Below are 63,283 nucleotides of genomic sequence, written 5' to 3'. Positions count from 1 at the left end.
GGGAGGACAGTGCAAACTAGAGAATCTGTAGGATTTTTGCACTGTGTAAAGCACAAGTGTATCTGTAAGACACGTTCTGATTGAAAGATATATAAACCCAGCAATTAAAATAGTCTTCCATGACAGCAGACGACAAGATGGTTAAATCCACTTCAACCAGTACGGCCCTTGACAAAACTTCAATATGACTACTGCAAGAGGAAAATCACAAAGATACATAATGTAAAGTCGGGCATATGCAAGGAATTACTGCTGATGCCTGAGTTTAACTCACATACTTTGCAGTTTTCCAGCCATCAATGACTTTCCCTTCCCTCAGTCCCTCCCCATAGAACAGCTTGTAAGTAATAACCCTACTGGCTTCTTTGATGCTACAGCAAAATGAGTTAGACCCTCTGTATACATTTACAAGTAAAAAATCATGTCAAGGAAAACTTGAACTGCTGAAATGCAGAGTTGCAGGGATGAGACAAAAGGTGGAGGACCCATTATGATAGATTAGTGTGGGATATGGCCAGCCACTGCCCTGGAGGGATGTCTGCTGAGATAAAAGATTTCACAGTCGCCCAGCAGGACTCCCTGGAAAGGTGACTACTTTGGAGTCATGGTGAGGAAAAGTAGACCCACAATCCTTTGGGAGACACTATGCAGATCGTTCTGTAACCCATTGGTCTATCCCAGACCCTCTGTAACCCATTGGTCCCCTTGCTGATCCCCTGTATCCCTATAAAAGAAGACCAATTCGCCTCTGTAGGGAGAGCTCGTCCCTGGCCTTCCCTTCGCCGGAGGGAACCCACAATAAAGCTACCTTCGTGCGGAACCAGCCATACGGGTCTTCTCGTCTCTCTCTCTGGTCTGGTTTGGCCTAGAGGCAGCCCTGCAGAGCTGAGCTGGAATCACGAGCTGATATCACTAAAGAGCTGACAGCTTCTGCAAGGGCTCCTCTGCCAGCAGCTGAGAGGAAGACACCGGACCTCGGGCAGGCGATTCCTTTCGGGACCATCTCCCGGGACCGGTCACCTCTTCCTGGGTCACAGCCACGGACCCCACCACCAGCTGTAATAGATTAGTATTTCTTAAATAGCAGTGCTTTCCAGAAATGTCTGTTCCTCTTTATTAGGTGGTTAACACAGGGTATTTACTATTTATAGATCTTTACAAAAGGTTTCATACCCTAAAAGTCCATCTTAAAACAAGACACACAAAACCACAGAATGGTCTTTAAACACCAAAAAACTTATTAACAGAGGAAAAAAATTACATAATGGAGAATGTAAGGGAGCAACTCAATGCAAGAATTTTAAACCCCAAGCAGAAAACAAGGAAACTGATGGAAGAGTAATATGGCTAAGGGTAAATGAACTTCGGTGTTTTCACAAAGCAGCTGAGCAATATGGTACACATGGAGGCAAAATGGATGGGTTTTGGCAATGATCTTGAACTTGACAATGCAAAATGTCTAATGGGCAGTACAGATTTCTTCCAAGAAATCAGAAGGAAATGTATCTTGATTAATGCAATGAACTCTTGCATGAATCTGTTTTAAAGACGTAAGAAATTTTTAAAAACCCTACTTTTAATATTTGATTATTACAGTTTAGTTTTTTAGACATAACACAGGAATAAAGAGAACACATGGTTGAACTCTCTAAGTACCAAGTGCTGTGCATATGTGGATACGGCCTTGTGTCCATTCTGACAGTCTACAACCCAACTAGACAAAAGATGGACAGGATTAGAAAGAAAATCTCATAGCTCATTGGTCACAGTCTGCCTGCAATGTGTATACTGTCCCCAGGCATTCCCCCTTTATTTCCAGCTAAGTTAATCACTGCATTCTCTGCTGATCCCACTTTTTCCTCTGTTCTGCAGTCAGAAACAAACTCAAAGTCATTGTGTACTTCTTTTTCTTTTGAAGAAAAGGTAAGTTGGTGGAGTCAGTGGGAAAGCAAAACACTGCTTGCTCTTGGTAGATCCTGTTGTCAGCAGCAAAGGGGAAGTCTGGTTCTTCTGTACCTTAAACCTAGAGCCACTAAGGTACAACAGTACCTATCTGCATGCCCTTATTACCAAGGTAATGGAAAATACACTGTCACACTTATATACATCCAAGAAAATGGGTCTTCTCTCTTCTAAGAACAAAAAATAGAACAACCATTACCACCTTTTCTATCCTCGCAAGTTCACCCTCCAAAGTCTGCTGAGTAAGGTGAGAGGTGTTGGCTCTGACTGGTCACAAGGGACAGGCATTTCTCCTCGGGAAAATGGCTTTAAAGCAAATACCTCATAATTGCAGCCTTCTTCTGAGAGAGTAGCAGATAAAAAAATTTACTTGCTGCCTGTGCACTTCCGTTGTCTTCTTGGCAATAAAAAAACTACTACTAGCTATATTAAGATGCTGGCAATAATTTGATCACTTTGGATAATCTAAAGTGGGCAAAAAAGTTCATATAAAAAAAATTAAAAGGACACGCTTAAAAAAAAAAACAAAACAAATCCAAAAAAACCCCACTATTGTTTCAGAATCTTTCAAAAAATTTACTTCTCAGCCTTCACACAGCCACAGAGACCCATGGAGACTGGGATAGATTCAACCAGCTTCTTCACTGTGAAAAACCAGGTCAGCCCTTGACATACCTTAAGCCATTGAAACAATCTTTTGCACTCCACATAACCTGCTTTTCCTCTCCTTCCATTTAGGCTATTTCAGAATTTGTTTTCAACTGACATTAAAGACACACCTTAACAGTAAAAGTTATGTTCTATCTCTGGTAGGAAAATAGTGGCAACTATAGCATAACCTTAACTGATGTCTACTTGATGAAGAGTGGCATTTCTCAACTTGTGGTAAGGAAAACTAACAGTCTCTCCAAATTACTACACATAACTTAAAATAAATGATGTGTGCAGACTCAAAAATGAAAATAAACTGCCTGGTACAACTCCAGCTAAAGCAACCGTAATTAAAGCACACAATCAAAGCATCAGATCAGATTCATGTTAGCACACATTCTTACATGGCTTTTTGCTGTTCAGTTTATTAGCACCTTCTCTAGCTATGACTTATTTTCTTTTCTCCCTGTATTCCTCTTAATTGGAAGTATGTCTGTGCCAGATTCTAAGTATTAGTTCCCCTTAATAACCCAAAAAAATGAGAAGGGCTGTACCAGATTTTTTTTCCACTCGCTGTTTTATTTTACTATTAATTATTCAGTCACAAATCTGTCGCATATTTCATTCAGGTTGGGTTTTTGGCAGAAACTGAGACTTCTTTAGAAACAGTTCACTACAGTTTAAATTCATTATCTGCTGCTAATTAAAATGATCTGGTTTATTGTCACAAAAGAAAATCCTGTTACAGAAACTAATGAGCTCCAACCTTCAGTGAGAGGATGTGTTTACGAGCAGGAACACTTAATGCCATTGCCAATCAGATGAAGTAATTAAGTACATTTTCTAGATGTGTATGTTTAAGTATAAACGGTTTAAAGCAGTGAAATGCACTGTTTCATCATTATAAGTAATCTCTTGCTTCTCACTGGTCCTGTCTGGGGGCAATATTTGTTAGTTCACAAAAAATTGTAAGATACTCAAATAGGCAAATTCATAAAAACAAATAAACCACAAACCCAATTGTAATTTGTAGCTTACTTAGGCTACTTTGGGCAGCACATAAATGTTATAGTTAAGAAAATCGTTTCTAACATTGTTTGTTTGTTTTCATCTGTTGATTTATGGATACTTTGCTGCTGAATATGCTCCCCTCTAATTCCACCTAAGCTTATGTGTGGGTGTAAATACTTAAAGGCTAATCCCAATTAGAACTGCTTGGACCTGGCACTAAGTGCTCCTGCTTGTAAACCCATCCCCTCAGTTAGTGAAGATTGCAGCTCACTAGTGTCTGCAGCACGATTTTCTTTCGTGACAATAAACCAATTGTTTTAATTAGCAACAGATAGTGAATTTAAATGGTAGTGAACTGTTATTAAGAAGTCTACGTTACTGCCAAAAAAGCCAACGTGAACAAAATATGCAACAGATTTATGCTGAATAATTACAGAAGTACAGAAGCACAGAATGAATCAGTTTGGAAGGGACTACAGTGGGTCATTTGGTTCAACCTTCCTGCTCAAGCAAGGTCCTCCTACAGCACGTGGCACAGGATTGTGTCCAGAGAGTTCTGGAATATCCCCAGTGAGACTCCACCTCTCTGAGTAACCTGTTCCACTGCACAAAGAATCTTTTCATCATGTTCAGGTGGAACTTCTGTGCAGCAGTTTCTGCCCATTGCCTCTTGTCCTATTGCTCAGCATCACCAAGAAGACCCTGCATTCATCTTCCTGACACCCTCCCTTCAGACACTTACAGGCATTCATGAGGTCCTGATTCAAATCATCTCAAGGCTGAGCAGGCTCAGTTCCCCCAGCCTATCCCCACTGGAGAGATGTTCCAACTCCTTGATGAACTTTGTAGCTCCAATTAGTGCTAGAGCAAAACAGGGAGGGCAAAAATATCCCCTTCTCAATTTTCACGTTATTGAGGGCTATAATCTAATGTTTAGAATCCGGCACAGATACAGGAGCAATGAAATTAAGTCATAGCTAGAGAAGGTGCTGATAAACTAAATAGCAAACAGCCAAGTAAGAATGTGTGCTTACATGAATCTGATGCTTTGATTCTGTGTTTTAACATCAGGGCCATACAGGTGCTCTCTAGAGAACCTGAGTATTTTACCTCACGCTAAGCATTCAAGTCTGAGTCTCATACTGGGTGATCTGGTTGTGATGTGTGCTGAGCACTGCAGTTCCCAATGGACTGCAGGAGTAGCGGTGGATCATCAAGACCTCTGTCAGTAAACACACTAATTAAGGAGACTGATTTCAATTATGTAAAACATGGGAATTTAAACCAGTTTACTTAACAACTGACAGCCAATCACTGGTAGCAGTATAGTACTTCATGTTGACGAAACTGCTATGTTAGAAGTAATGCCTCACTATCTGCCATTACAAATGGAGCCACATCTTGTCAAACCAAGTAACAGAGAAGAGTAACTCCTAAAATTGGAGATTTAATCAATCTGGTTCTCTGCTTGGATCAGTCCATCAGCATGACATTAAGCACCAGCAGGGTGGGTGTTCTATGAATGCCTTATGAAGGAAGTTCTGGGCTTTCTTCTTAATGGAGAAAATAAAATATTGGCTTCATTTTTGTAGATCAAAACAGGGTACAGGAAACATCAATAGGATACTGATTTGATATCAACCACAAGTTAATTCATCCCTCCCCCATTACCACAAAAAAACCAAAAAAAATTCTCCAAATCCCTTGGGTTTATTAGGGCTTAAAAGTGTGTAATTAGAAGACTTGAGCAAAACAAAACCAAACCCTGGTTCATTGAAATAGTCAGCTGTTCCTTCAGAACCTTCTCTGAAAAAAGTCAGAGACACTATTTTCATTCTATTCTTGTTAGGTCCTAGGGATGATAGCCTCCATCACAGGGTAAGAATGGGACTTGAGTAGTCTTCCTGGTTGTCTTCTGTTTTTAGGAAACCAGGAGGAAAGGGGATTAAGACAAATATATTTGCCCATACACCGTATGTCCAGAACAGACGCTTGTGTTTCTATGGTAACTGTAACACAGGCAAATTTTAACAAGATTTAAAACATTTTTGTGCAAGTTATCAGGAAAGACTCAACTTCTTGATTATGTGTTCAGAAGTTTCCATTAGCTCTTAAATCTTGAGATTTCAATCTCTGAGAACAATCTTCTACTGTGCACAACAGAATGAGTACAAACACAAATTGTTTTAGAAATTATTTAATATACAAATGCATACACTGCTTCTTAAAACAATCGTGGTGCAAAATCTTATCAAATCTCAGTTGACTGCATTGATGTAAATAATCATTTTAGGTTCATTTACACTAGGAAGTTAATTTCTCCAGTAATGCTTCTATTCCTTTTACATTTTTATTTTGCTTCAGCTTTGGGATGAGCTTTTTCAGTCCTTTTTTGACTGTGCTTGCCACATTTTCATCACTGCTTCGGAGAAGGCTGCAAGACACAGGAAAAAAATGAAGGATATCAAAGGTCAGCATAGAGGTCACAGAAAAATAAGCTGTCCATGTAGGAGAATATAATGCAAGCCAGATGCTATCACCTCCTATTACAGAAAAGACATAAAACATTCCAGAAAATATGAAACACCAAGTCAGAACACAGCCAACACAGGATAAATCAGTCTGCAAGGAACAGCTGATCCCAACTCAAAGCATGTTCAAATACTGGGTCAGACCAGGTTGTTCAGGGGTTCACCCAATCTGGGCTTCAAACCTGCCAGGCTAGAGACAGCCCAAACTGCCTGCACCCCAGTCCCACTGCTGCACCGTCCTCATGGGGTAAAGGTTTCTCCTTATCTCCCACCTGAGCCTCTTGTGTTCCAGGTTGCGCCACTGCCTCTTGCTCTCTACTCATGCATGCACTGCTGCGAAAGGACCAGCTCTCCTTCACCTGTCCTATTGGTGCCAGGGATGCTGTTGGGAGCCCATAAGCTGCCCCTTCTCTCAGCTGGAACGGCCTTGGTGGCACAGCTTCTCCTTCCAGGCCAAGGGACCCAAGCCATGGCTATGCCAGTCACCCTTCATTGAACTCACTCTGGTTGTTGATACCTTTCTTGTAATGGGTGTCCTAAAACTGGATGCAGTGAATACATCTAACATACATCAAGTACCTTCACTACTGCACTTTCATGCTACATTTAGTGTAGGACTATGGAGCCTTACAAGTTCTGTTCTCTTTTAGATACTACTTTTGGAAAACAAATCAGATTTCCCAGATAGATTCTCTTCCTCAGACACATAAGCAGTCTTCCTGGTTGGGTTTTTTTTTTTCATAAGCTGTAAAATACTATCAGCTTAGTAGTGACTATCCTTCTTCCTTTCTTCAGCTAACAGTGAAATGTTCTTGGGATTGAAACACAAGATCTGCAGAGTTAATGGCACACCTAATTGGCTACTTCAAAATGATGAGTGAACACTGCCTAGAGAAGTGTCTTCTACAGCCAGTGTGTGCAAACAGACGAGAATTACAAGTTTGACATACAAATAAACTAAGACTGGAAACAAATTGTAACACCCATGTGCTGGTATGAAGTTGGCTGCATGATACTACAAGTTCCTACAATCCCTAGGATTCTTCCAAGTGGCTCCCAAATTTGCATCCACCTAAAAGCTTGTTTCTTATCTACTTTTTAAACAAGGATTAGACAAGGCAAACTGAACTGAGTAAGACATAAAGGAATTAACGCAGCTGAAAATGAGACTTAAATTTTGTCTCCTTTAGGACACCAAATCCTGTGCTGGATGGTGACACTATAGTCAGAAAAGCACTGGATGTCCACCTGACACCACCACTACTTTCAGCTACTTAATTCCCAGATTTCTATGACTACGACTATCAATTTTTAGTAGCAAATTGTGTTACACTTTTAGCCGTAATGGTATTATTTAATCAAGAGGCCTTCTTTAAAACTGAATTCAATACAGCTGAGGGTGGCATTTTCTCATCTCTTCCATGAGTCATATACCCCTGATAAAAGCAAGAAAGTCAAGAATCCGGACAAAGTATGTGCCGAATACATTGTTAATAAACATGGAGAGGTATATATGTTTCACTCACCACAAGAGACATGGAGCACACAAAGTAGCAAGCCACTCAGGACAGCATTTTACTTATCTCTAAAAAGGCATGTCAACTTCTGACAGCTATACATGTAAAGCTGCTTTCAAACTCGTAGTAAATACAGGTATGTTGAGACACTGTTCTTAATACAGAACATCTGCATGCTTGATAACACATCCAAAAGACCAACATAGTGACATAGTGGGGTATTTTAAATTACTATTCTGCAAGTTCTTACAAGGTCTAGAAAGCCAGCACCTATGTATTTTGTGGATAAAAAACATAACTCCCACAGATTACAGAAACAAAGGAAGTCAGTAACACATTCGGTGAAGTATGTTCTTATCCATTTTCTACCCTGATGCTACACATTATTTACAAATTAAAAAATATACAGGAAAAGTCATATATAGGAATTTAAACAGACAAGCATCTATGACATCCAAGTACTTACAACACTTAATATGCTAGTCTGGGCTGTGAGCTTGCAGAGGGTCCTCTCGGGACCTCTGGGCTCCTCAAGATAGTACTAAGTCAGAACCAGGCGCCAGATATTTTTATAAAAATCAAAAGCAAGTAGGGCAAGGAAAGGAGAAGGTCCAGAGGATACCAGGTTACTGAGAAGCCAAGCATATGCAGCAACTGCTTATAACTGACAAATAAGCTTAAAGGACTAGATAGCCAAAAATCTTTGAATGGACTCACTAAGTAATTCTGAGTTTCAGATCTGCACATATGTGACAGATGGCTTTCGAAAGCCAACAACAAAACAAAAATCAATCATGGCTTTAGGAGGAACTAGCACTGTCTGAAAATTACCTCTGTCTGAGGATTTGTGATTCTTTATGACAAAAGAAGTATCTGGGTTTTTTAAATGAAAAGGTTTTTAAAAACTCAACAACTATTTTATGTAAAAAAACCCCTACTGTTACCTTATACCAGACTAAATAAATCACTGCTGTATGATTTAGGCAATCTCTTGACTTCAGTGCACGCAGTTAAACTACAATGTGATTAATTACTATGTGACGGTGAGGTAAGCAGGTGTCACCTGAACTGGAGCAAAAGGGATGGTTATGTTTGTGTGTTCTCAGCTGCCTAAACAAAAGGACATCATGCCTAAAAAGTCATCAAGAGAAGTTCAGTTTACAAAGGATTTAGATTTAAGTGAAATAAACCAAAAACCTACCAACAAAATTCCATTAAACAAACGCTCCTACAATATACTTTTTTCTCTCTTTCCTGTTAGGTAAGTTTCAGTATGGGTGAAAATACTGCCAGTCTGGGAGATAAGATCCCCCACTTGGTAACAAAGGACACTTGTCAAGGCCCCACCTGTAGTGGCATGAGTAACAGCAGAGAAGGAGAGACTGCCATTCCTCACAGACTTTTCCACAAAATTCACCACTACTGTGCTAGTTTCTTTAACGAGCAATTACTAGTTCCCTGTTTTATCTCTCAGTCTTCAACATCTATTAAAAGACTATTGTCACAGTGATTGCTGAACAGTTATTAGTGTTAAATATGGTAAAAAAATCTAATAATTTACTTTACAACTTTATTTGGACAATCTCAACAGCTTAGTACAAACACTAGCAACATCCCATGTTAAATTAATCTATTCAGCCTTGACTTAAAGAAAGAACGTCCAAGCATTAATACAGAGTCACTGAATAAGCCTTTCACTGAATACCTGTGCACAGGATCAGATAACTTAAAGGCATTAGGTGCATTTGCTGAATTCTGAAGGCCTGTTATAAGAGGCAAAGAAAGAGCATTACCATTTTGGCAGCTGAACAATCTTAACAGTCAGATACATATGACTAGTAAGAGGTTGTATGAACTGGTTTCGTATCTGGATTGCAACTACTCTTCTACTACCAGTTCTTCACACTAGTGATCTGACTGATAATGACTAAATAAAAATTAGAATTAAACTCAGATTAACTAACAGAAGTGAAAATGGCTTTTGATTCACCTTGCAAAAGAGCATGAACATCAAAGTAGCCCTACTCTAAACTGATAAAGATCAGTGATGGGAAGCAAACAGCAAGGAATCTAAAGTAACTTTAGGAGAGGGAAAAGTGGAGCAGAAAAGAGATCAAGGGATTTCATTTTCAAAATCATGTTGTGTGTTTGAATTGTTTCCTGATTTTGATTCAGTGAAAGTCTTTACGAGGTGCCAGAAGGGCAAGGCTGACACACAAGTTCCACAACACAGACCACGCACTTCAGGTTATAGGACAAAACCTTGGGTTTCTATGACCTGATACTGACAGGTAGCTACAAAGAGGAAGCAGAGGTGATTAGCACTGCAGTTCACATTTGATAAAACAAAATGTTAACGTTAATCTGATCCCAGTGGGGTGTTTTTGATCTCACTAGGTGCATGGTTCACTGCTTCAAATTTGTGAGCCAGTTAGCTCATCATAGGCCTTTGCATAATCTATTATGTATGGTCTCTTCCAAACACTTCCCTACTTCAGTATGAGAACGTTTTAGCCTTTGCAATTAAGGCATCAACACAAAGCAATAATTCACCAAAACAAACAAAACAATTTCTGGATTTTTGTACGCTGCCACCAGTACCAGGTATTTTAAAGTTAATTATTTTAATGTAGTTATTTGTGGACTGCTCTTCTGAGAGTTTTGTGCTTGTAAAACAAGACATGGTAGGCACAATTTAAAAAATAATTTTGTTCAAAACCTTCAGATTTTCTGATACTGAGCTGTTTCTTAGTACTACAAAAGACGGAGCTCAAGGAATAACCCATGGAAACTCTGGTTTGAATTTTTCTAATCCCTGTTTCATTCAAGACTTGCCAGCTGCATTCAAGATAGCACACGCTGAATGTCATTTTGTTGGTAGAAATTTCAATTGATGTTCTCTCAGCTGTTCAAGAAATTAACAATGTAATCTAACCAGAATTAGCCATGTGCCTTACTTACCAACAAAGAATAATGGCCCCTCGATTTACTTCTGCCCAGGTCTTCAGATTCTCAATACCAACACGTTCCACCAGTGTTCTTCCAAAGCAAACTGTAAAGTATGGGAAAGAAACAGGGGAAGAAAAAAATGAGACAGTATCTTTCTACAAAGAAGCCTGTTCAAAGTTTTCTGTAGTCACAATTTAATTAAATTGTATTTAGTCCCCCAAGTATTCACAAAGTTCTGCTCCCTCAAAGTAATTGACTGTTCAATGCAATGCAGACCTTTATATATACAAGACTACTTCCAAGTACTGCATGGGATTTGTTAGACAACAGCAGCACTGTGTGACAGTTTACTATTATAAAGTATTCAAACTTGTTTGTTTTTTAAAAAGGGTGTAAAAGGCTATTAATACCTTAGAGAAGGCATACAGTCCAAAGACAGAACTTGGCAGGAATCACAGAATCATTCTGAATGAAAAGATCATTGTATACTAAATACACACACACACCTCTGTTGAAAAATGCTACATTTTTAAGCATCTGACTCTACAACTAAAGGAAAAGAATTTGAACATAGGTTACTTAAAATTTCAGAGCTAATCCTTCATTGATGAAAAAACTCTGTCTTTTTCAGCTGCACTGATGCTCCAGGGATCTATTCCTTCAGTGGCTTTGAAAGCCTAAGTTGACTTCAGATTCATTACACTGATGACATGCAAAACAAGGAACCTAGGCTGACTTCAAGGCCCCAGATGAATTTAAAGAACTGAACTTCACAGAAACAGTTCTTACAAATTGGCATGCTGAGCAAATTTACCAGTAAACAACGAAAAAACCCCACCCAACCCCAACAAACTCCAGCCTCCAAACACTGAAGCTATTTTTCACTGTCATTTTAGATTCTAATTCCACCTGAAGACAGGTCAGATTTTATAATACTTGTTACCCATGTGATAACAATTTGCTTGGGGTTTAATGCCAATTTAATAAACTCAGAGCACCAATTCTGAATGGTACTTTTTGGAGGAAACCAAAGGGAACAGCATGCGATTAAACTGGAAATTGTACAATTTTAACAGAAATAAATCCAGATTACTATCATCATTTCATATAAGCAAGTATCTGAAAGACACTCACAAAACTTTTCTTTTGCACATTTTTAATCATCTACTTGAGAAGCAGGAAAACAGACTACTTTCAGAAATATTTAATAAAGCACAACTAACATTTTTAAAGGAAACACTGGATATCTGAATGTTGCAAGAGGAAAAGAAATAAAATGTTTAACAAGATCTGATAATTCTACATAGAAAAAAAACACAGAAGAAGTTCCCTCAGATTACACTTTGCCAACCACACACATTCATTTTTTGAGCTCTTTGTATGAGAAAAATAATCACTATTAGGATAGAGTGATATACACAAAAGATTTTACAGTTATGTAATAACGTAAGTTTAAAAGCTAAAATAAGATGAGAACATCTGTGCCCAATATCTGCCTTATGGAACATAAACTAGCAAAGATGTCCTATTTTAGTGCACAAATTATTTTAGTAACAGTTACAAAGCATTAACCCAACAGCACTAATGAACAAAGTAAAGATTACAGCCTGGCTTACGAGCACGAATGAAACAGGGGTTCCTGTAAGAAAGACTTCACTGTTTCTATTATTATCCTTAAACAACTGTGTAATTTAGCAAAGCTATCAAGACATTTTAAGCACAGAAATGAAGTCCGTCCCAAATACACATTAAAGCCCTGAAAAAAACCCAACCACTGCTTGCATTGCAAAAAAAGCAAACATATCCTTGGCATTCTGTTTGTATAGCAGCTTACAACAGCAAAAAGATAGAAACAATTATGTTAAATTTTCCATATACTAGTATACCCAAAGAAATAAATGCAACAATCTTATTTGAGGTCAGATAGCCAATTACTCTGAAGTCAATCTGATCAAATAAAGCTGTATTTCCAACATACCTTCTTTTCCACTCTCCCTCATTTTTTCATCTTGCTCTATTAACCATTTCAAAACTAGATGGCCTGCTGGATGTTCTGCAATGTGAAGCTTTAAGGGGAATAGACAAATCAAAACAAAATTATTTAGTGGTGTTGTTTCAAAATGCAGTTACACATCTGGCCATTAATATTTCTGCTTGATTTATTCACTCTGCCATCACACTGATTCACAACCAAAGCAAATATGAACAAGTTTGATGCACGTTTCTTGCTACTCATTCAAATTGACCAGTTTAACTTTTACTATATTCCCTGTAGCATTTAACTTTCAGTAATATAAACAATATCAACCAACACTTCGTCCACCCTTCCAAGGATTTTATTCATAATAAGCAGAATCTCCTGGTCTAACTTCCTCTGCCAGAACTTCCAGACCTTCCACATTTCCACACTTGAAAATTCACTACAGTATGGTTCACAAAAAGCCACAGAAAACACATGTAGTTCACATAAAATTTCATAAAAACGTGTATCAAAGAAGAGGAAAGACAGAGCTAAAACACCACAACTATGGAAATCTGGAGGATATCTATTTTAAATATAGCGTACATTGTATTTTTTTGTTTTCTAATCTACGGACGCATATCTGATGAGCTTAACAAAGTAGGGGAGGGGTGCTCTTTGGAGAGAAGGTCATATTGTGAAGACAAACAGCTCTTATCTAAGATCTTTCCTTGCATGGAGATATGCACACCTGAAAGGTAAGAGATCCCATCCCTCTTCGTGTAAACAGTCAAATGACCTATAAAACTTTGCTAAGTGCTTGACTGCACAGTGATAACATCAAAAGAGAGACTGTGTAACATGCTTGTCAGCTACCTTCCCACTAAGTGTTCAAAGCAGTTCTGAAGATTGAAGATCATGAAGCATCTTGCCCTACAACTCATACAAAATGCTGGCTCAAGCCACCATCACTCCAGATGCACTAATAATAAACTATGAAATCAACAAATCAGAAAATGGGATCACATCTAATGTGTAAGTGCTATCAGGGCAGTATACTGATGTCTTACACAAAGGAAAACAAGACCAAACTTCATTTTAGTAATACAGAAGATCTGCAAGATCTCAGCACCTTGTCTTCTGTACATTACCTGTCCATTACGGCCCCCTGGAACCAGCTCTTCTGCTGCTAAATTAGCAATTGCATCTAGTGCAGGCTGGATGTCACCAAGAGCTGTTCTTAAAATATCAGCAACCAAGACAAAGGTAGCTTTGTCTATCACTACTTCTTGGGTATGTTCTTGCAAATATTCTAGCAAAGGTGAGGAAATGGCTTCCAGGAGTTCATGGCGACGGAGTTCAGTATTCTTCTTACTGATGAAAGAGACAGCACATTACTCAGATTTGCACCATATGCACATCAAGTAACAAGAAATTTCAGAACATCTGTGCTATTTGAGACATAGAAATTACTGCTAGATTAAAATACAGGCATTATTGTTCCCTCTGTTCCATGTACAATTAAACGCATGTTGGACACAGAATTTACAAACGCATGGAGTGAGAAAGTGTTTAAAGCTGACTGCCTCAAAAGCTCATAGAGTTTTTTCTTGTTAGTGACATTTATCATTTCTTTTCACTTTGCTATCTCAGCTATGGAGATGTACTTTTTACACAGCTTACTAGTCATCTATAATTACTCCTTCTTCAAAAGCTGATAAGCATCAATGTCAATACCAGAGCCTGAAATCAAATTAACAATTTCCATTTTTATTGCTAGATTTTAAGACATACTTGTATGCTACCCAACGCATCAGTAATGCACGTTTCAAATTTTCTTCTACACTAGATTTGATACATGAGCTTACACAGTATATATCACAACATTTGCCCTTTACCAAACAGGCAAAATGCTGATCTCCAGTACACTGCTGGTTACCAATCCTTGTATATGAAATTTAACAAAAAAACCCAAGAAAAAAATAAGGACAGATTAACATATCTAATAATGCTTATGTATTATTTATATATATTTATTACATTACTTAGATTTATTATGAAGAAAAGTTGAAATTAAATCATGACAGAAAGTTGCATTAATTCTTCTGGACTCCAAGAAAAACAATTTAACTTTTATATTTGAATTACCTATAGGCATTTCCATCTCCCTGCTGCAGAAGTGTGATGATTTCTGGAACGAAATGTGCAGGATCTCTAGGATTTAGCAAGTACAACAACACCTTCTTTCCGTATTTGTTGTTTATTATATCAGGCAAAGAAGCCTTTATTTCCTGTGAGAGTAAACGGACCGCAACAAAACATTAATGAAATAACAGCTCTTGGTCACTGTCAGTATCAGAAGTGTGAAAAAGTACCAGGAGAAACTCCAAATGACAGAGACATGCTATCTCATGTTGGTAATGTCTCCATTTTTTTGGAGTCCTCATAAAAGAGGGATTTTGTACTAAAATCTGCCTGAATCCTTACACATGCCAAGTGCTCAACGTACAGTTCCAATCACATACTAAAGTTCAAAGCCCCACACACATACTTTGGTCCAGGATTAAGATTCCATGGACCTGAGAGATGATGAGAAGAAAAGGCCTTCCTCAAGAGGATTTAAAGAGCTTAAAACCTTCCTTTACCTACAAATTCCCAGTCATACTGCCAACACACATAAACGATGAATTTTGCAATACTACCAAAAAAAAAAAAAACCAACCCCGAACCAACAAAAGCAGCCCCCAAAAAAATAAAAATACAAAAACCCCCTTGCTTTTTCTCCCCCTCCAGTCTTACTAGTTTTTTTACCTTCCTAAAGCTAATGGTTTAGGAAGGTAAAAAACCATTTAGGAATGGTTTATGGACTGAATGAAAATCTCTATAAGGTATTTTAGAAGTCTAACTGTTCTTCGAGATAATTTTAAAGATTGGTTTCCTCTACAGAATGTGCTTCACTGCTTGGTTTTAAGACGCCCCCGCCTCTCATCTGCTACTAGTGATCATTCACTACCTGAAGAGCTGGTTTTGACCCTAAGATTTTCTTTTTCCTTTTCCTGCCATCCTTTCCTCATTCTCAACCTCACATAAACCCTGATGGGCCAACAGTGTATGTATGAAGGCCACTTCTTGTCATCCTTTTTCTGTCCAGATTGATGGGGTAGGATGACTTAACAGTAAACAGCCCATTATCTTTGATGATGGATTAATTCTTGACCTCAGATGATTCTGTAATTAAGTGGCATCTTGGAAGCTCAGCTAAAGACATAGTATCTGAACTAATGAACCTCCAGAAAGTAGAGTGCTTGTTACACAGTACAGGAACAACTCAAATATCTCATACTAAGCCCAGATACATCAGAACTTATTTCCTTAGACCTTTCCCAGAAATTGTCACATTCCAGACCAGGCTCTGGGAATCAAACCCAGCTGCAATCACAGCTGAAATACTTGAGGAACAAAAGCCACCTCCACATGAAGATGCTTTCATCTCTCCAGACCCATTAGAGAGGCCCAGTCTACAGGCCAAATCTTCATGCTAGGCTACAAAATCCCAACTGCCCCCCATACAAAGCTGCTCAAGGAAGATTTGTTTCTATTTTTCAAAACAAGAAAGAAACTCATCAGAGCCACTTTCTCCTCATATTCTTTCTCCACATGGAGAACACTTGCCTCACTTTACCTCTCTGCCACTTCCATTAAACCAGTCAGTGCTTACAGCTATAGCATGAGTACTACTGCAAGCAGATTACAATATGTACATCAATGTTTTTTCTGCTTACAGGATGCAAATATTTTTGCCAGTAAAATCAATAAGGTAACATCACCATTCTGAAGTTTTCCACCAACTTAATCTCTTGAAATACTAGTAAAGCTCAAGTTTCTATGATAAACTTTAAAGAGACTCTGGTCACCCATTTTCCAGAATGAACATGTACTAAAAGGAAAAATTTCAGCAAGCAATGAACCTAGTTTAAAAACTAATTCAAATAAATAGTTAAAACATATGAAAGTGCTACGGTCTGCTATGAAAAGAAAAAACTAACCATGATACATAAATATAAGGAAACAGAAAAGATGAGAAGTATTCAAATAGTCTAAAAAAGCAGATGGATTCCTACTTTCATCCTCCTATAGACTGACAAACACACTGACACTATTTAATATACTATTTTAGGAAAAATTCAATTACTTACTGATATAATTAACTGCTTCACAAGTTTAGTGTCATCAATGCAATCAAATGCTGCCAGCAAGACCAGATGAGAAAATTCACCCTGCAAAGATGAGACATCAGAAATTGCATGCAATCAAGTTTTATGAATATAGTAATTTACTTAGAATCAGTATTTCTGAGAGTTTATCTCAAACGTAACACAACATGAAGCACAAGCAAATTCTGACTACTGTCATAAAATGAGTGAAGTCCAACATTTAGGTTTTCTCTAAAACCAAGGCTTGTTAAGAGAAATATGTTGTTAAAACAAAAACAAAAGTAGATCTTCTATTTCAAGTGAATATACTGCTTTATCATATTCAAGCTATTAACCTAATCATACTGTATTATCAACATTTGAAATCACAGTATTTTCCCTACAGGAACATTACATACAGACTTTATTTCTGTCATAGATTTCCTTAAAACTGAACTAAGTCACAAACAATGTTTTTGGAGATCATATCTCTGCAATGAGCCATACGGTCTCTACTGCCTTGCTGGAAACGAAGTCTCTAGCACACTCAAAAGGGCACAACCGAATTCACTTGTATGTCAGTGAGGCTCTATGTCGAAGTGAAGCCAGATCTTCTGTGCTCCAGTGTTGTGCCAGCTGTTATTTACCCACTGTCTCATACTTCCATATAATATATAAAATGGAACAACTCATTTATTCCAGTACTAGAAAGTTATGGAAACATTACCTAGACTAGTGGCCCTCAAAGCAGGCTGCACAAGACAATCCATTGAGGTGCAGAAAGCAAATATTCTTGGCACCATTAATAAACAAATAAAAATAGCCTCTGGTTACTTTTATCTCATTGTTTCAAATGTTCTATTCCTGTGTATGTTTTATAACATATACTATTACAGTAGTAAAGGTATGTAATTTATACATAGCTATATATATTGGGGATGCATGCCCAGGATGTGATTAAAAACGCTTGAAGGCCACTGACTAAGACCACAATAACTATTAGCAAATAAAAAACCACAGCAAGCAGGAAGGGAAGTTTAAAAAGCTGTTCTTTACAGCTGCAGGTTTGCCCAAATCCATGAAATCTGGCTGCAACTGTTACGCTGCTGGTGCTGCAGTCTCCAAATACATATGTTATTCATTAAAAAATAAAACAGACTTCATCCACTGTATGCTACTCCAGCATTAATTTATTTTGAAGCCTCCTGACTTGAAAAAAAAATTGGGAATCTTCTAAGAAATATACATGTTCAAAGAGCCTTTCCAGTGACATCTCCAACACATCTTGATTCTTCTTCGCCTTCTTTATATATGCTGTTTTACTCCCAACCAAGGAGAAATAACCAATGAGCCATATGAAGATGAAATATAAAGTTGGGACCAACAACAGAAAAAGTAGGAAGAAAACCTAGGAATAATAATGAACTCAGCCACTTCAATGAAGCATAGTACTACCTGTAGTGCCCACAACAAAGCTTCTTGGCGTGTCTCTAAATATTCTGTACAGCTCGATTATTTTACATTATCTAATACATCACCACTATTTTAAGACTAGTTTTATTAAGATCTCAACGTTGTTCCCAGTACTAAAGAATATTCAAACTAGCCTCTATCATATCACTTGTTTGACAAATAAATGGTTAATGAACACTCACCGTTGCTATTTTTTCAATATACGTCTTCATAGTTTTCACAATGACTTTTCTGTCCTATCCAAAAGGAAAGAGGAAACTCAAATGAGCCCAGAATACCAGTGATTCTGAGTAACTAAACTGCTATTTACACCTTTTAAAAACATAACCTTCAATTTGCTTTCTAAAGCAAAGGCTATCTACCAAAGACTAACACTTACTCTATTAGTCTACACCTAGAACCAGTGTGAAAAGTTAAACCCAAATTGTGACTTGATTCCAGAGAGATTTGCAAGTCCAGAGATTATTTGCAAGTCCAGACCACCAACTGGAGATGTCAAAAAAACTTGGAAAGTAACCCAACAAACCCAAAACCACCACGTATGTTCACTCATATTTTGTTCATTAATTAAAGGAGGACGCATTTCATCTCTTCATTTGGAAAGAAACACACTAAACAGGACTCTAGCTTGTCTTAAACCTCTATTACTAACAAGAATATTTTGTCAGAAAGTTCTCTTCCTGTACTTCTGGCTCTTGGAATCACTGCTCAGTGTTCTTTAGATCCATTACTATGCCTAGATCCTAGGAACTTAATTTTTTTTCTGCATTCTTTAACAAGTAGACTATTTTAATAACTCATCTTTTTTATTTTTTAATACAGAAAAACATAGGAGGCATTACAATATTTCCAAGAGGTGATGACATACATTACACCTGAAGTATTTCTGGATACTGTATCAGCAGATGAAACTAAAGTTCTTTACTGTCCTCTCCCTACTGCCAATTTCACTTGTATTATGACATCTATGGGACAAATGAAATGCCAATAACCTTACAATGGAAAAGTGACTCTATGCATTACTGCCAAAACCTCTGCTAAAAATAAAAGGAGATCCTTCCACTATAAAAGTTCTAATGAAAGCATTTGATTCACAAAAAAACACTGCTCAAGTTTGCTAGTAGATAAAAAGGGATCAGTTTTAAACCTTACTCTGAAATTGTTAATTGCATGAAAATGTGCACAAGCAGAAGGACCCACGTGGGCAGTCAGAGAGGACTAATTAGAGGGAAACCAAACAGTACCTTGGGAGTGCCATGCCATAAACAGTGCATTGCTACTCGGGCTCCATCATGAGTGTGTGCCAGGTAGATGACAGCCTCTCTAATAGCTTCTATCATTTCCTGGGGAAAAAAAAAGGTGATAAAGCAAAAAGATTAAAGGCTTGAGGATCTCAAGACAGGTGGGCAAGGGCCTGAAATTATTTTTTTTTGTCTGCCCACACTATATTGCATCACTGGCTCTACAGAACAACTCTCCTTTCCTTGACCTATGAAAAACTGCCTCAAGAGGAGTCCAACAGACTGTAAATGACACAAGCTTTCTGTCTTTAAAACTACACTGTTCATCATAAACATGCCATGAAATCACAACTGTATTGAAGCTTGTCAGCTGTCCTATTATAAAAAATTCAAGAAAAGGTGCTCAGAACTGAGACAGAACTTAGAGACAAAGAAGAAATCTTTGCAGGTGATGCATATTCATACACACAGAGTACTAGTCAGAAAGAAGAACTAAAAAGTCATTTAAGCACCACGTTATGTTATAAATCAGGTATTACAAGAATTAGCCAAAAGTTGTGTCTTCATATCAAAGGAAAGAGATTTTCTGAAGCTGTCTGACAAATAATACCATCAGCCAAAGGAAAAAAAGCAAACCAAATCAAACAACCCCCTCTCAGGTTACTAGATACTACTTCTGCCACTATCCATTAGACTTGCTTGAAGTACAGCTCCACCTATCCCTGTTTCTATCCCTAGTTCTTCTTGCTCTCTAGCCAAAGGCTCCAAGCCTTTTACCAATTATTTGCAAACTGCTCTGTCAAAACACAATTGGTGTCACTAGGTGTAAGCACAGGGCAGGAATAGATCTGCCAAAGGGGTTTCCAAATCTCAAAGAGCATGTCCATATACTACCACATTTGCACAGAAAGCCAAGCAAGGAGATACGCCATTATTCCCCTGATTCACACAAGTCCGGAAATCCAAAAGCATTCTCAGACATAGCATTCCATGAAACCATGCACAGGAATGTTCTGGACTCTGAAGAGTTGGACTCAGAATAGCCCACTTCCCTACTCTTAGCTCTGGGTTTATTAACTAATAAAGAAGTATTCAGGAGTCTGGTCTAGCAGAAAGAGGGAAGAGTCAGCAAGTTTAGAAGGCTCTGCCTGATTTGAAGTGAGATGGTTCTGAGCTGCAGAACCAGGGTGAGGCTGATGGACACACCTTGAAGACAGGTGAAGTCAAACAGGATACCAGCTTAAACCATGTCACATCACACAGATGGATTTATGCCTAAATCAAGACGTAACCTTAAACCTGCAATTTAATACATACATAGCAGACAAAGTTTTGGTTGCTGATAGAAGGGTGAATCTCACTGTATTTTTGGATCATCACTGCAAGTCATTAAGAAACTACACACCGGAAAGCTAAACTACTGCAAGCAATGGTCCTCACTGTAATTACTCCCCAGCTACTAAGAAGGATAATTTACAGGAAGAGAGGAAACATCTAAGTCATCTCATTTTTAAAAAAAAAATTCAAGTATTGCATACATTATTGTGAAAGTTCACTATGACTATAAATCTCCATACAACACTACTCTCCAGTCATCTATCTAGAATCACCAGATGTATAGAACTCTATCAAAGAAAGATGTGTATTTTTGTCTAGTCAACTTACAACATTTTCATAAGAAGATAAAAACCATTCCACTGAAAGGCAAAAGAAGACAAAAAGCAAAATGAAGATACTTACAGATCTTTGTTTTGGAAGAGCGTAAGTGAAGAAGTCCAAAAATACTTTATGTACCAGTGAGTGCTTTATCACCGCCTCCCTGTATTTGGATAGACGAAAATAAGCAACAAGTTCCCCACAAACAATCATTTTAACATATGCTAGCAATAACTCACTTGTATTTTAAAAAGTTAGGCAGCATGGTGAGAGAGAACACATGGTCATTTTGGATTAGATGTTTGACATTTACAACATATGGAAGACTCAAAACTTACGAATTATAGAACCTATTATCTCATAAAGACCACTGGAGAAGGATATCTAACCATGCATTATGGAAATACATCACAGTGCAGCATTTCTACCAATTCTCTGTCTGGGACAGAGGGCACTTTAATTCACAGAATGGGAGTTCAAAATTAAGATATTCATTATGACACCGGGGACAAAACCATAGACTATTCAGCACAGCAACGTTACAGCTTAAAAGAGTATCAGTATCACTGTCGTCTGAACTTGTAAGAATACCAGTGCCATTGTTTGTGTGTCAGAAGCAAACTGGTTTGTGCTAGATTGTCACACCTTCAACCAACTTTTGTCCTTACTTTTGTGCCATTGGTGTAAGAATCTGCTTCATTTCCTCCAAGATGGCCTCTCTCTTTTCAGGCTGAGCTTCTAGCACTTTATCCAGTGTTGGGACAGCTGGTGACTGAAATGAATGCACAATCAGAGGTTTAATTGTACCAGTAAGTATCAGAGTTCAAAGAAAATTATAATGCTTAGACCTTTTTCCATCAAATTTCATGAATATCAAAAACAGAATTAATTTTCTGCAAAACTAACAATTTTTACAATTTAAAAAAAAAAAGATGCATTTTTGAGTATGTCAGAAGCTGCAAATTTAAGTTTCTACAAATTAAGTATCTCTCATTAGCAAACAAAAATCACTTCTGTGGACTGAGGTGCTTTTTGCCAGTTATATCAGCTCTTCATGCCACTGTCAGATACAAGGCAAAATACACAAAATTGGCATTGTGTTAAGGTGCTCCTGAGCTAAGCAGAAATCCTCCTTTACACATACATCAGAGGGCAACACAACAAGTCAATGAACTGAGAAGTTAACAAAGACCCAGGAAATTCCAGTTCAGGAACAGCAGAGAGGAGGGATATATACCATATACTTTACATACAGAAGTACTTCCTGGTATCTTAATGAAAGAATTACACTGGTAAGTCTTTTAAAATAATCTGTTGTTAGAAGGAAATCTGACTAGATTGACAATTAGAAGAAGCATTTTTTAAATGATCCCTGCTACTTTTCAAAGACTACATTGCAACTTTGTATACACCTGCATTGTGTTGAGTCTGTTTTGCACTACAATCTATGGCTACTTCAAGCACTTATGCCAAAAATACCAGAATGATGGAAGCTAACTTCACTTGGTTTCATGGTCTGTTTGACTCTCAGTACAAATTACAGCCCATAATCACAACAAACATGCCTCTCTACTACTCAGTGCTGCAAAATGCCTAACTAAAACTTATAACATGTTAACAAAACACAGGTTCAGAAATAAGCTGTTAATTTCTTAAGACAATTTACCAGAAATCTTGGGTATAAGTATGCTGTGTTGTACAACAGGTGAAAGAGTCATTCTAGTGGAATTAGTAATTGTGTAAAACAGTTCTGTACTTTGTAGGAAAATTCCTAACTCCAATGGATAGAACTTTCCAAGTCAGCAAAAATTAAAAACAGAATTCCAAAGAATGAAGGTTGTACTTTTTAAGAAGGTTCCAACTGCCTGGTGAGGATCTGCATCTAAATGGTTTCAATGGAGCTTGGACTGAAGTCCTAAAGTCTCCATGGGAAAAGGAAACAAAGAGAAAAATTAAGCCAAAATAGAACACTGTATACAGGCCCAGTCTGCCCACACTCAGTGCTCAGGAGATATAAGGTAGTTCTGACACAAGAGTTATCTGAAGTATTAATGAAGAATTATGCCTAAGTCTTACCTCAGAAAGGCTGATTTCAGCCTAGACACTATGAGAACTGAAACTACGTAACAAACTATCTTTGATGTGCAGAGCAAGCTCATACATGAACACAGTGTATTTTAAATAGTTCAAACTAAAAAAAACCCACAACAATTACATCTAAACTAGAAATGTGCAAGTAATCATTACATTTAAACATGCTAAACTAGACTACCTCTGGACAGCTGACAGAAGGAAATGTAATCAAAAGAAATAGGTAAGATAGGTAAGGCATTACTAACACAATACCTTAGGGGCTAAACTACCTTAAACTACAAAATACTGAAGTACCACCTTGTAAACCTGGAAAGTGTTCCCATACAGTTCTTCTGTCAGCATATTCCTCTGCTCCAGAATGGCTTTGTCATTATATGCATATTCCACTACAGCAGATGCTTCAGCATGACGGAGCATTTTTTTCACATGGCCTTTAAAACTTTTTATTATTTCTGCAACTTGTGCTTTTGTTCTGTTTTACAGGGAAATACAAACAGCAAGAATTAAAACCTCTAGAGATAAGCTTATCAAGTGATAGTTTTGCTTTTAGAAATACAGTCATAAGTTTTATCATAGAAACCATGAAATTTATGAATCTGGGTCAGCCTTATGGCACTTAGAAAAACATGTAAAGAAAGCCAGGAATCTAGAGAAATTATAAGGCATTTCGAGGGAAAGAAAACAGTGGATAAACTCTAGAGAATAAAGAATGGCACCCTGAAACACTCAGGAAAGAAAATGTTTAAAAGCCAGTCTTTTATATATAGCAAAGATCAACTCTGAGCATACATGTGACCTTTTTTAAATCATGTTTTCCTTGACATGTACAGCACTAGGTTTACTTCTTGCAAAAAGAAAAATACTGTTAGCATTCCCCTGCCTTAATTCTGTAATATTATAAAGATGTTTCCAGCGACATACTTTTTATTCATGATTGATCCACTCTAGATTAAGAAGCAGCATTCACACTGGAAATGAAACAACGCAAGACTGATGAGCAAACTCACTTAATACTCACCCATACATAAGAAACTTCTTCACAATATTTCTGGAATATTTTGACTTGCTCAACTCTACTAGGCTATCTAGAAGAAGGGAGAAGCATTCAGCTGGTTTATTTTTCTCTACAAAACAACATGTCATTATTTAAATAAGTTTGAAGAATTCACTAGAAATGATGCATCAGTTGAGAAAAAAATGTAAAAATATTCAAGAGAAAACATGTGTTGTTTAAATGCATCCTAACCACAATACAGAAGCATAAAAGTAAAATGAAAGTACCTTTCAATTCTTCAAATGTCTCTTGCCTTTGTTTCTCATTACCATACTGAATAAAGCACTGGATCACTCGAGTTGAATCATGTGCAAACGCCAGCTAAAGCAGAGAGGTATTTTGTTACTCTAGGCCATTCAAAAGGCAGTAAGCACCATAATTATTTCAATGTATGTGCTCTCTGGTATAGTTTCATGCCACGTGTAATGCCAGTTATAAATTAGAAAAGCAGTTACCTGTTTATAACAAACCAAGACTCAGGGGGTTTACCCTTTACAAGTATGCTATCAAAAAAAAACAGACAACATTTGCAGCTGCTGACAATTAAGGACATGCACTAAGATTTTTCATACTGAAATAAAAACATTAAATGGTATCTCATTTTTTTTCCTCTTCTTTGTTATTTCAGAGTAAGTGTGATGATACAGGTCCACTTCAGCATGGACTACCAAAAATTCAACATGTTCTTCACTGCAAATTTATACACTTCAAGAATAAAGCAGAACGACTGTTTAGTACAGTTAAGCATCAGGACACTAACTTCCCAAGAAAACTGCAAAGCAACAGTTGTTACTAATCAAACCTCTGAGTTCCTGAACCCCAGCTAACACCAAATTTCACTGGACTAAAGCTGCTTGGCACCCTTTTACAATAGCCAGCTGACAAACAAAGCATCCCAGGACTACGGTCCAAAATACAGGTGCCAAATGTACTCTTTCAGCCCCGTTTTTCTTCTGTTTACTCACAGTTTCACCGTTCGTTAAAGAAGATTTTGTAAATTTGTGCACTATGCCATTAGTTTTTCTTACGTTTTTAATTTTCCCGTGAAGAAGCTTCTGTAGTTCATTCATGAGCTTTTCCCGTTTCTCTTTATCACATTTCTTCCTACAAGCAAAAAAAACCTAGTAAAACAATTTTAGTTGAGGAAGCAGCTTATTCGTAGTGTGATTCACTTAGATCTATAAATTAAGAAGCAAGACAGTACAAAATAAAAACAGATTGGCTTCTGCCAATTCAAATTTACACTGTCATTCATTAAACCTGTACAGAGATATAATATAGCTATTTCAGTTCCTGGAAATCAAACCAGAATTCCACACTTCATTCTTTTTTTGAGTAACAATATTTTTTTAAACATAAACTCAAAGTTGCAGTCAGAGTTGCTTACAGATCCAAAGTTCTGTAAGCATGCAAAGTACAAACAATTAGAACAAGCAAAATTAACTTTTCTTGCTGTCATGGGGCACCAGTTCTAGAATTACACCCTCAGAGAGAGACAATGAACCTTCACAAAAAACTCACACAGTAATCCCACTGCAGGATCAGGGTGAATCAGTACACACTCTGTATTTCAGGGTTCAAAAAAAAAAAAAAAGGCAACTTCTTAAGCATTTACAAATTTTCAAATTTTAGCCTAAATACAAGTTCAATCCAGACATTCCTAGGACTGTGGGTCACCATACTCTGTTTGAACTGCCTACAAAATCGCATGCAATGTTACTGCTCACCCAAAGAGATTCAGTTTGGAAATAGTTTTATAAAATTACAAGATGAGAAAGACAGTGTTCTGGTTATTTATGACTAAAAGTCAACAGAGTGAAAGAAAAAAACCCATTACCTTCTCACACTTTCCCATATTTGTTTTGATTTTATAATTATGTCATAATTGCTTTTATCATTACTTTGTCTGGTTTGCTTTAACTCTTTCCTTTGCTTTTTGAAGTCATTCCACTTTGGCTTCTTAGAATCTGACCCTTAGGACAAAAATAAATACATTTTCTACAGTCAACAAACAAGCAGCAATAGAATTCTTCATCAGTGTAAAGTATGGCAGTTCTATGACTTGAATTGCTAATGATTCAGGACCTTTGCCTGCAGTTACCTATCTAGCGAACATGAAACAATAAATACTGAAAAAATACGCTAAGCTAGCAATCACCACTTCTAGACTACTGGAAGAACAAGGCAAACAGTTAATTTTCCTTAAAGCTGTCAGATGATGCATCACAAACCTCTTAATAGCTTGAAAATTGACTGAAGATAAACTTAGCAGCCTATGCCTGCCCCAGTAATTCTCCCGTTTTAGTTCACCCTTAACTCATGCATATGTTTTCCCTCTCTTGAAAGGAGAACCCTAACTCAAAGATAGATATTCTGAAAACTCAAAAACAGAAAAAAAATTAAAACCTTTTTACATGCCTAATCTTTCTACTCAGTCAGATTCCTTAAGCATGGGATTTTACTATACAACCACTGTACACTGCCACACAACGAACTTGGGCAAAATAACATTATAAAAGGGCCATAAATTATGCATTAAAGACACAGCCTCAAAGTTTTAGAGTTTAAAGCACCACTCACTGGTATTGAGTAGCATGTACTTAACTGTTTTACCCATTCAAGAACCCATGCCTTCCTTTCTACAAAGCATATTATTGATTTTTATATCACTCTCCTAAAGCAACAGTGACAAGAAAAATGCTTTGAGAGCAGTGCCATACACAGAGGCTTTCATTTACTCTTATGAACAATATTTAAAGGTTTGTTGTGCATTTCCTTTTTTTTAAAACAGCCTAACAGGAACATTCTATTGTTATTAGATTTCTCAGGTATCTAGTGCATATTCCACGTGAAGCCATTCTGCAAACATGAAGGAACAGCAACAATAAAATACTCAACATAATCTACTGTCCTTCAAACAAATGACATACTTCTGCTGAACTTCAGAACCCCTCACTTAAGATTCCATTTCTTGTTTTACTATACTGATTAACTGACCCAGTAGAGTTTTGCTTGACAGGAGAGGAAGGGACAAGACGAAGATCTCATGCAGAAAAAATTAATTTGAAAAATAAATCTATTTAAACATGATAAAACCAGACAACTATTTAGGCTTTCTGTATAAACAACAGAAGAAAAAAAAGCTGTGAAACATAAAAGCAGCGTTAACATCCACAATGCTTTTTTTTTTCTTAAAGGATGTGACCAGATAATCTGGACCACAGAAATGAAATAATGTCAAGTATAATCAACTTTGTTTCATGAATTTCTACTCCAAAGTTTATAGCAAGTACTTTTAGTCCAAAACACACTATAAAAAGCTCTGTGTTTTCAAATCGTGTTAAAAGTGCCAGTTTCTAGCTAACCACTTAACACTGCCATTAAACTAAACTGAGCTTTAGGATGGTATGACAATTTTTAAATTCGCTACTGTGTCTTTACTTTTGACTTCAGAAAATTCCAAACTGTTGATTTTCATGACTTCAGCCTCCAGCTTAGTCAAGTGAAGTAATTTTTCTCACAGCAAAGATTAAACGGGAAGCAAACCTGGAGTTATTCAGCCAATTTGGAAAGGCAGAGGGAAAGAAGAAGATGTAGATAACAATGTGTTTCCCAAAACCTGGTTTCCATTGATACCCAGGCTTAAAAATCTGCTCACCTCCCTCTTCACCATCCTGGAGTTTTCTCTTCTTTGCAAACTTTCCTGGTTGCTGTTTATTCTTGAATTGTTTTACAGTAGATTTCCCAGGTCTTAACTGTCCTTTAACAAATTTCTTGGAAATTGATTTAGGCTTTCCCTCCTCATCTCCTTTGTTAAAGACCTTCTTTGGTGGACCTGAATCTAATAACCAACACAGAAGAAATGAAAATGCTATCCTACAGTTATTGTTGCTTCAAAATTAAAAAAACCCAAAAATTACTGTAGCAAGAATTTAACTACTTTATAATAACTATTCTATATTTAACAAAAATTCTTACAGGCTTCTCAAAGCCGATGTTTTCACTGCAGCCCCTGGGTGTGTAAATTTTCTCTAAGGAAGTTTGGCCCACGCATTATTTTCTGGGGAGCAGTGTTAACAGCTCAGGCATAAAAAGGATTACTCTGTATCACAATTTTCACCATCCCTGACACCAAGTCATTTTTTCATAGTTTATGATCAGAACTGTTTCAACATCATCTTGCTAAGACAGTAAGCAGTGAAAGGCATCTTCTCAGTCCTACAGCAGGTTCCCACCTACCATCACCTCTTAAATAATTTTTTCTTAATGTGGGAATGGCAAGTCTAGAATCAAAAGGTTATCAACTTCAAATTTTAAACTGAGAATATTTTAGGTGAATCAAATAGAGTTGAAGGGCTTGCAATGCAACCTGTTTAAAGCATTTCAGCAAGTTAGTGGCTCAAACAGTCAGTACAGTTTTGAATCCAAGACAAAGTCATAGAATGGCTGTGGTCAGAAGACACCACTCGAAGTCGTCTGGTCCAACCCTCCTGCTTACACAGGAGGGCTATGCAAAGCTGGTTGCCCAGGACCATGTCTGTGCGGTTTTTGACTAGTCCAATGTGATAAACTCCACCATCTCCCTGGGCAAACTGTGCCCATGCACAGTCACTCTGAGAGTAAAGAAGTTTTTCCTGGTGTTGAGAAGGAATCTCCCGTATTTTAGTTTGTGCCCACTGTTCTCTGGTCCTGTCACTGGGCACTACTGGAAAGAGTCTGGCTCTGTCTTTGAACCCTCCCTTCAGATACCTGTATGCACTGAGATCCCCCTCAGTCTTGTCTTCCTCAAGCTGAACTGCCCCAGATGTCTCAGCCTTTCCTACTATAAGAGATGCCCTGGTCCCTTCATTATCTTTGCAGCCCTTCACTGGGCTCCCTCCAGTACATCTGTATCTCTACTACACTGAAGAGCCACAGCTAGGACACAGCACTTGAGGAGAAGCCTCACCAGGGCTGAGGAGAGGGCAAGGGTCACAGCCCTCAATCTGCTGGCAGCACTCCTCCTAATGCAGCCCAGGATCCAATTAGCCACCAGAGAACATTGCTGGTTCATGCTCATCTCTGATCACCAGGAGCCTCTGGGCTTTCCCTACTGTTTTCCAGTGCATGGAGCTGCTCCCCTCAAGCTGCAGGACTTAGCCCTTCGCTCCTTGATGAACTTCACCAGGCTTCTGCCAGCCAAGTTGTCCACCTGCTGACCTCCCCCGGGAGGGCAGCATGACCCTCCAGTGCATCTAACACTCCTTGCAGTTCTGTGTCACCTGTAAATCTGAAGAAGCCACACTTTCAGATGCTGCCCCATCATCCAGGTCCTCCATGAAGCTGCTGAACAGAACTTGACCCTGTATTGACTCCCGGGGTCCACTGCTGATCAGTGGCCTCCAAAGAGTATGCCAGTCTCTGGGCCCAGCCGTTCAGCCACTTTTCAATCTACCTCACCAGCTGCTCTTGCAGCCCTTAGTTCATCAGCACTTCTGTGAGAATCTCACAGGAGAGGAGACACTGTCAAAGTCTTACTGAAATCCAGGTAGGCAACACCCACTTCTCGTTGCTTATCTGCCAAATTAGTCGTTTCAAGACATGAGTTTACCAAAAGAGAAAAAAAAAAAGAACTCCAAGCATGCCAGTACACAACCATAACCATTCAGTCAGGACTCCTATTGGCGACTCTTCGCGTTCCTACCATTATCTTTTTTAAATTTCCTTTTCCCGTGCTGCACTTTTCCACGAGGTCCTTTTCCATTCTTCCCCACGAACTTCTTTTTGCCCTTGTTCTCCATCGCGGCAACACTGCAAACGGAGCAAGAGACAGCATTACTGGACCGCCGCGGCTCCCCTCTGAGGAAAAGACAGCCTGTGCCTCCGGGTTAACAGCCACGGCGAAGTTAAACCCTCCCAGTGGACGGTGGGGTACCACACGCCGCGCACAGGCAGGGCAGCTCAGCCAGGCGAGCCGGCGGTCCCCGCTCCCCAGGACACCCAGCCCCGGCCCGCCGCGGCCCGCGGGCTCCGCCGCCCTCACCGCACACGTGCGCCCCGACCGCGCCTGCCGGCTCCCCGCGCCGGGCGCCGCTCCCCATTGGCCGCCGCGCCGCTGCCGCGCGACAGTGCCGCGCTGCCGTGCCGTACAGCGCGCCGGAGCGCCCCCGCGGCGCTGCGGGCAGCGGTGCTGCCTGGCGCCTTCGGGCTGTGGAGGCTGGGACAGGCCGGAACTCCCGCCGGGCAGCGCCTCTGCGGAGAGGCACGTGGCGGGCAACAAGCCTCCGTGAGCCAGCAGTGTGCCTTTGGGGCCAGTGATATATCGGGGGGCATTAGGAAGAGTATTCCCAGCAGGTCGAAGGAGGTGATCCTGTGCATCTGCTCAGCCCTGTTAAGGCCTCACGTGGAGTGCTGGGTCCAGTTCTGGGCTCCTCAGGACAAGAGGGACATGGAGGTCCTGGAGTAGGTCCAGGGGAGGGCAAGAGAGGTGGCTAAGGGGCTGGAGCATCTCTTAGGACGAAAGGCTGAGAGAGCCGTGCCTATTCACAGAATCACAGAATATGCTGGGTTGGAAGGGACCCAAAAGGATCATCAAGTCCAACTCCTGGCCCTGTACGGGATACCCCCCAAAATCACACCATATATCTCAGAGCATTGTCCAACTGCCTCTTGAAATGCCTCTGTCAAGCTTGGTGCTATGACCACTTCCCTGGGGAGCCTATTCCAGTGCCCAGCCACCCTCTGGGGGAAGAACCTTTTTCTAATATCCAGCCTGAACCTCCCCTGACACAACTTCAGGCCATTCTCTTGGGTCCTGTCACTGTCACCATAGAGAAGAGATCAGTGCCTGCCCCTGCTCTTCCCCTCACAAGGAAGCTGTAACTGCAGTGAGGTCTGTCCTCAGGCTGCTCCAGGCTGAACAGACCAAGTGCCCTCAGCTGCTCCTCCTACAGCTTCCCCTCCAGACCCTTCACCATCCTCGTGGCCCTCCTTTGGACACTCTCCAATAGCTTTATATCTCTCTTATCCTGTGGCACCCAAAGCTGCCCCAGCACTGGAGGTGAGGCCGCCCCAGAGCAGAGCAGAGCGGGACAATCCCCTCCCTTGCCCGGCTGGTGATGCTGTGCCTGATGCCCCCCAGGACACAGGTGGCCCTCCTGGCTGCCAGGGCACTGCTGACTCGGGTTCAAATTGCCACCCACCATCCCCCTTCCCCTGCTTTTGCTGCCTGGCACCCTGGGCCCCTCTTCTCTGGCACAGATTGCCCAGGGCACAGCGGAAATGAGAACGTGCCATAGCCTTGATTAAGGGCCCTTGATGCCAGGGAGCATCAGGTGGCACCAGTGCTGTGCAGGTGTGTGGTGGTGTGAAAGGCCATTGGCAAGTGCTGGTTCACTCAAGGGGAGTTAGGTAAGGGCTCTTGAACAGGGAAGGTGCTCTTAAATGTGCTAATATTACACTTGATTACAGAGATAATTCTGTTCTCTTGGGACTCATTTCACTGAGGTCCAAGTCACCTCATCACTAAAGTTTGCAGAAGCAGTCAAGGTAAGCAGTTCCAGGAGCATGGAGTCTTTGCAGTGCAGAGCAGATGTGTGAACCCAGCAGAGGCTGAGGCTCTTACTGCAACTTGGGCTTCCTTGAACACTCTCTGATGGTTCCAGGCATCGTAACTGGGAATCTCTGAGAACCAAGCATCCCTGAGAACAGGGACGAGGGAAACTCATGGTTAGATGTGGCTCGGCCCAGCCAAATTCCAACACATTTTATGATGCCAGGGGTACCTTAGATGGGCCCTACAAAATCACCATAAAACTTGTCACTTACCATTCCTGGTGATCCTTGTATTTCCAAGCCTCCCACTCTATGCTGATGCTGCCTTCTTCTGTGCTGCAGGTGAGAAACCTGGGGGGCTGCTGTGTCATGTGACCAGCATGTGCTGTGTGATGGAGCACAGGACAGAGCACAGGACACAGAGGTGCAAGTTAACAGGGTGTAGCACAGCTCCTGCTCTGTCTTTTAGGCCAGTTTCAACAACTCTCAAACTGCTTACACTGAGGAACAACCTTTTATGTGCAAGGTCTGCCGTTCTGCAGTCTCTTGACTGCCACAATGATGTTGCTTTCCAATTCTGAGGTCAGTCCTGGATGCCCTTTCCTAAGGAGTAACATGCTTCAGCACCTCCTGTAAATATGTCCTGAGTCTTCTGTGTTGAGTGTGGGCTGCACCTGTGAATTGCAGTGTTTTCTAAAGATAGATTTGAAAGGAGTCAGGCCCTCTCTGTCTCAAGAGTTGGTCCAGACTGCCCAGTTCTGATGGAAGTTGTGTCAGGGGCTCCTGGTTGTGTCTGAAGTAAATAGAAATCGAGCTGGATTTGCAGTTAATACAGCTGCATACTCAAAGCTTCCCATGAGGTCTTAAACTGGTCATTGCTCTATATAGGGCATTTTAGTCAATGAAAATGCACTGAAGGCTCTATTCAGTAACAATAACACAGTGTTGATACTTTGTTCTGACTAACTATATCCAACCATTCATCATGGAAAATAAATCCTTTCTTTTTCTTTGCCACCAGCTGATGTGTAGGCGTAACTGAATTTTGCTGCCCAAAAGGGTCCCAAAAGATGGAGATCTAAAGATAGCCTGGAACAGTTGCTCCTGCTGCCACGCTGAAGTTGGGAAGAATGGAGACAGCACGTAGAGTTTTTATGAGTTACCATCCGTTCCGTGGACTTTGGCACAGCAACAGAGGCAGACCACAAGTGTTTCGCTGCCCCCCCCCGCTGCCTACTCCATATTTTGCTTTCCCCTATGGCTTCCTGCAAGCTTCTTTTAGCTTGATTTTTAATTTTCTGATTGACTTAGAATTCAGTGCAATGTTCCCTAGAGGTCAGCTGAGCTGGAAAAGATGATGAGATACAATTGTAAAGAAATGGTGAATTTTTAGTAGCAGTCACAGTCTGTTACTCTGGGATACCTGGTTACATCGAGAGCCACAAACTAATTCTCATTTTTGTTTTGTTTTCATACTTAGACTGTGTGAGAGAGGACTCAACTTCTGGTCTTTTTCCAAAGTATAGAGACCTGGTAGAAGTGACAGTGAAAGTGATTTAGCTACCTATTGAAAAGAATAGAGTGCAGGCTTCCTGTGCATCTTGATACTGCTAGCTTTCTTTTGTTTATAGTTATATGGACCTGCTAAGAGCTTCATTCACATGACAATTAAAGTGAATTATTTTGACCCTTTTCTAAATTTGGCTCAAAACACTCAGCTGTAGAGTCATTTGTCCTTATTTCTCAGCTCACTATTTTGAGAGCAGATGGAGTGTGACGTGTATGTGTCCTAGAATCAGTGTCCCTGGGAGAATTTCTGAGATCCTCTGAAATCCAGCATTATAATTGAATATTGTCAGTGATGACTAGCCTTTTTCTCTTGTATTGGTTTCCATATAAGGACCATGAGTGCTCTTTCATCTACTGGCTTACCAGACCAAGCCATGTATTCCTAACAGATCTTGGGAAGAAAGCACTATTCTCTTTGAATTCTTGGGAAATTCCAACTGTATTCTAGCAAAATTGAACCTATGTTCTTCCTCTCAGGATGTACTTATATATTAGCATAGGAAAACTTTTTCTGCTGGGATTTTGTGTGAAAGTGATTTATTTTAGAGGAAGTACCTTATTTAGTTCTGTGCTATTTCCTGAACTTGGGCATGTTTCAAACTTTGTGTTACCATCCTCTTTTATTAATGCTTTTATGAGTGTTTGATTAATGTATATTTGAGGATCTCTGTAGGGTTAGCTGTATCACCTCAGCATAGAAAACTACCCTGTTGGGGTTTTAGGAGTTCTCCTAGGTTTTTTTCTGTTAAAGGAATTTTCCCCATATGTGTTGCTAGGGGGACAAATTGCTGGATACTGAAGAAAAACAACGACCTAACCATTGGGGGAGGGGTGCATCTGGCTACTCTTTTGTTTCACCTGGGTGTGCGGTCAATCGGTCTCCGGCGTTTGGACAGAGAGGGAGGCTGCTTTCTTCGGCTGCTTTTCCTTCTGCTGGAGAAAGCCCCGGGATCCCAAAGCCGCCTTCCCTGCCCCGCTGGGAGCCAGGCTGTGGCCGCCCTGCCCCCGCCGCTGCTTCGAGCCTTCGCTGCGTTGTAGCCCTGCTCGCCCTGCCTGCCCAGACCTGCGGGGGGTTCCCCGTTTGGATACATCTCATCTGCCACCCGGGATTTGTGCTCGTCCCTGCCGTTCCAGCCTGCTGTTCCCGAGGCTCCAGCCGGACACCAGGATCAGCTGCCTAGCGGTTTGTGAAGCCTTTGTTCCATCCCTTCCCGGGACCCCAGGCCGCCATTGCCGCGTGCTCCCCGAGCTCGCTCCGGAGCGCCCCCTGCAGCCGCGGGGGAACCATCGCACCTGCCCTGCTCACCGGGAGCCGCCAGCGCCCCTGCCGGCTGCGAGCGGAACTGCACCCGAGGGGAAAGGGCCCGACAGCCGAGAGGGCTGGGGCTGGGTTTGTGATTGCTGTTACTGCCAGAGTTGTTGTTGTTTGTTTGCCTTGTTATACAGATATAGATACATAACAGTAAAGAACTGTTATTCCTATTTCCCACATCTTTGCCTAAAAGCCCCTTGATTTCAAAATTATAATGACTTGGAGGGAAGGGGGGTCGCATCTGCCATTCCAAGGGAGGCTTCTGCCTTCCTTAGCAGACACCTGTCTTTCAAACCAAGACATGCCGATAACTCTAAAAACAAGTTTCTGTTTCCCCTTCCACCACTGAAGAAATGCTAAAGATTGTTTGGGATTTCTCCACAGATACTCACAAATGTTCATTGTAGAAAAAAAAATCGAACGACAGACAGCATTTTGAAGTAAAAACTGAACACCGACTTTGTTCAGAGGCCATTAAACGTAAGATTTATTATCGTAAGTTCCAGTGCCATTGAGCAATGGTTTGTTCACAGTAGTTTGGAATCATGATCCATTGGATATCTGACTACAGACTCACCAGTTAGACGAGGGACATCTAAAAGCTCCTGTAAAAAAAGCCTGAAATCCCAGAAAAATCAGGCTGAAGTCTCAGGTTACTGTTGTGAGTTTACATACCTGAGAAATCGCTAATCTGGAGAGGGACAGCCACTGAAAGGAAGATAATTTTAGACTTCCCACTCCCTTCTCTTTGGTTTTCTTGACTTACTTTTGTTTCTTTTTCTTCTGTAAATACGTGTATCTGAGTGTCACTGAAGTCAGTGTGGGTCGCACCAGGTCAGCTGAGCCTGAACAGTGAACAGGTATTCAATATCTTCTTGGATGCTTCCAGCAAGAAAGTAATCTTCTGCCTGAAGTGTCCTGTTGAACTCTTGTCCTCCATCCTGCTGACTCTCCAGCTACACCCTGACAGTGCATCTTTCCCCAGTTTTAGCTCTCAACTTGATCAATGCACCGTTGTAAATATGTCTGTTTTCCAGTCATAAAGAGCAGAAACCTGTATCTCACATGCCAGGGCTTCAGGAAGAATAAAATGCATGTAGTCTGGAGACTTATTCTTCCAATCTCTAAATGCCTTTTTTTTCCCCTCTCTCTTCTTTAGTTTTCTTCTGTCATCTTAAAAAAAATAAAAAAAGCATAACGTGTAGAAACTTAGTTAAGCAAATTAATGTAGTTGTTTCACTGCAGGTAGATCCAGATGCATCAAAGTTGCTTTTGGATATCATAGTTGTCATAATTACTACAAAGAATTCTGTGGGTCTAGCATACACAACATACAGGAAATCACTGTTTCTCTTAGCAACCGCTATATTAATAGTAAACACATGGATTTCCTATACTATTCCTAAGGACAGAATATTCTAATATCAGTTCAGATGGGAGAACTCACATAGATAGACATTCAAAATGAATACTACTGAAACTGTAATTTATCATGAATTGCTGTGTATATATATTGCTGCTTACAAAAATTTAAATGTATCTGTCTAGGGTGGACATAAAAAAACCAACCATATACAATTGTTGAAAGATAAGGTAAGTTGAAAGATAAACTAAAAGCATTTCTTGCTGCTGTAATTTCTTGAAGATGAACCTATTAAATGACCATGATCCAACAAAATGTGCAGATTTATAGCTCCCTAATATGAGCTCCTGTTGTGTTTTTTGAGTCTATAGAATGCAAGAAAATCTATCATTTTTTGACAGCATTAACTGTATTAGCTATTTTACTATAAATGAGGAAACACTATATTTCATAATGTGGTTCAAATAATGTTCAAGACTCTTACATTGTAAAAGTACACCATCACTGTTTGCTCCAGAACCCCCACAGTTCTGCTTTAGTTTCCTTATATGCTCTAGCATTCAGTAATGTTGCCTTTATAAAAAACTGGAAACCAAACATCAGCATTTGCATCAATAAAAATTTTTAATTGATAAGTTGTTTCAAAAATACTTCACAAATTTATTCTTACATTTATAATCAAAAAATTCTGTAAGGTAACAACATTTCATGGCAGTCCTTGGAGATGGGCTTCTGTATATGTATCAAAATCAACTATGCCTCAAAGCAAGAAAGAAAATGTTACATGATAAAGGAATTAAGGCAGTCATAGGATCTTATTTCACACTGCAAATGGTACAGTATATGATGTCAATCTTCTCTTCAGGTTTAGCATGAAATTGGAATAAAGTAATTCCTGAAGTAGAAGGAAATAAAAATACCAGTCCTGTATCATCCAAATCACTTCAAAGTAACAATCACTCAGAAATATTTTTTGTACTTAGTGGTTTTTTTGTATTTAGTGTGTAAGGAAACAACCTCTTCCGTACATATTAAAGGTACAGTTATTAGATACATAGACCTTTTGTTCTGGAATTAAACTGATGCCATGAAGATTTTTTGCGTTTTCTTTTATACCCCTGTTATACCTTTTTACAACTTCTGTATTCCTAGTGCTTTTGCCTACATTCTTGGACTTGTTTGTCGAGCTAAGAGACTAAACATTTTAGAAGCTTCGTAGCTAGGGATCAGTGTGCCCCAGACCCCAAGGTCCTCTCCAGAACATATTCTGTAAACCAAGATAGAACCATCCAGGGGAAGGCTCCCTGGTGAGGGGGGCTCACTTGAGCCTCTCATTGGGGAATCTTTGATAGATATGCTAATTAGTAAAGATCTATAATATGATACCAGATCTTTTGGGGCATAGACTCGGCGGAGTGCATCTCAATGCATATGACCTGGATGTGTGCACCTAAGGATGCTTCAAATAAATACCAAGGTAAAATCCCTTTTCCCCTTCTAACCATGTAGGACTCTTGATTTTAAGACCAGGAAAAGGCATCAAAATAAAGATACACAACCTGACAGTTCTGTCTGCTGCTGTCATCTTCTTCCCTTCCATTTACTTTCTTCCTTAAAAAGATGTGAAGCTGTCACACAAAATTCACAGTGTAAGGTTTTTCACCATTGAAAAGAAGTGTACAGATACTTTTCAGAAGAGGTTTGGGACTGACATGTGAGATCAAGACAGACATGCAGGTCAATAGGAGATACAACAAATCTCTAAGCTGAATTCAGATTTCATATACTCTTTTCACTATTGGTGAGGAAAACTTGCCAAACTCTAGAGAACTGAACTACAACTGCCTGGTATTTGGATTCTGACGTTCCTGGATTTGTTTCCTTCTCATATAGCCTTAAGACCACCAATCCCTGTACGAAGTAAATTTAGGAAGGATAAATAACCAACTACCTGACATTGCATCAGAAATCTCATTCCACTGCTTGTGCTGGGTAGAATGATAATCTCTGTTATAATTCAGAGGCAACAACCCACATTAAATAGTATTTTTTTTAAAAACTGTGTAACAAAACAGTCTTTTATTGTACCAACTTCATTTTATACTAGAAATCTCTCACCTGCTGTATTAAATGCTACCAGAAATAACAAGGCAGTCATTGTCTGACACTACCTTCAATGGTTTCATAGCCTCACCCAGGAAGCTCCAGCCATGTTAAATTTACAATTTTCACAGTTTTAGGGACTGGTTTCCCTAATGTCATTAACTATCTTTATTTAGCTGCAAATGGCTGTTGACTTGGAGAAAAATCTCTGGCACTACACCTGTTGCTTAATTATTTTGAGCAGCATGTAACGTCCTCAGAGGAGGGTCTGTTTTCCTGGGGCTTTTCATTCAAACCAGCCTTTCAACAGTGTGTGGAAGGCAAAAGGCTGATTGTATTGTGCTAGAGGTAACAGTACAGTTATGTTTTTGGTATTAAAATGATATCTGCATTTCTGATTTGACTCTAGGTCATTCATTTAGACTGAGGCATACATTGTGAACAACAGAAACATATTCTATAAAAGTCATTATGCTTATGGATGACATTACATGGAGAGAGATCTCATTAAAATCTGTTCTACAACTCTATTGATTTCTTCATTTTCTAGGTACACAAATGAAAAACAGACCTTTATATAGCTTGCACTATCACTGCTTCTCACAGAGCTTCAGAAAAGGTGAAAGACACACATATCCTATCACTTTTAGTTTTATATCATGTTATGGTGGGGAGAATTTACAAGTGTGTTCTGTTAGACTTCTATAGGCATAGAGAAATCTCAGAACATTTACAAAGTGTATGCAAGATGACTCTAGGTTCATGTCTCAAAATGAATCAAATTCCGGAGTCCATTGAGAGAAAATTGCAATATTTAACAGGCTTTTGTGGTGAGCCACAGGATTATCCTCACACAGGGAAGTACCTGGAAACAGGTGCTGAATGTTTAAAGCATGAACGCTGCATACTGCTCAAAGATCTTTTGATGTGTTACATTCATAACCATGGTGTAGATTTTGTTCAATAACCTAGAATATTGGTAAAAATATTTTAAAAAGTAAGACCAGTGAACCTGTGTGAGCTTACTGTAAAACAGTAAAAACAAACACAGAGAAATAGTTCTTTATATCAAATGAACTTTCAGGAATAGAACTGAGTCTTCTGCAATTCAAGTTTAAATATTAGTGCAGGCTAAATTTCAATTAAAGAAAAAAAGAGCTGGAAGGACAATATTCCCTTCTCATGGGACTGACATAGTGATGCACAGTTACAAGCTAATTTTATACAACATCAGTAGTCTATTAGGAACCTCTGTTTTCAGATGCTGTATTATGATATATTCTATGCATACCTATAAATGGCTGAAAGAATAAAATATTTCCAATAAAAATATACAATTCTACAGCCTACAGCACTAGCTGAACTAGGTAAACTTAATAAATTCCAATATAGTCTTTATTTTACTCTGTAGTAAAAGCTATTGGCAGCTTTTTAGTATTTAATGAAGAGTTTTATGAAACTGAAAGTGTAAGCACAACACTCAGCCAATGTATGTCAGAAAAATATCATTGGAATAAAGCCAGGAAATCAGTCCTCTGTGGTATTACTGGATTTTTTAAAAAGCATGATTTCAGATTTGAATTGTAAGTCTTTTCATCTTGACTTGCAGCTATGCAAGCAAGTGTAAAATACCGTCAAATCCACTGTAGTTTACTTTGCAAATGCAGAGGCTTTCTTTTGCTCTTAAGTATAGCATCTCAGGCCATTGCCTTCACAGAAGTGAAAGGCTTCACTGTCTAGTGAAGCCCAATCTTTTCTTTTTATCTTAGCTATGAAGTTAGTAGGGAGTTATTTTAAATGAGAAAAAAAAGTCCAGAACTGCCCCTTCCCTACTATTCATCCCTGTGGTACAGAGATAAATATTTGCATCTGGGAGACTTTGAAGCAGTGGCATAGAAGAGAGTCAGGATGTATGTGTTGGTAGAATGTCCCACCATGCACAGGAATTAGTGTGTCCTAGTTTAAAACCTGTTATTTTTTTAAGCCTTACAAATGCTCTGAAAGCTATCTCCTGTTTTTGAATAAGCTTTTTTTTTTTCTTTTCGGAAGTGTTCTTTGCCTTTGCTTTTTCTTTCAGAGTTCTGTTAATTGCTGTGGGAGGGCAGGGGCAGAATGGAGAAGAATCAATTATAAAAAACCCTGATGAAGCCTCACAAGGAGAGCCTATTAAATTTGGTTAGTGTGCTGTGGCAGGATTTCAAAACCGAGCACTCTAAGAGCTAATGTATATGAGAACAGTAGTCAACATTATTGAACTCAATGTGGTTAGTTGCCTAGCAACTATGAAAACATACAGTTATCTTTTACATTAAATTTTCAAACTAGAATACCACTTCATGTAACTTAGGGTACTTCTATATATATAACACACAACTTTAACATTTTACTCACAGCTTTCTTACAAATGAGTGATAGCACTCTGAAAGTGATTTCTACTTTTTTTGTACTTTCAAAACTTAGTAAAAGTTTCTTTTGCTTGTAAATGAGTAGACTTGTATAATCTTTAAAGTCACTCATTCAATGGGTGTTGAGAATAAACATGGAGATTTTAGAAGACCAGTAAACTTGCTTATAATTATCCTCACAAAAAGCTTTTAGACTTGAAACCAATATTAGCCAAACCAAAAACATAAGCAAGCTAGGTACTGTCAATGTCACAGGTCAAGTCTAAGGAAAGTGATATTTTTTAGTGCTGCACTTTTGATATGCTGATGAAAATTAATTAATTTTCATCAGACTTCACGGATATTTGTTTTGCAGCATTACTGTGGAATTTTCATATAGGTCTGAGTCAAAATACAAAACAGGAAACAATTAATGGGTTTACCATGGGTACTTCTGGGAAAAAATCAATTCCGCCAGCTGTGTTTGCATATTTTTATGCCAAATACAGCATAAGAAGGAGAACAGAGCAAAGCCTGTTTTACTTATAAATCCTCTTTTTTTTTTCTTCTTCTTCTTCTTCTTTTGGAAGAATTGATGACTCCTTCCTCCTGCTTGTTTTGATCTGTAATTAACACCTTTTCTTCCAAAATATGCTGCTGTAACAACACCCAATCAAGGTCCCTGCTTGGCTGGAATGGATTGCAGCAGGTAGATTTTTTCATTGCTTTGCATTTAAAACAGAAGGGAGGTGTCCTTCATGTCCAGCACCAGTTTATGTACTTAGCAGAGTGCATCTTGGCATACTGCTGATTCCTCCAGTCACATGTAACAACAGGAAACAGCAAAGGATCTAAGTACACATTAGTTCAAGTAAGTAAATGTCAACTATTTAGTCACAGCACTAAAACATTACTGTAGTTATATAAAGCTTTTCTCTTTTGTTCTTTACACAGCCTAAATGAATATTGACTTATATAAGTAACTACTGCTAATACAAAATACCAATGCCTGCACAAATACAATAAACTGCAACTGTAATAATCAGGTCAGGAACTTGTTCGTCTACATTAGGTGTGCTTTTTTCCTGTCATACAAGAGGTGACCCCTCTATAATGGTGTATTTTAGTCAAAAGCATTTCTTACCTAGAAAACTGAGAGTTCATCTTCTTTTGCAATGATAGGACAGAGAATACTAATTTCTCTCCTCTTACCACTCAGGCAACATCAACAAATCAGGAAATCACAGGAAATGAAAGTTTGTCCTTAATGTGTCAACATGACTCTTCACAATAGCAGTTTCATCCTTCAGTGACACTCACCAAGGAGGTCCTATATACTTTTCTCTTCCAAGAGATATTTCTATCATATACTGAAAGATCTATAGGTGCAAAAAAGGGATAACACAGGTATTATGGGGAGCCAAATTGACTGAGATTTCAAAGTGTTCAGAGAAAGAATTCCCAGAGTTGTAGACAGGTGGAAGAACTGCTGATTAACAATTGCCTACTCCAAAATGGAGGCCTTCTCAGCAGATAGTTTAAGTCAGTTCATATAAGTCTGCCATTTTCTCAATTGTTTTAATTGATGTAGAGCTTCTGGTTCCTTTTTTAATATTAAAAATGTTACTATCAGCTGTTAAACTAAATACAAATCCACATATGTGCATTTTCATCTAATGGGTATACTATTCTAAGTTCTTGATAGTTCTAATTTCAGTTCTAATAAAAGGCATTTATCAACACAAATAAATAGAAGTGCATTTTAGAACTTATTGATAAACACCACCCCTTCTTGCAGAAACATATCATAAAATCAGCGCTCACATATGAACATGTTAGTTCCAAGAACCACTGATATACCTGATATATATTTTACACACCTACCAAAGAGTGTTCTATGCAAGCAAGAAACAATAACTTTTGTCCAGAAATTAATCACTCCTAAGAAATAAAAGGTGTGTTTCTTTGGCTTTGAGGTTGCTTTGTTTATTTTAATCTAAATGCATTTTAATGTCCTATTCTGCTTATTTGCATAAGTTGAACTAAGACAGGATGGAAATACTTGAAAATTAAATTGAGAAAACAAAATTACTTAATACAGGTTGTCCTCTACAAAAAAGTTAATTTTTCATTCTTAAATTACATGTTCTAATCCTAATCTATCATTGCTCACAAGTTCTTTCTTAAGTAAAGCAAACGTAAAGTCTTGTATCACATTGCCCTAAGTTAATCCATTAATAATTAATATCTATAATATTGAGAATGAGGGTGAAGCAAGGAGATGTGTGATTTTTTAAAATGAAGTAACAATTTAATGTGGCTTTTTTGGGGCAATTCATTTCTGGTCTTAAATGGAAGAAGAATCTCAGCCAAGACATCAAAGCCAGACATACTTCATTCAGGATGCATGTGCATGCTACAGTCCTAGGGATTACTCCATTCTCTAACTGAAAGCCAGAGAGACATGCTACAGTCAAACATAGGCTGAAATTTATTTTAAAAAATGAGAGTTTTTTCTTACACATTTCTAGTATCAAAAGTGGTTGAGTGCAGAAGGTCACATCAGTGGTCTTGCCAGATTTCTGGACAGGTTTTAGGGTCTCCATGCAACAGCAGCTGATACTGCTACTTAAACAACTTAGCCTAAAGATAGGCAATATTTGTGGGTTTTTTTCCCCTGGAGTGGTGAGAAGGATTTTTTGCTGCATTCTTCCTAACTATGTCCCCCCTAAAAGATAAGAAAGAAGATATACTGGTGGGTGCTAAATCCAAGCTACCAAGAAACAAAGGATATTTACATATTAAAAAGCACTGTTTCATTATACAGCAACCTGCTCATTTGGCTCCTCTTCTTTTCATTTTTGGGTAGAAAGGGGAAAATCAAGGTCAAATCACTTGTTTAAGAGACAAGAAACAATGAGGGAAGCTAGCTGCATATTAGGAAGACAGTTGTTCTCTGTGCCTTACTCAGTTCAGAGACAACACCAAGTTGGGTGGCCGTGTTGATCTGCTGGAAGCCAGTGGTGTGAGGTTCAACAAGGCCCAGTGCCGGGTCCTGCCCTTGGGTCACAACAACCCCAGGCAGTGACACAGGCTGGGGCAGAGTGGCTGCAAAGCTGCCCACAGGAAAAGGACCTGGGGGTGCTGGTGCCAGCAGCTGAACATGAGCCAGGGTGTGCCCAGGTGGCCAAGAAGGCCAATGGCATCCTGGCCTGTACCAGCAACAGTGTGGCCAGCAGGACCAGGGCAGGGATTGTCCCCCTGCACTCAGCACTGGTGAGGCCGCACCAGTATCCAGTTCTGGGCCCCTCAGTACAAGAAAGGCATTGAGGTGCTGCAGCGTGTCCAAAGAAGGGCAATAGACCTGCAAAGGGTTTGGAATACAAGTCTCATGAGGAGCAGCCTGGAGAAAATGAGGCTTGGTGGGGACCTTATCACTCTCTACAACTCCCTGAAAGGAGGGTGTAGCCGGGGGGGGGGGGGTTAGTGTCTTCTCTCAGGTAACGAATGATAGGACAAGATAAACTAACCTCAAGTTCTCATGGGGAGGTTTAGATTGGATATTTCTTCACAGAGAAAGTGGCCAAGCATTGGAACAGGCTGTCCAGGGGAGTGGTTGAGTTACCATTCCTGGAGGCATTTAAAATTCATGTAGACGTGATGCTTAGGGACATGGTTTAGTGGTGGACTTGGCAGTGCCAGGTTTATGATTGGACTTGATGATCTTAAAGGTCTTTTGCAATCTAAACAAATGGTGATTCTCTGATTCCCAATGTGTGCATATCTCTAGGCACCTGTTATTAACAGCAAAACCAGAAATGTTAAATACAGTAGTTAGCTTTTCCCAGCAACTCTGTTCACACTTGCAGAGGTAATTCCTGGCTCTTTATGCAACAGCCACAGTGCTCTGTTAAACAAGCAGAGTAGTGTAGCTGTAGGATTTGGGGAAGGGGGTGAGAGAGGGAGAGGGAAAAAACAAAAATTAGATCCCGGACATACAAACTTACCACAATAGTTGTCAAAAACACTCATCCACAGCTGCACTGCAGAGACTGCACAGGTTGATCCCATAAAAGTATTTTTGGTGTCTAGAAACACATAAAGTGTTTAGGGAAAAATGGTTTTTTGCTGGGGTCCAACCCAACCCAGGCATCATATTTGTAAATGGCACCTGTAAATGGTAGGTGAAGTGTGGTTAAACAATTCTTTCCCTTTCTTCTGTCTTCCAAGAGGCCAAATTGCAGCCTTCCTAATCTTACTTTACCTTTCCACAGGCACACTATATAGCACTGAGGTATATATAGAGATATAGAGGTGTCATGGTCCCCTAGAATGGACATACGGAGACATTTCACACTATGCCTCTGAAAGAATAGACACACCAAGCAGAAAATAGGGAGAAGGGCTGAGGCACTCTTAAACTACTTTTGTAATCTTGAGCTTTCCAGAATTGGGAGTGGACCTCATATAAATCAAAACAGGGATGAGGACACCTCTTTTACAGGTCTGTTATTTTTATTGATATTAAAAAAGAAAATAAAGCTCAACCTATACCAACAGAATGTGGAAAAAGAAAATTTTTATATTATCAATATGCAAATATGCATTTGATCTATATTCTAACTACTACCAGTATGAAATCTGAAATGAAAATATACATGCTTGAAGTAATTTTCCTCCTGCACACAACCCTCTTATCAATTAATTGAAAAGTTTAATAGGTACCTTTGCTTCCAGATAACATAAGGGGGATGGAAAAGGGAAACAGCAAGGAAGCTCATCTCCTTGTCACAGAAGTGTCATCCAGATACAAAACCATGGTCAAGCCCTCTAACTTTTCAAGAAGCACTTAAAGAGGGTAACTTTGAATGTTTGTCCTCATTGTTACATCATCATGCAAATTCTAAACAATAACAACGTTTTAGTCTCAACCCTTCTGGCAATATTCCTTAATAGTGATAAATTCTGCATTACTAGTTATATGCTAATTGCATAAAGGGAAGATATCCAGATGGCTGTGTGCCTTAAAGATGTCTTAGAAGATAACCTTAAAGAAAGAACTCAAATGAGCACAACAGAGAGTATCAAGTGACACCAGTAACTGCAAGTGATCTTTTACCCCTTTCCATAGGTTTGCTATACTGTACTAGCACTGACAAGTCCACCACTATGCCATGCTCCCTAAGCACAATGGTTTTGTGCTTTGTAAATATGTCCAAGGATGGTTGCTTAATCCCTTCCCTGGGCAGCCTGTTTCAAAGCTTGACAAGCCTTTTGGTAAAGAAATTTTTCTAACCTAAACCTTGCCTGGACCAACCTGAGGGCTGGCTCCTTTGGTCCTGCCACTTGTTACCCGGGTCAAGAGACCAATCCCCACTTCACTACAACCTCCTTTCAGGGAGTTGGATAGACCAGTAGGGTCTCCCCTGCTTCCTTTTCTCCAGGCTAACCAATATAGCCTGCACCTGCTCAGGACTAAACTGTGGATCACTGACCCCTCACACACATGGCACTGACAGTTATGGAGTCTGGGGTAGGAAACAGAGAGAGGAAGGTGTCTTGTTGATTTGAGGCACAGACCTTTCTGCAAATAACTTTAAAATTGAAAGATGAGTTCACAATGAGATGAGGCATACTCTTATGCTTGCCAGTTCAATTCAGTCAAGCAAGGAAAATAATGTATATTAAATAAAACACATTTTCATTTTTTATTAGGTACAGTTACTGGAGATTAATGAATACACAAACACTACTTTTTAACACAAAGCTCCTTTTTTGTCAGTTTTGAAACATCACAGTATACTTCCCAAATCATCTTTTCAAAATCTGTGATTTTAACATACTTTGATAACCAATTGATCATTTCCTTACTTCCCTTTGGTCTTTTATTGTAAATTGAAGTTATCACTTTTTTCCCCAATCTTTTTATCTTCTCTATTTATTGTTCTGGTTTTCTATTTGCTTTCATGTCTTCTTGTCTCTCCTGTCAAAACAGATGCACAGAACATTGTGTGACTATCATTTACAAGAGCAAAATACAGGCTCTTTCAGAAGCATTTAAAGAAGCAAACTTTCAACACTTCTAGGAGCAACAGAAAAAAATTTCATCCTTAAATGAGATTTTTTTAAACATTCCCCATGTTTCAAAATGTTCCATTCAAGTATTTTTACTCAAAAACCTTCCCAAGCAGATGTTTGAGAACCATGTGGTGCTTCCACAAAGAACTCAATTATGGTAGCAAGCTTGATGAGGGATTACAGAGGGTGGGTTTAGGGTGCTTTGCATCTGTGTGGTGCCTCAATAGAATTTGCATCTCAGACTGAAATCAAAATGGCCTAACACTGAATATGGAACTGCCTGGGTAAACTTTCTGGAATAGTGACAGCTGGGCCATCAGGAGGGCTTTGAAACAAAATCATCAAGTTGCACTTGTCTGAGCCACCTTCTTTGGAACAATCTCCAGGAGTAGGCTTCTACTCTCCGAAACCCAAGACCACTTGAGAAAATGTTACTGACTCTCTTCTTTAAAGTAAACGAGCAGAAAAACGATTCACTCAAGAAAGGACAGTGCTCATCAGGGTTCAAATTTATTTGTCTTGATTTAATTTCACAAGCTGCCTTAACAGTAATGTCACTTACTGGTAAAAAATCAAAACAACAAACCTCATCTTGCCTTCTATTTGAGCTTACCTAACATCAGCCAGAGTCTGTGAAGTATTTCTTGCCATGCTGAAGTCTCCTTTTGTGCCAAGCCCCTGTTCCTGATCTTTTACCTTCTCCCTGAGAAGTTAATCAGACTGAGTCTCTCATCATTAGGCCCTTTTTACTACCTCTCTGTTGTTCTCATGGCTCTTCTCTGCAACCTTGCATTGGGTTTAAGTGGCAAAGTCTTATAAAGGGCGACAGGGTAGAACAGCAGGGGTGGCTTCTGTGAGAAGACACCAGAAGAGAGACGCTGCTCCTCCCCTCCAGGGACCTCACTCTGCTGAGCAACTGCAGTGTATGTGGCTGGCTCCTACTTTTCTCCCATGACTGCCCTGCACTCCAGCAGGTGAACAAGGCTGTAGCAGCCAGACTGATGAAATGAGGCTGGTACGGGATTTACCAAAGCCACGGAGATTGGCATGTGGGGCTAAGAGCAGGAGCATCCTTCCCTGTCTACAGCTTCAAATTGCATGTCCTTGGCTACACATCCCAGGTGCCACAACCATCCTTGTCAGTGTGGGCTCAGAACAGCAAGAGAAGCCATAGACAGCAAGGACATGGAGCCTCCCAGCATGGACTGTGCTGCATCTGTGTTTCACTGTGCTTTGTGCAGGAAGGTTGACACTGCTTGGGAACGCTTGGTTTATTGGGCTTGCATTTTGTTGCTTACCCACCATAGCTGCAACTGGACTGGATCCTCAGCACCCAAACACATGCATACTGTTGAATGTGTTTTGGGAAGGATCTGGTGGCAAACTGATGCAGAGAGCATGGCATCAGTGAACTTCCCAAAGAGGCTGTAATGCCACATGTGGTGTGCTCCTGTGAGCTTTTAGCAGGCAGTGCTGGAACCCAGATGCTGCTACCTGCCACAAGGCCTGGACATCCTCATCCTGCCAGCAGAGCATTCAGTGGGGCCTATCAGGAATGTCCAGTCCCAGCTTCTGCCTTCCTTCCTGCTTGGAACTTTATGGGTGGTAAGGCACTGGCACAGGCTGTCTAAAGAAGCTGTCCTATCCCTGGAAGTGTTCAAGGCCAGGTGGGATGGGGTTTCAAGCATCCTGCTCTAGAGGACAGTATTCAGGCAGGGGGGTTGGAACTAGATAATCTTTAAAGTCCCTTCTAACCCAAACCAGTTTATGATTCTGTGACTCTATGTTGCCCCTCCATTGCCCACCCCCTAAGACCACTGTGCCTAAAACACTGAACCAGCTGCTCTGTGACATCAGCCCTGGGGCCAAAGGTACTGCAGGCATTAGCTGGCAGCTGTGCTGAATGAACCTTCACTCCTTGCAGCTGATACGTGCCACTGGCAGTGATGAATTTGCTGTGCCTCCTTGTCCTGCTGGCCATGTGCAGGCCCATGCTCAGCATATGGGACACCTGTGGGTAAGTGGCCTCAGGCTCTTGTAGAGAGTTTGGACAACACTTGGGAGGTTTTCCCTGTCCCCTCTGGCCACACTACAGTTTTATGAGCCCCATGCAGGAGCTCCAGTTCCTTGACGGCACCCAGGCTGCAGCACAACTTGTCTATGGGGCTCAAGCAGAAACAGGGGTGGACAGCCCCATGGGATTTCCTGGCTCTGCTGTCCATGCAAACAATGCCATGTGGGGAGGGAAGTTTGCTGACCTTCAACCTGAGCAGCAGCAAGCCACCAAGCAGGACAGCAATGACTCTCTGTTTACAGAGGGATCTGTGGTCTCTGGCCCATGTCTGCTTCCTACGGCCCCATGGTTTATGACTACGACCCCATGGCTCCAGACTACGGCGAATTGCACATCGTGGGTGGCACAGCTGTCCAGCCAGGGGCCTGGGCTGGGATTGTCAGCATCCAGGATCCCTGGGAACCAGGCACAGGGCATATCTGTGGAGGGTCCCTCATCAGCAGAGAGTGGGTCCTCACAGCCGCCCACTGCTTCACCAATGCCAGGTAAGGAGGAGCAGGGAACAGATATATCTCCACAACACCAGCAGGTACCCTGTTTGTAGCACCATGTGCTACTCCCATTCTGCTTCCCTGCAGTGCACCCCATGCCTGGGCACTGCAGACCCCAGCTGAGAATTCAGGAGAGCACTCTACACTCTTGCCAGCCACTGCTTCCTAGTAGCCTCTAGGTTGACATTCTCAGAGCATAAGGCATGCTAGGGCAGTCACACACATTGCTTTCCTCTCTGACTTGCAAAGCAGAAGACAGGGAATTACTGGGCTTCTGCAGCACATGGCTCTGCTCCCTCTCACTTCTTTCTCCATGTGCCTCTCAGGAACATCAACATGTGGCGCGTGGTGACAGGGGCCACCCAGTTGACTCAGCTGGGCCCTGAGGTGCAAGTGCGCCAGATTAAGCAGCTACGGGTTCATGAACACTACACTCCTGGTGAGGAGAGGAACGACATTGCCCTGCTGAAATTGGACCAGCCAGTAGTGTGCAGCCGCTACGTACAGCTGGGCTGTGTACCCAAGGCCACACTGAATGTGTTGGAACTGAAAACCTGTTACATTGCTGGCTGGGGTTCCACCACTACAAGAGGTGAGTTCCCCAAAAGGACACATGCCCTGAGGGCAAACTCGGCACATCAGGGAGATGGGTTGGGCTTTCCAACAGCAGAGGCCAAAGCCACAGTCAGGCTGCGGGAGGTCTCCCTCTGGAGAGATAGTCCTACACCACTCCCCAAAGCCAGACAGAAGGGGGAAAGCAGGGCAACAGGGTGTTCCCCTAGGGAACCCCCAGGGAAGCCCTAGGGAAGGGCTTCACTCCCCAACAGGGGAAGGGAACGGGCAAGGAACTGCTGTATGCTCATTCCTTTCTGTGCTCACAGCTCAAAGACCAAATGACATCCTGCAGGAGGCCAAGGTCCACCTCATTGATGTCCGGCTTTGTAACAGCAGCCTCTGGTACGCAGGGGCCATCCACACTCAAAACTTGTGTGCTGGTTACCCAGAGGGTGGCATCAACCCCTGCCAGGTAGGAGTGTGAGACGAGCCACGCAGTCCCCAGCAGTGCGGGCAGCCTGAGCAGCACCACCCCAACACAGCCTGGCACCTGCTTTGCCTGGCCAGTCACCCTCCCAGCCACAGCTTCCCACTGCTGTTAGGGCTTCCCTTGCCTTCCCCATTTGCAGGTCCCTGCCCATTGCCCCCATTGTTCCAGGGGCCTGACACTATGCCCAGAAAGCACATCCAGTGCTCTTGGCAGTCCAGAACTCCAGATGCAACCCCGAACACCCATCCTCTGCACATCCAGGATCACTGCAGAGATGAGAGACAGCCCTACCACACAAGCCCCTGACCTGCTCCCAGCCAAAGTTCTGGAGGCTCCAGTACCTGAGCAGAGACTTTCTCTGCCAGGAATACAGCTCTGTCAGGGGCTGTGAGAGAAGGAGACAGCTCTAGTGCTGACAGAAGCTGCCCAACATTACCTTATTCCTCTCTTGCTCCACGGCAGGGTGATAGCGGTGGTCCTCTGGTGTGCAAAGATAATGGTGCTGCCTACTTCTGGCTCGTTGGCGTGACCAGCTGGGGAAAAGGCTGTGCAAGAGCAAACCAGCCTGGAGTGTACACCTCCACTCAGCACTTCTATGACTGGATCCTGATCCAGATAGACCTGCAGCCAGATAGAAGGGCATCGAGACATTTTACAACCGCCTCAACCCCCACTCAGAAGCCAAGGCCAATACCAACACCATTGGACAGGTTTAGGTCCTGCCCATTTTCACTCCAGAAGCTGGTGGAATTTTTTACGCAGGTGCAGGAACTCCTTCAGGTCCTAAGAAGAAAACTGGCTAGAGAAGCAGGATGAACAGGATCCAGTGCAGGCTGCAGTGGACCATGACCATTTTCTTCTGGGGCAATGCCTGCTGATCCAAAGGCAGCCTCAGTGCCTAAGGCCTGCTCTATCCTGCTCATGCTTTTCCTCTACATGCACACAAATCCTGAAGCTGATTTAGTAGTGACAATAAAGTTGCCTGATTTCACTGTTAATGGTGTTTTCAGTCCCATTCAGTCAATGCAAAGCAAGGACTTCCACACCTGGTACTCGCAAAATTAGGCTGAGAGCAGACATCAGGCAAAATAAAAAAGAGTCAGTCCAAAGGACTGAAACTGGAGGGCAAGGATGCAGTAGAAGAAGGAAACACAGGTCACAAAGAAACAAGGGACTTACAGATCATGGAAACTGCAGCTGGAAGTGCAAAGTGTCTTAGGCTGCCTACTGGTGGGATCAGTCTGTGTGTTTGTGTGCGTGTGCAGTGCACTGGGGAAAAACTGGACTCTTTCATGACCCAGGAGATACGGTTTGTAGAAAGACCCAAGCTTTGCACCAAGGGCTGGGTAAGGAACTTTACATTCAGCCACAGACAGTGCATGGATAAATTTCAATTAATTTCTATACTGTTATTTGAGGAACATGCTGCTCTTATGAATATAGGGAGTGAAGGTGTGTCCATATTTCACTAGAAAACATCCAATCCAGATCACCTAGAACGGCAGAAAAGGACTGTGTTCATGTTCATGAAGGTGGGGGTTATGGATACTTGGGTCCTAGTAAAGGCATTGTTCTGTCTATGTCAACCTGGTTCGCTGTTCATGGTAACTGTGTAAGTCTCTGTGTCTGTGTTGGTGTATCTGCCTCTTCAGAATGCACACATGCACACACACACAATTTTGTCCTTTAGGGAGGAGAGCTATACCTAACGAATAGTTTAGCGCTATCAGCTACCACAGACAGTACTCACCTTTGATGTTACTTCCAAACATAAACTGTCATACTGGCCAGGTAAAGTTTATTCATCTCAAGAAGTCTCATTTTATATAAGCCAAGTTGAGAGTTCCTTGTTATTGTTATGAAATGCAGAATGACTTACAAATTGCCATTATTATGGTAATGATATCATAACTAGTGGTTCTTAAGTAAAATATTAACTCTGAGTAATAGAAGAACTGTAGGGCTGAATAGCACTGAATTTTCATTGCTATTTGTTATCTATGCACTGAGAAAGAAAATTCCTTTAGGAAAATTACAACTAAGATGTTTTCAAGAGCTTGCATTTCATAGCAGCTCTCACCTTCCTCTCAGTCTCATAAATACATGCAGTATGAGTTGTGAAAAAACATGATGACAATCATTTTTCCTAAAGCAGGCTGATATTGTTGCTCCTACATTTTTATTGCAGTATAAGGACGGAAAATTTCAAGCAGGAAAAAAAAATCTATTCAGAGAAGCCATGAGCCACCATTATACACCAGTATCACTGAGATGCCTCTATAATGCAAAATCCATAGCAGTAAGAGTCATGCCATACTACACTTTCCTAAAGGAACTGTTTTTGTGATATAAACACTCCTGCACATCTTTTTGATAATATTGCCACAGGAGATAATGGCCAACACTTCATACCTTTTTCTTTTTTGAAATGATACTAAACAGTAAGTTATAGCCTAAAACTACTAAGAAATCATTCACTTGCCTGAAACGATTGTTCCTTGTAGCTTGATGATTATCCTTTGTTCCCTACGGTATATTTTTTATATTATATATTTATATTATATTATGGCATTTCTGTTGGACACAAGGAACAATATGTTTCTGTTGGACACAAGGAACAATTACATGCTTCACTGTTGTAATATGAACCCCGGGGCACTGTGCTAGTAATGATATTTTCTTTATGCACTGTTCTTTCATAGCTTTTTCAAAAATAATTCTTTCCCCAATTTCTTTAGGGAATCTTCCAAGCATGGTCTCTACCAAATGCTGTTAATTTAAACCTGAATCATTAGAAAGCTTAAAGAGGGAGAGCATGAGTGCAGTAAGATTTATTGTTTTTTCTCTCATATGATAGTTGCCTGTGCTCTTGGACAAGTCTCTGAACTGCCTTTCTGGGGTATTGTTACATATGCCTAGCAGCAGAATAAAACACAGCACCAGCTGCTGGAAAGAAAATCCCAGCCAAAACCAGGACAAATGCAATACATGAATTAGCTGTTCTTGCAACAGTGAACAATGAGAATTCAGAACTCAAACATAAAATATGATGACTTTTAGGTGCAAAATTACCACGTTTTAAAGACAAAAACCTGCAAAGAAACAAAACATGCTGTCCTTCAGTACCTTGCACTGATAACAAACATGCTCAAAACCCAAGTAGTTTGAACCAGACTATTTTGTGTCATGATATATTTGCCATCTGAGATTCCTATACACTTTTGCTGGATAATCAGTATCAAAAGAGGCCTCTAAGTTTACAGTGCTTTTGGTACAGGCACATAGCAAATGGCAGGGCTGAAGAGTAATGTGCTCTGTTGACATGTGAATGGTGGTACAGAGCCAGAAAAATAAATAGTTAAGAATAAAGACATAGGGTAAGGAGATAAGAAATTCATAGTAAAACCAAGAATGAGATGCTTTTTTAGGAAAAGTGTCTTATTTCTGAGATGACAAGCTCTCACTTAGCACACAACAAGACAATATTGTGAAAAACATCCCTGGATCAAATGTTCTTTGTACTGAAAGAGTGTATTTTTAGCACTTGTGCACTGGCACCCATTTTCCTTTCTGAAATATCCTGCTGTTCATGTTAGCTTCTTTTTCCAAAACTATGTTGACCTTGTTTCCTTAGTGTTGGATCCTTACCAATAGCAGGATCCTATGGGATATTCTATTGTCCAGTCATTTGAATGTCTTTGCACAGCAGTTGCAGGTATGGTCCCTGATGACTCTGTTTTCTATTCCCATCTTCACAGAATCACAAAATCAACTAGGTTGGAAAAGACCTGTGAGATCATTGAGTCCAACCTATGACCAAACACCACCTTGTCAACCACACCACGGCACTGAGTGCCACATCCAGTCTTTCCTTAAACACCTCCAGGGACAGTGACTCTCCCATGTCCCTGGGCAGCCAATTGCAGTGCCCAATCACCCCTTCTGTGAAGAAATACCTCCTAATGTCCAATCTGAACCTCCCCTGATGCAGCTTGAGACTGTGTCCTCTTGTCCTGTCACTGGTTTCCTGGAAAAAGAGCCCAACCCCCATCTGGATACACCCTCCTTTCAGGGAGCTGTAGAGAGTGGTAAGGTCACACCTGAGCCTCCTCTTCTCCAGGCTGAACAACCTCAACTCCCTCAGCTGCTCCTCACAGGACTGGTGCTCCAGACCCTTAACCAGCCTTGCTGCCCTTCTCTGGACACGCTCCAGCAGCTCAATGTCCTTCCTAAACTGAGGGGCCCAGAATGGACACAGCACTCAAGGTGTGGCCTCACCAGTGCTGAGTACAGGGGGACAATCCCTGCCCTGGTCCTGCTGGCCACACTGTTGCTGGTACAGGCCAGGATGCCATTGGCCTTCTTGGCCACCTGGGCACACCCTGGCTCATGTTCAGCTGCTGGCACCAGCACCCCCAGGTCCTTTTCTGCCTGGCCACTGTCCAGCCACTCTGTCCCCAGCCTGTGGCACTGCCTGGGGTTGTTGTGGCCAAAGTGCAGGCATTTGGTCTTGTTAAACCTCATACTGCTGGATTCAGCCCATGGATCCAGCCTGTCCAGGTCCTTCTGCAGAGCTCTCCTACCCTCCAGCAGATCAGCACTCCCCTCCACACCTTGGTGTCATCTGCAAATCTGCCAGTGGTGGGCCTTAACAATTCAGCAGCTATGATATTGCAGCCTTGCTTATTACAGAGATGTGTTATCTTGTAATATTATCAAGAGGGGAATGTCTTTAAACTAAGAGAGGATAGGTCTAGATTAGATTTGAGGAAGAAATTCTTTACTGTGAGGGTGGTGAGGCACTGGAACAGGATGCCCAGAGAAGCTGTGGATGGCCCATCCCTGGAAGCATTCAAGGCTTGGATGAGCCTTTGAGCAATTTGGTCTAGTGGAAGTGGGGGTGGACTAGATGGGTCCCTTCCAATCCAAACCATTTTATGATTCTATGAATGTGGTTAAAACTTCCAACATTTCACATTTCCTCCTATTTAAATAGTAATAAAAATTTAAAAGTTAAATAAAAAAAATCTTAGTACATTTCTAGCACAAGGGAATGACATTAGGGAAGCAGAATAGGTACTTGTAATCTCACAATTCAAATAATTTAATCTTTCCTACTTTAACTAATCCTGTTTCCATGATGGGAATCCTTCCACGTGGCATCAAGATAGAGGAGGATATGGGCACTGGGGTTTTGGAGGTGCAGGGAAAGAAGCAGGTAGGGAGTCAGGTGCTGCAGAGTGATTTCAGCCAATGATAGATTCTCTTTAATCTCTTTTTTTGCGGGGACATAAACCAAAGTGAAGGCAGATGCCAGCACTAAAAAACTGGCTACCATTACCCAGGGAATGGGTCTCTGAACAAGCTGCCCCCAAAGTGTCTTGGAATGTCATTCACTCAGCAGGGAGCTGAGGAAGTTGCAAGGAGGACAGGCACACCAAGGATGACTGAAGCAGTTGGCACTGGGAGGGCACTTGCCGGGGAGAGAAGTGGGAACCCTCATGCTAAGGACCTGCACCCCTTTCAGGGACAGGATGACCACATCTATTGAGGGGACAGGGTTGGCAGGAGTGCTGAGGTCCCATGGCCCTAGGGGTCCTGCCAAGCCCTGTTCCCCCAGAAGGGGGGGTTGTCACAGCCCTGAAGCTCCTGCAAAGCTCAGGAGCCCCCTCTCCCCCAAAGAGAGGAGATGGTTGCGGGGATCCCAGAGAGGTGTCACAGACCTGAGGGTCCTGATGGGCCCAGCCATCCCCCTTGAAAGAGATGTCATTACCCTGGTTGTCCCATGGAGAGAGGGTCTCACCACACCAGAGGTCTCAGGCAATGGGGGTGTGTCCAGGAGGTCCCACCAAACCCAGCATCTCCAGAAAGAGGGTTCCCATGGAGTGGGGTGTCTGGGGCCATGCTGCTGCCATTCCACCACACAAGGGTACCAGTTAGCGGGCCAACACTTCTCCCTGCCCCAGCCACCATCCCCTGAAGGTGTCTCCAGGTCTGCAGGGAAGTCATCGCTCCAGCCTTCTCTCAGGCCAACTGGTCTCCCTTTTCCCAAGCCTCCACACCCTTCCAGCCCAGCCTGGTGCCTGCCTTATAGCCCCAGATCAGGGAGCACCCACCCTCAGCAGCCAGCATTGCGTTGTAGTACAGGTGAGGATCCAGGCTTGTTCTCTCTCCTGAAGGAGTTATACTGACAATGCAAAAAACCAATCATAATAAACAAGACAAAACCAAGATGCATTCCCACACTGAGGAAACACTTCCCACCCTCCAAGATTCAGGCAAGGGTGAAGTCCCTCCTGTCCCCTGAGGTCAGCCATAGGGGGAGGCAGAAGGGTTCCCCACAAAACTTCAGAAGTCCTGGAGGTGGCTGTAAAAATCCCACCTGCTGAACTTGCCTACACAGGTACAGCTCTTGAGGTGGAACTTGCAGAGCTCCTTCTTGAAGTTCATGTGGACCATGGGGCCATAGTCCTGGGTTCTGCAGCGTCTAGACACCCCTGGCCCTGTCAGCATCTGCAGGACAGCCCTCTGCCCCCACCCATCTGGGGCACCCATGATATCTTACTCTGTCTTCTGTCTTTTGATTAAAAGGTAACAGCTCTCAGTATATGTATTTGCCTTTCTGTCTGTTCATTCAGAGCCTTTGTGACCTTGGTTCTGGGTTAGGACTCCACTAGTGTTACTTTGCAACTAACAGCTTCAGCAGTCAATGGAGTAAATTTACACTGTAGTTTGCATTATTGGACTTAATTTTCAGTTGCTTTAAAAATATTGAACGTTTTGTTCTGGAAAGTTCTTTTTTGTGTGTTTTCAGACTGGGGATTCCCAATGCTCTCTGTTCTTATTGTCAGAAATGTCTGTAAACCCCACAGATAAGATGTCCCTTCACATTCAAATTCTGCTTCACTATGGTACGGCAATGGCTCCCCTCCAATCTCTATCCAGTTCTGGCAATGGTGACCATGAGCAATTTTCCTTACTGTGGTTTTTTAAAGCTAAGCAGTGAGATGGCGTTTAATTCCACTGTTTTTCTTGGATGCAAACTTTCAATGCATAAATTCCAACATGCCTTCAAAGTCTCAGAAGCTGACTTTGCAATTTGTAGTGACATTTAGTGTAGCGTCTGAACGTAATCAAATGTTTACAGTAAAATAGACAGAATGTCCAATGGAGCTCATGTTATGGCTTGCCTCATATGTTGCCCTTAAAACTTTACTTGCTGTACTGTCTTATCCCCTTACAGAGCCATTAAGTGTGGTTAAAAACCATTTTCTGTTCCTACTCTGTTAGTTGTAAGTGAATATTTATCCATTATTTTTCTGATCGTAATGCTGATAAATAAACAGACTAACAGATTTACAAATAAGGACAACAGAACTAAATTACAGTAAGGTATCACAGGTGCAATTACAGAAAATTCATACAACTGAAGAAAAAGCACTGACAGAAGTAAGATCTAAGCAGTCCAATGGCTGATACTAATGAATAAAGAAGAAAAAGCCATTATTTCAACAGAATTATTTGAAATACTGATCCAAATGTTAAACACTGTTGATTTAAAGCTAATGAACCAGTTTGGAATTCCAAATGTGTTCTTCAGAAACAAAACTGCTGTTGTGATTTTTACGTTTCAGGAAAAAAAAGACAGTGCAGTTATGCTTTGTTTATTTTCAAGTGGGACAATGAAATCTTGGGAAAAGCCTATACTTCTTTTGTCAGCAGTAATAACATAACATAGTTATATTCCTTCCACTAGCTGGATTCCATGGCACTTTTATTAATGTCATGCACACATAGCAGTGAAAACACTAAGCAGTCCAACAATTTAAAGAGTTGTATTTAATAAATGATTTATAAATGGTTTACAGGTTGAAGGTGAGAATTAACCTTTTTGAGCCTTGTAGCATTTTGGCCACTGACCTTAAGTAGAGCCAAAATGTCACTGAGACCATTCAAACACCGTTCTCTGCTGTAAGTCTGCCCGTGATGAATGGACCTGCAGCAGACAGGCCAGCAACAGACTGTTCAGTAAGTAGGATATATACCACCTTCTTCTCTGGCACTTAAGGATGTTTCTTCGTGTTGCTCTCATCCCTGCTGGCAATTTGCCTAAACTAAGAAACCTTGCCTGTTACAGACATCCAGCAGTGAGTTTTGCTTCTGCTCCTTCACAGTGTGGTATGCAGGTATGTCCCTGCTTCTTCCTTTGCAAGCCTGACAAGCTCCTCCTGGCCTCCCTTGTCTTTCTGTCTTGTTGCTCATCCAACTTACACCGTCTCTCTTTTCCAGGGGGAACACATGACCACACATCAGCTTGGCCACTGGAAATGTCCTGCACAGAGATTACCAGAGTCAAGTCATTTATCTACATGCATTTGCTACCTACATTTTGATTCTAGCTCCTGGGAGGTAGGAAACCTGAATCAAGGTATATTGTACACTAGCTAGTTTTGGGGTTATAAATGTCTCAATTCAAATACAGAATACAGATTAAATGACATTTCCAGGGCAACACTGTGACTGCTGCATCAAAAAAAAAAATTACCTGAATGTTTTATGTTCTTAGGTTTTTGGGTTCTCTAAACTTGGAAAGCTTGGCAACAGTTTTCTGGCCATATTGATTTGTTTTTTAAAATCTCTCATTAGTCTTTTCCTTTTTCTAAAACTAGATTTTCAGCTCTTTGTAAAGAAATCAATGGAGCTGCAACAGTTAATAGCACCAAAGAACAATCCCTTTCTTTCTTTTGAAATACAGAATAATGTCTCACAGTTTTTCTTCCTTCCCTGTGCATTTTAGCAGAAGTCTCTTGAGATGGTACAGTATGCTTTTGCAGGATTTCAGTGTGCTGGAATAATGCTGTTAGGGACGGAGAAAACATTCTATTCATTCTCCTATACATCCATGTCCATCCATCCATCCATCCATCCATCCATCCATCCTTGGGTCAGTCACCCATTAGCCTACTTTTAGGTCTCCAGTTACAAGTTTGACAGTACACTATTACTCCTTTAAGAAGCTGAAAGATAAGTAATTTAAATCAGCCAGCAAAACTTGCATTTGGCACTGAATGAGCTGTTGTGCTTCTGCTTCTCAGTATCTTCATAGATCAGTGACAAACACAACTTGTCTGCCACACAAATGTCATGCCTGTGACTTAGCAGCACTATAAACACATCGCAGTATGCAGTGAGAGGTACTGTGTGGGGTCTCATTAGGCCGAACAAGAGGCAGGGACATTGCATCATCCCTAAGCAACCTGATTCCCAGCGGGTCACAGGTCAAAGTGAACTCTGCTCGCTCTGCTGTGTTACAGGGACTTGTGCGAATGAAGGACAGGAATGTCACAGCATTGACAGTGACATCAGCTTCAGGAGGAGAGGCACAACATGCTCGGGAGGCAGTGAGACAGAACAGAACTTCTGCTGGGTGGCAGCAGTCCTAGACACAGTGTAGGGCCACCAGTGTTTCTTTGAATTTATTTCCAATTCAGATAAGCATTTATTCTTGTATGTGTCTGATTTGCCTCAATTTTCAGAAGATGCTTTCCTTTCCAGGCTTTTGGTGTTTCTGGAGTCTGGCTGTGGTCTTTTCCCCTTTTCTACCACTGGCTGTACTCACTCTGTTGTGGCTGTTGTCACATCCTGATATTTCTGCACCCTGAGCAGCCAGCAAAGATGTTTGCTGTGGCTCCAAGTGGTCCCCTGCACAGTGGGTTTCCAAGGTTCGTTGACAATATTACACTTAAAATCTTCTGGTAGACTGGTGGTTTTTTTAAACACACTTCAACTGTACTTGCCAGTTGCTGTTCCCACTTGCAGCACAAAGTAAGATGATACGTATTTGGTGGGATGACAGTATGCAGCATTTGTCATTTTGCATTTTTTTCTTTAGACATCTCTCTTCTGTGTGCTTTCTAAAAGATTGAGAAATCCTCCCATTCCATCCCTTCCTTCTCTTCCTTAGAAAATATGTTTGCATTGAGTACAATTAAGGTCTGAATGACTCCCCCAAAAGAGGAATGTGTCTTTAAGAATGTAGTTAAAATGCCTCACCGTGTCAGAGGCACGTTAACTGTGGTTCATGATAATTTCATTCATCTTCCTCATGCAGGGATTTGCCATGACCACTCCAGGTAAAATGCAGACAGTGTTGGCCAGAAGTTTTTCGTTTATGTCCACTATGAGGACATCAGGGGGAAAAAACCCAAAAGACGTCAGTGACTTACAACTGATGAACTCTGTGTTGTAACAATTAGACTTCTGAATCTTTATTTACAGAACCTCCCATGTGTGATTTTTCGCTCTGATTCAGGGGAGCTGAGCCCAAAAAGCAGCGTTATGATCATCTAATCTGAACCCCAGAATCGTAAAAGCTATAGAGTTCTTCTCTAATAGTATCTGCCCTGAACACATTAAGTTTACATAAATTGCTCCAGCTTTTCTTTCCAGGTATGGCACAGCAACTGCGAGAGCTGGAGGACCCATGGTATCCTTAGGTAGCACCAGAACTTAGTGATTTGCAATAGTAAACTCATGGAAGGACACCTCATGGCTGTGAATTAGGTGCCTGTTTGGATACTGTACTCAAGCCTCAAAAAAAAGGTTTTTTGCAGGTTTTAGTGTCTTACTTCACTTAGTTTCAGTTGCTCCTCACCATTATGAAATGGTCTTAAGAGGAGAGAGATGACAACACAGACTGAAGATTTTGGGTAGGAAGTGTCTGTCGGAGCAGAGAGCAATGAGGCAGTGCTGGCCACAGCCAGTCTGTACATATTGCAGAGAAACAGCTTCCTTCATGATGTGAATCAGACACAGCCTTTTTGCACAAGCTTTACAGAAACTCTAGGCTCTCTGAGCTCATTCCCATTTCAAAATCAGGAAAATCTGGATTATCTCATCTGTTTCCCCTTGTTGTGCCAGTGCAAGGCACCAGTGTCACATTGGTCTCTGCTGGGCTGCATGATCAGCATCCTGCCCATCCTCAGGGTGCTGGACCAGGTAATTGTGTTACTGTCTGCGATGGCCTGGGCTGGGGAACTTTTCTTTGGATGAAAGGTGAAAAAGGTCTTTCAGATATCAAAGGCAGGCCTCATGTTGCCAAAGCAATATGGTCAAGAGCCATGTAATGTGAGTGATGTGAATTAAGATCAGAATCTAATTTCAAACAAAATAAACGAAGAAGAGAGACAGAGCCTGACAAGATATTATTTGTAGGAAAAGGCAAGGTTTTGAAGTTTACAAAATATCCATGGATATATTTTCAGTTCATGTAAATGAGTATTACTTAACAATTTATATTTTAGAAAACTGGAATGTGTTGAATAATAGCTCTTAGCATATTGCATTGAGCAACATTTTGAGATAATAACTGACTTTTCTAGGAAATTTTTTCCTGAATTTGTTTTGAGTATGTTGAAAATTGGTGTCTTCCTAAAGTAGATCTCAAAATCTTCCTTTCTCCATTCAATTCTTCTCTATGTTGTATATAGTTTCCCACAGCTGAAAATACAAGATGCAAAAAGCAGAACTGTTGCTTTCTTTTGATTGGCCTCGTCTTTTCAAAGCAAACTGAACTTGTGTTTTGGGTAACTTTTTTTTTTAGTTATGAAGATTTTAAACATACCGAAGAATGCATGTTGGCACCTTTTATCTAAGGACAATTTGGCATATGTATTAGTTTTAGGTCCTTGCTGGCAGCCTATAGGCACACTGAAACACATGCGAACCACGTAATTCATTGTAGATAATACAAACAGGACCTGTGAAAAATATAGTTAGAGGTATATAAATAATCTGATACATATATTGATATTTGCATAGTTATATATAGGCAGCACAGTCGTAGCAATCTGTAATTGCATTCCTTGTGTTTACTGGAAGCAGATCCACCTTCCTGAAGACCAATCTTTTTCTTACACCGTGCCAACAGCAAGAGCAGGTGACGCTGCTGCCCCAGGGCTGTGCCGATTTCTAAGTCCATGCCACCCCCAGGCCGACCGCGGCCCCCCATCACCCGCCCTGTCTCACCGATCCTTACGGCTTCGCCGAGGGACGTGGGCGGCAGCAGCAAGTCCCCGTCCAGTAATGTGCTGGAAGTCGTCGGGCAGGCGGCTGGTCACCTCCAAGCCAGCGTCCAGCTTCTCCTTGTTGGCCTTGGTCAGTCTTTTGATCTTTACCAGGAGGTCGGGGCGGTGGTAGCGAAAGTCCGGGTTCCAGAAGTGGTGCAGGGGCCCATGAGCGTAGCTGGTATCGCCCCCCGCCGTGGGCCGGGACCCCGCCGCGCTGCTGGCCGGACTCGCTGTCAGCTTGTGGAACCCGTACAGGTTGAACTGGCGGACGATGCTGCCGAAGTTCTTGGTTTTGAAGAGCTCCTCCTCCCCGGCGGAGACGAGCCCCACGCCCAGCACCTCCTGCTCGAAGAGCCCCTGGTCGATCAGCAGCCCTTCGCCGCGGGCGTCCCAGCGCACCGAGTGGACGCACGGGCTGTTGACCAGCAGCCACAGCTTCATGGGGAAGGTGCAGGGCCGGGGGATGCCAAGGCGGGAGCGGGGCCAGAGGGCGGCAGAGGAGGGGCGGAAACCAGCGGGCAGCGGCGGCGGCCTCGCCATGGCGCCGGGCGGCAACTGTCGCGGCACGCGGCGGCGCGCGCCCAACGCCCCTGCGCCGACAACGGCCGCCGCGCGAGGGCGGCGCCGCCCCCGCCGGGCACCGGCACGCGCCCGACGCACGACGCGCGCCTCGTGCCGGCGGCAGCGCGGCCCCGCGCGGCCCGTCAGCCCCGCGCCCCTCAGCGCCCGGACCGCGCCGCGCTGCCCGCAGCACCCCCAGCCCAGACCCCATCGCCCTCAGCGTCGCTGAAAGGTCGGGAAGAGTACAACTCTCCAACACCGTACGTTCAGTATTAGAAAACAGGCGTTATCTCAGTGCTGGATGCATGGGGCACCACTCTTCCTAACATATGCCAGCAAAGTTCCAAAGCTGTCGTTTTTCTATACAAACTATACCTGCTAATCTAAGTTCCCAGAATTCTCATCCCCCT

The 63,283-nt window shown here is 41.2% G+C and overlaps 3 protein-coding genes and 1 long non-coding RNA gene across 5 annotated transcripts; 2 read left to right on the top strand and 2 right to left on the bottom strand.

Annotated features, from left to right (window-relative positions):
* Positions 1–5,805: 5,805 nt before the first annotated feature.
* PUM3 (pumilio RNA binding family member 3) lies at positions 5,806–30,369 on the bottom strand. 2 transcript variants are annotated; one of them, XM_048291380.1, is made up of 18 exons: positions 30,315–30,369; positions 29,976–30,082; positions 27,951–28,133; positions 26,130–26,265; positions 25,321–25,396; positions 24,520–24,613; positions 24,257–24,323; positions 23,536–23,710; positions 21,813–21,916; positions 21,229–21,307; positions 19,492–19,590; positions 18,430–18,483; positions 16,778–16,858; positions 14,730–14,872; positions 13,733–13,955; positions 12,600–12,687; positions 10,634–10,724; positions 5,806–6,058 (listed from the first exon to the last, which is right to left on the bottom strand). In XM_048291380.1, the coding sequence occupies exons 2-18, from the start codon at positions 30,070–30,072 to the stop codon at positions 5,929–5,931; spliced, it is 1,920 nt and encodes a 639-aa protein (XP_048147337.1). In that variant the 5' UTR covers positions 30,073–30,082; positions 30,315–30,369; the 3' UTR covers positions 5,806–5,928. The 2 variants fall into 2 exon arrangements, with proteins under 2 accessions (XP_048147337.1, XP_048147338.1); XM_048291381.1 differs by lacking the exon at positions 30,315–30,369 and adding an exon at positions 30,221–30,290.
* Positions 30,370–30,444: 75 nt separating this feature from the next.
* On the top strand, positions 30,445–34,356 carry LOC125319805. The gene is made up of 3 exons (XR_007200897.1): positions 30,445–30,557; positions 31,742–31,819; positions 32,847–34,356. It is a non-coding gene; the product is annotated as an uncharacterized LOC125319805 (long non-coding RNA).
* Positions 34,357–48,993: 14,637 nt separating this feature from the next.
* Positions 48,994–51,179, top strand: LOC125320279 (acrosin-like). The gene is made up of 4 exons (XM_048292412.1): positions 48,994–49,193; positions 49,526–49,791; positions 50,081–50,226; positions 50,707–51,179. The coding sequence occupies exons 1-4, from the start codon at positions 48,994–48,996 to the stop codon at positions 51,058–51,060; spliced, it is 966 nt and encodes a 321-aa protein (XP_048148369.1). The 3' UTR covers positions 51,061–51,179.
* A 6,420-nt stretch (positions 51,180–57,599) lies between these two features.
* Positions 57,600–62,810, bottom strand: LOC125319804 (heat shock factor protein 5-like). The gene is made up of 2 exons (XM_048291386.1): positions 62,272–62,810; positions 57,600–58,576 (listed from the first exon to the last, which is right to left on the bottom strand). Exons 1-2 carry the CDS (start codon positions 62,751–62,753, stop codon positions 58,354–58,356), a joined length of 705 nt encoding a protein of 234 aa, XP_048147343.1. The 5' UTR covers positions 62,754–62,810; the 3' UTR covers positions 57,600–58,353.
* Between the last annotated feature and the right edge of the window lie 473 nt (positions 62,811–63,283).

Source organism: Corvus hawaiiensis, chromosome Z, assembly GCF_020740725.1.
Source record: "Corvus hawaiiensis isolate bCorHaw1 chromosome Z, bCorHaw1.pri.cur, whole genome shotgun sequence".
Taxonomy (NCBI): domain Eukaryota; kingdom Metazoa; phylum Chordata; class Aves; order Passeriformes; family Corvidae; genus Corvus; species Corvus hawaiiensis.
This window is presented reverse-complemented; position numbering and strand designations above follow the sequence as displayed.

Bases quoted from the DNA above. Each gene is read 5' to 3' on its own strand.
- PUM3 (XM_048291380.1), bottom strand. From the start codon at position 30,072: ATGGAGAACAAGGGCAAAAAGAAGTTCGTGGGGAAGAATGGAAAAGGA. The intron at 24,324-24,519 runs GTACTTTCATTT...CCCTTCTTCTAG, and splicing joins GACATTTGAAGAATTGAAAG to ATAGCCTAGTAGAGTTGAGC. The intron at 16,859-18,429 runs GTGAGTGTTCAT...TCATCTTTGCAG, and splicing joins ATATTGAAAAAATAGCAACG to GGTGAATTTTCTCATCTGGT.
- LOC125319804 (XM_048291386.1), bottom strand. From the start codon at position 62,753: ATGAAGCTGTGGCTGCTGGTCAACAGCCCGTGCGTCCACTCGGTGCGC. The intron at 58,577-62,271 runs GTGAGACAGGGC...ATCTCTGTGCAG, and splicing joins CGGCGAAGCCGTAAGGATCG to GACATTTCCAGTGGCCAAGC.
- LOC125320279 (XM_048292412.1), top strand. From the start codon at position 48,994: ATGGTTTATGACTACGACCCCATGGCTCCAGACTACGGCGAATTGCAC. The intron at 49,194-49,525 runs GTAAGGAGGAGC...TGTGCCTCTCAG, and splicing joins CACTGCTTCACCAATGCCAG to GAACATCAACATGTGGCGCG. The intron at 50,227-50,706 runs GTAGGAGTGTGA...GCTCCACGGCAG, and splicing joins GTGGCATCAACCCCTGCCAG to GGTGATAGCGGTGGTCCTCT.